This window comes from Zootoca vivipara, chromosome 13, assembly GCF_963506605.1.
Source record: "Zootoca vivipara chromosome 13, rZooViv1.1, whole genome shotgun sequence".
Taxonomy (NCBI): Eukaryota; Metazoa; Chordata; class Lepidosauria; order Squamata; family Lacertidae; genus Zootoca; species Zootoca vivipara.
Window position 1 is genome coordinate 18670342 of NC_083288.1, and position 72089 is coordinate 18742430.

The 72089-nt window shown below is 45.5% G+C and overlaps 1 protein-coding gene across 1 annotated transcript; it reads right to left on the reverse strand.

Moving 5' to 3' along the window:
• Nucleotides 1-2753: 2753 nt before the first annotated feature.
• On the reverse strand, nucleotides 2754-40670 carry DLX4 (distal-less homeobox 4). Its single transcript, XM_035136628.2, has 3 exons — nucleotides 39884-40670; nucleotides 16386-16579; nucleotides 2754-5301 (listed from the first exon to the last, which is right to left on the reverse strand). Exons 1-3 carry the CDS (start codon nucleotides 40272-40274, stop codon nucleotides 5050-5052), a joined length of 837 nt encoding a protein of 278 aa, XP_034992519.1. The 5' UTR covers nucleotides 40275-40670; the 3' UTR covers nucleotides 2754-5049.
• Nucleotides 40671-72089: the final 31419 nt, after the last annotated feature.

The window sequence follows — 72089 nt, forward strand, 5'->3', positions numbered from 1 at the left end:
TGAAACACTCGATGGTTAGGACAGCTCTTTACCCCAGGGGTGTCCTTCCCCGGGGATTGTGGTGGGGCCAAGAAGAGGAGCAGGTTCTGTAGGGACAATCCAGAAGATGACAGGCCACTTGACAGTAGTGTCATACCACTTCAAACAGTCGTGCTTCCCCCCCCAAAAGAATCCTGGGAAATGTAGTTTGTTAAAGGGTGCTGAGAGTTTTGCCACGAGACCTTTGTTTCCCGAAAGAAACTACTGATCCCAGAGTGCTTTGACAATCAATCCCTCTTTCCAGGCAACTGGGAATTGTTGTTCTGTGAGGAGAATAGGGGTTGCTGAACAACTCTCAGCACCCTTTAACAAGAATTCTTTGTGGGGGGGGGTGGAAACCAAAACTGTTTAATGTGGTATCACGGAGTTTTAGATGTTCAATGCAGATGCAGCCCTAGTTGAAGGTGGAGATCTCTACCCCAGAGAATTTTTATTTTGGATGCATTTCTCTCTACGCCAGTGTGGTGTAGTGGTTAAGAGTGGTGGACTCGTAATCTGGGGAGCCGGGTTCGCGTCTCCGCTCCTCCACATGCAGCTGCTGGGTGACCTTGGGCTAGTTATTTGAGTCTCTCAGCCCCACCTACCTCACAGAGTGTTTGTTGTGGGGGAGGAAGGGAAAGGAGAATGTTAACCACTTTGAGACTCCTTCGGGTAGTGATAAAGCGGGATATAAAATCCAAACTACTACTATTCCTCCTCCTCCTCCTCCTCCTCCTCCTCCTCCTCCTCCTCCTCCTCCTCCTCCTCCTCCTCCTCCTCCTCCTCCTCCTCCTCCTCCTCCTCCTCCTCCTCCTCCTCCTCTTCTTCTTCTTCTTCTTCTTCTTCTTCTTCTTCTTCTTCTTCTTCTTCTTCTTCTTCTTCTTCTTCTCTCTCTCTCTCTCTCTCTCTCTCTCTCTCTCTCTCACACACACACACACCCATATTGTGTATGTGGCATGCAGAACCCTGGTGGGGCCTACATTGTGTGGACAACAACATTTCAAATGGTCACCACATCCTATGTGGCAAGCAGACAAGGAAGAGACACCCCAGCAGTGGAGGAGGAGCTTAATTCATTTGCCATGTTTTGCATATGCATGACTTTACCAGTAGAAGTCTGTGGCTTGGCTCATTTTCTTAAATTATTTTGTCTTTTTTTTAATGTGTTTTGAGTTCTCTGCAGTTGAGTCACCAATTGCCCTAGTGGTTCCCATCTGTAAAATGGATAAACGTTTTCTAGATGCTTAATTCCCTTGGCAATATGTGCTGCATGTGTGTGACTTGAGCTGCAGACATTTGTGGCTCAGAGCTCATTTTCCTGCATCTTCTGCTTTGCATGTATATTCCATCGCGTTTTCTGGATGTGGCAGAGTTGTAACCTGCTTCGGATTATTATGATCTTGCATGGCCTGCTATCGTACGGTCATGCTATGCCCGGTGACAGATTTGTAAAACTCATACACTGGCAGTTTTCATTTGTAAGTAAAGAAGTTGGAGTTCTTGACTGAAGGTCACAAACAAATACAGTCATACCTCGGTTTAAGTACGCTTTGGTTTGAGTACTTTCAGTTTAAGTACTCCGCGGACCCGTCTGGAGTACTTTCCATTACTTTCAATGGGAAAGTTCGCTTCAGGTTAAGTACGCTTCAGGTTAAGTACGGACTTCCAGAACCAATTACACTCATACTTCGGGTTAAGTACGCTTCAGGTTGAGTACTCCGCGGACCTGTCTGGAACGGATTAATCCACTTTCCATTACTTTCAATGGGAAAGTGCACTTCAGGTTAAGTACGCTTCAGGTTAAGTACAGTGGTACCTCGGCTTAAGTACACAATTGGTTCCGGAAGTCTGTTCATAAACTGAAGCAAACTTTCCCATTGAAAGTAATGGAAAGTGAATTAATCCGTTCCAGATGGGTCCGCGGCATTCGTAAACCGAAAATTCATAAACCGAGGTTCCACTGTAGTAGTAAGGCAAGAACTCAGGCCGCTGTTATAATGTATCCCTGTTAATGGTTCAAATGATACAATAGTTTCAAATAGTCTCTTCTGCAGTTGGCTGATGGGAATTGCAGTCCGTCAACATACAGAAGGCACCACACCAGGCATCCCCAAACTTCGGCCCTCCAGATGTTTTGGACTACAATTCCCATCTTCCCTGACCACTGGTCCTGTTATCTAGGGATTGTGGGAGTTGTAGGCCAAAACATCTGGAGGGCCGCAGTTTGGGGGTGCCTGCACTACACTGACTTTGCCTGCCCTATGGGGTTCCTCATGATGCAGTTGCCGGGTGCTGCCGAGGCAGAGCATGGCATTGTGTCCCTGGAGGTCCAGTTCCATACAAGAACTGAGTCTGCAGGAATGGTTGTGGTGAAGACTCATAACAGTCATCTCCATTTATTTTCTAGATTCAAACTTCACAACAGGTGTTTGCCAAACCCGGCCCTCCAGTTGTTTTGGGACTACAACTCCCATGATCCCTAGCTAACAGGACCAGTGGTCAGGGATGATGGGAATTGTAGTCCCAAAACAGCTGGAGGGCCAAGTTTGGCCATGCCTGCTTTACAAGAACTATAAAGGAGGAGCTTAACAGCATTCGTTTGTACAAAAAAAAATTATTTATAGTTTTACATTCTGTTTATAAATTGAAAACAATACAATATACCAAAAGCTGTATTTCAATAAATAAAAATGTCATTATGCTTGGCAAAGTGGGGGGGGGGGGAGAGAGAAAGAAGTTAAATTAGTTTTTCCTTTTTCCTTTTAATGGTTTAGTTAAATAGCCTCCAGTTATTTGCTGGAGGTGGGGGGGGGGGAGAGAGAGACTTCATGTTGTAGCTGAAACAAATATGAAAGATCCTTTTTTCTTTTTTAAAAAAAATATGGGAGTGGGAAGAGGATATGGAGATTACATTCCACAAACGTTTCATTGACTGTAAACATAATCCTGGCTTTAGCACAATTTTTAATGAAAAAATATTTTAGTACAGACAGACATGGAAGCAAATTTGGCTTTGAAGAAAGCAGTTGGATATTTTAAAAAATATATATATTTCCCCCCTGCTTTTAGCAAATTGCAGCTACGGTATATGGGGATTGGCTACCTAGAACTATCACCAATTCCTTTTGCAGGTAGAAGGTGAATTGAACCAATTTTGATGGGTAAAAGTTCTTGCCAGTTTTAACCCCATGAGAATATCCAGCCTAACTTGTATCCTTGGCTTGTTTCAAACCATGGCCCGGTTTCAAACATTGCCAACTGCATACCTGACCGGTAGATTTACAAAAATCCCAGCAGAACACAGTTTATGCCCTTGCTTCATGAAAATTAAAGAGGATCTTATACATTACCTTCTCTATTGCCCCATTTACTCGGGCTTTAGAGACACAAACTATACCCAACTCTATAATCAATCCTGAAGATAGAGTAAAAATTTTGTTAGTTGATGCTAACCCACGAATTACCCATGTGGTAGCGGTCTTTGTGATGAAGGCCATGAAAGCCAGGGAAAGATTTATAGATGATAAAGTAAAGACCCCTTCATCGGCTGTTTAACTCGTTGCTTGTTTTCCTTCTCTTCCTGTTTTGTGGGATGAAGGTTTTGTTGGGATAGTATGTAATGAATTTTAACATTTTTAATTATTGTTGTGTTGATATTTGTGTACAGGCATGGTCCTCACAATAAACGGTTTGGTTGTTGTTGGTATACTTGGCCCCCCCTCCCCATTATGAAATTATGCCAATATTTAGGCTCTCTTTCCTACAGGGCTTTTGGAGTGAACTGTTTTGATTTCATAATGTTCACTGAATTGGTTCCTAAATCTCTGAACCTGAAAGCCATTCCTATAACTGACAGGTAAACTAAAATCAAGTTTGTTTTGGAGTAGAGCTTTGAATGATTTCTAGTTCATTCTCTTTTTATTTTTATTTTTTTATATTTTAGACTCCTTGGGCCTTTAAGTTTATAGAACATAATATTTGGGGGGAAATAAATGAAACCATTCTCATTCCACTCTCGGTGTGTGCATGTGCGTTGACATTTTCTTAGTCTTAAGTATATTCTACAGGTACTCCAGCACAGCAGCTTGTAACATTCTGAATAGGTTTATTTTGGTGTGTTGTTGTTGTTGTTGTTGTTGTTGTTGTTGAGGATTTGGACGGACTTGAATTGAACTGTGAACTGAACTAGTTTGTTTTGTAAAGGGAAGAACCCGAACTGAAATCACTTCCTTTTTAGACCTATAGTCCCTTAAATAAAAAGAACTCTCCAAACTCTGCTTTCTTGCCTGTTTCACCAGTTAATCATTCCTTCTCTCAGGTCCTTGCCTGGAGTAGATCTCTGTGCAGCTCAAAACCTTGCTACACTAACTAGGATTGCCGAAGAAGAAGAAGAAGAAGAAGAAGAAGAAGAAGAAGAAGAAGAAGAAGAAGAAGAAGAAGAAGAAGACATAAAGATGGCAATGCCTCTGTGCCTTGAGCCTCTGCAGGACAAGGCGGAAATACAACAGATAAAGCCCTCCCCGTCACTGCACCTGTTTATTTGCTGTCTTCCATCAATACTGCTTAAGGCACAGAAGCCTTGCCGGATGAGAGGGGGGAAGTATGGCAAAACCTCACATCTTACTAACACAAATAGATCTGATGGTCCATGTCACGCTTGAGCCTATCTTTGGAACGAAAAACACACAAGCACCTCTCTTGTAAAATCCCTGACGAAGAGACGCCGATTAAAATGGGATCCTGACCTTCCATTCATGTTTCGGAGCTGGGGGGGGGTTCTTTCCCTAACTTTGCCTCACACAACCTGCCATCGTCGTTGTTAGATTTGGTCCCTGGGGACATGTCCGTTCGAAGTCCATCTCCCGCCAGGTATGTTCTCACCAAGAGAAAAGTGCTGGTGATTCCTTCAAAGAAGCCAACTTTCTCCCTCCAAACTCCACGCCCTCCATTCGCCTGTTCCGAGGACCCTGATCAGCACTGTGGAGGAAAAGACACGTCGAGGATGGGCTGACACTCCCAACGCCCCCTTTGTCACATCACCGGAGGCCTCCCCATGGCGTCTTGGTGCTGCGGTTGGTGGTACCAAGGTCCAAAACTGTTGATGTAGCTGCTGGGAGGCAGGGGAGGGCCTTTGCATGCCATAGGGATGTCCCAGAGTGGGGGGATGTTGGGGGAGCAAGGGGACAAAGACGAGGAACTGTGGAGGTGATCATCTTGGATACTGGAGCCCTGCTTCATAATCTTTTTGAACTTGGAACGCTTGTTCTGGAACCAGATCTTCACCTGCGATAACAGAGAGGGAAAGGTGTAAACAGAGCATGCAGAGATAATAAATAAATAAATAAATAAATAATAATAATAATAATAATAATAATAATAATAATAATAATAATAATTTATTTATTTATACCCCGCCCATCTGGCCGGGTTCCCCCAGCCACTCTGGGCGGCTTCCAAATAAACATTAAAATACAGAAATCCATCAAACATTAAAAGCTTCCCTAAACAGGGCTGCCTTAAGATGCCTTCTAAAGGTCTGGTAATTGTTGTTCTCTTTGACCTCTGGTGGGAGGGCATTCCACAGGGTGGGCGCCACTACCGAGAAGGCCCTCTGCCTGGTTCCCTGTAACTTAGCTTCTCGTAGCGAGGGAACCGCCAGAAGGCCCTCGGCACTGGACCTCAGTGTCCGGGCAGAACGATGGGGGAGGAGACGCTCCTTCAGGTATACTAAAGCCTAAATTTATTTCAGTCAATAACCAGTTGAGGGAAGCGAAACAAGGCTAGGAGAAAGAAAGGGGAAAAGTCATCAAGCAAGTTCTTCCTTCTTGAACGCCCTTGCTAAATATATATACTGTATATTCCTGTATAAGGCTACTTTTTAACCCAGGAAAATCTTCTCAAAAGTCGGGGGGTCGTCTTATACGTCAGGTCGTATTTCTTATACGGCGAGTATATCCCGAACTCTATATTTTAACTGGAAAAGTTGGGGGTCGTCTTATACCCCCCCAGTCGTCTTATACGCCGGAATATACAGTATATATTTTTCTCATCTTAAAGGTCTTCCCCCACTCCGTGCGAATTTGCATTTATGAATAGTGTTAGGTTCAAGAACTGTAGTGCGGTTGAATATTGAATTTCAATATTGAAATTGAACACTTGCCCCGATTGTCTTAAAGTGCTCCAGCAACACTCACATTGAAACTCAAATGTGAAATCATTGGGGAAATTCTAAAGAGTCAAAATTTGGATGCTGAACTTCTGCCAGGTATTGAATTGTCTTTGACATTCCTTTTCCTTTCCAGTCTGTGTTGAAGTTGCCATATATGGACTCAGCCAAATACTCAGACTTGGAGTAACATTCATTCAGGAAGGAAGCCCTTTACTGGCCGTACCTGTGGCCTGACTCTGCTTAAGACATCTGATCCTATGCTCCTATGCAGTGTGGGGATGTGTATGTCCAACCACTTGTGTAGAACGTTCTTGAACGGCACTGTCCTGGTACTATTTCCACCAAGGGCAAAATCGTGGTGGTATTGCTGGTAGGATTTCAACTAGCCTATCGCATCAGGGCAAAGACTTCTACTTGTGGGCTGGGACTTTCTCTCAAACATGCCCTTAGCCCTCCAAAAGAGTGATTCTATTTTAAAACGAAAAGCAGTCTCAAAGGCTGTATCTGAAAACAGATGAACACGGTAAGGAGCTGATTAGCTGTTTTATTTTCTGTCAGCTGACCACTCAGAATACACCCCCCCAGCTGCTTTTTTCTCCCATGGAGGAAAAGATACAGGGTCCCCCAGGGCTGGATTGAGGTTTGACGAGGCCCTAAGCTACTGACGGTAATGGGGCCCTTTATATGTCCAGCTGTCCTTTGTCAACAACAAATTGTGGCTGTTTTTTGTGTTGAATACATGCTATATGGTAATTTATGGACCTAATAGGTCCATACACAACACAAATCAAAACACTGTTGCTAAATGTAGGTTTTATTTTATTTGTTTTTCATCTTATATTTTGGAAATGTACATCCAGGTTTTTTGGGGGCCCCGAAGAGAGTGGGGCCCTAAGCTACTGTATAGCTTGTTTAGCTTATATGTAAATCTGGCACTGGGGTCCCCATATCTTCTTCTCTGTTGGGAGAAAAGCAGTTTTTGGACCTGCTCTTATCTCAGTTTCAGATTCCAAGCTTGCCCGTCTCAGTAAAGGAACCCATTGCAGGGAACCAGGCAGAGGGCCTTCTCGGTGGTGGCGCCCGCCCTGTGGAACGCCCTCCCATCAGATGTCAAAGAGGAAAACAGCTACCAGATTTTTAGGAGACATCTGAAGGCAGCTCTGTTTAGGGAGGCTTTTAATGTTTAATAGATTATTTTATTTCATTTTTCTGTTGGAAGCCGCCCAGAGTGGCTGGGGAAACCCAGCCAGATGGGCGGGGTATAAATAATAAATTATTATTATTATTATTATTATTATTATTATTATTATTATTATGCCATCAGAGGGCACAGGAAGCACACAATTGTGTGTAGCATGTCGCTTAGCCCCAAGTTGGACATGTTGGCGCAGAATTTCTTGCCAACTCTATTCCCACTGTGGCACCAAAACTATTTGTTTTCTCCTGTGCTGCCTTGAGACTGGGGCCATAATAAGGGTCTGCCACCGTCAGAGAAAGGATTAGGGGTGGACTTACGGTTTCACCAACCATCATTCCGGATGGTGATATCTGTGCATGGGTTTTGCTCATGCTGAATAAGATCTCAGGTCTTCCAAGTGGCCTGGTTTTCCAGGGACAGTCCCGGATTTACAGAAGCCATTTTGATCCCAAAATGTCCCACTTTTCGATGGGATGTCCCTATTTTCATCAGAGAAATGCCGGATGTCATGGAGTCATGGAGATAAGTAACTGCACAACTTTTATAAGACATCTGAAAGCAGTCCTGTATAGGGAACTTATTTAAATGTTTAAAATTTTATTAGGTTTTTATATATGTTGGAAGCTGCCCAGAGTGGCTGGGGCAACCCAACCAGATGGGCAGGGTATAAATAATAAGATTTATTATTATTATTATTATTATTATTATTATTATTATTATTATTATGAAATTATGGTGCTGGAGGAGACTCTTGAGAGTCCCATGGACTGCAAGAAGATCAAACCTATCCATTCTGAAGGAAATCAGCCCTGAGTGCTCACTGGAAGGACAGATCCTGAAGCTGAAGCTCCAATACTTTGGCCACCTCATGAGAAGAGAAGACTCCCTGGAAAGGACCCTGATGCTGGGAAAGATTGAGGGCACAAGGAGAAGGGGACGACAGAGGACGAGATGGTTGGACAGTGTTCTCAAAGCCACCAACATGAGTCTGACCAAACTGCGGGAGGCAGTGGAAGACAGGAGTGCCTGGCGTGCTCTGGTCCATGGGGTCACGAAGAGTCGGACACGACTAAACGACTAAACAACAACAATTTTCATTGGAGAGTTGGAGGGTATGCATGGTCAGAGCAGCAGTACAGTAACTTGGCAGGGACTGTGCCAATAAAGTAATTGCGTCTAGAGAAAGATACCCTAGAATTCATTGCAGCCTGGTACCTATTGGATCATGTGGCATGGCCTCTGAGCCCAGAAACTTCCAACCACTTTAAATCAACCTCTGATGAGCAGGTGAATGGATAATCCTGCCTCAAGGCAAGTGGCTGGGGTTGTCTCACCTCTTGGTGTCTTCCAATGCCATAATCCTCTTTCCATCTGCCTTAATTTCCTAGTCTGTAAAATGGGAATAAATAATAGTGCCCTATCTCCTAGGGCTATTGCAAGGATTAAAGATCAGGGCTTGTGAAGCATGCTGCATATTTTGGCAACCTCCAGCAGCTACTTGCCCCAACTTGCCTTTTTAATACACTCTGTTGCTGCCTGACCCCAGCTAACTTTTTCAAGAAGTTCTCCTCCCCCACCTTTTCTTCCTTCTTCTCCCCCCCCCCAAAAAAACAGCTGGTTGCACAATGGCATTTGTGGAAAGATCAGAGAGGGCAAAGTGTAAACATTGGTCTTCAGGGCATTTCAAGGAGGTGGAAAACTACTGGAGGGAGAGAAGCAGTAGAAAAGTATGTGATTTCTCCCTCCAGAGTCTTCCCTTCTTATGTGCTACATTATCCCCATCTCATCATGTTGAAAACTTAGGTGTGTAGTGTAGCAGGGGGAACAGATGGAGTATCATATATTACTGGGTAATACTGTATATTCCGGCGTATAAGACGACTGGGCGTATAAGACGACCCCCAACTTTTCCAGTTAAAATATAGAGTTTGGGATATACTCGCTGTAGAAGAAATACGACCAAGCGTATAAGACGACCCCCGACTTTTGAGAAGATTTCCCTGGGTTAAAAAGTAGTCTTATACGCAGGAATATACAGTAGTTTAAAATAGAGAAGGAGAGAAACAAGGGGGTGGGAATCTAGTGTCAAGCACCTGTAACTTTGGGGGAAGTATTTTTGCATGCAAAAGAAGATTCACTGAAGGCTAATCTTCCTAACAGCCGGTTCCTCGTGAGTAAGTGAAAAGTAGCCAGAAGGATGGGACTGTGATTCCACTATTATTAATATATATTTTTAATTTGTTACCTGCCCTCAATGCCAAGCTCCAAGGGCAGCTTACAACAATTTAAAATGCAGTGCTAATTCCCTGCCAGCAATGTGCCCTTTGGCCCAGCTGGGGACACAAGGAGGTAGAAAATATGTAGACTTACTGCACCCCTTCCATTTGGTGAGCCTTTAAAATAGGTGCCGGGGCTAAAGGCCAGGTTGAAGCTAATGGGTCGTAGCTCCATGGTTGAGCATTTATGTTGCACGCAGGAGGTCTAAAATCCATGTCACACTCACGTCTTATATTTAAAGCACTCTTATAACACTGTGGGTTAAACCACAGAGTCTAGGGCTTGCTGATCAGAAGGTCAGAGGTTCGAATCCCCACGACGGGGTGAGCTCCCGTTGCTCGGTCCCAGCTCCTGCCAGCCTAGCAGTTCGAAAGCACGTCAAAGTGCAAGTAGATAAATAGGTACCGCTCTGGCGGGAAGGTAAAAGGCGTTTCCGTGTGCTGCTCTGGTTCTCCAGAAGTGGCTTAGTCATGCTGGCCACATGACCTGGAAGCTATACGCCGGCTCCCTCGGCCAATAATGCGAGATGAGCGCGCAACCCCAGAGTCGGTCACGACTGGACCTAATGGTCAGGGGTCCCTTTACCTTTATACCACTTTAGCCGTCATGCCTTCCCCCAAAGAATCCTGGGAACTGTAGTTTGCCAAGAGTTCTGGGAACTGTAGCTCTGTGACCAGTGGTGTAAGAAGGAGGGCACGGTGGGTGCGGTTCGCCCCGGGTGTCATCACTGAGAGGGGTGACAAAATGGCAAAAATATGTGTTTCTGAAAAAAATAACTCCCGCACCCAGCGCACGCCCCTTCCTACGCCACCACAGGAACACTCTCCCCTCGTGTGATTTCCAGAAACCAGAAGCGTTGCTGTAGGCAGAGCACAGCTTTTGTGGGCCTTTGACAGCCCTCTCCTCCATGAATCTGCCTAATCGAGAGGCGTAGCTAGGTGAGGTGGGGGGCGCACTGGGCGTCACACTGCGGGGCCTGCAGCGTGCCTGAGCCACACATCTCACCTGTGGCATAAGATATGGTATGGATGCAACCTAGATTTCAGGGATCTCCAGATCAAAGAACCTCAGGTAGCAGGAGTTGTGAAAACCCCATTTTGCTTGAGACTCTGGAGAGCTTCTGCCAACAAGGGTAGACAATGCTGGCATAAGGAAGCTTTGATTACTCCAGCTGCACCACCAGCCTTCATTATTGAACATACACACACAGAGAGAGAGCCTGGGACAGATTGTTTTCTCCTGAGAAAGGGTGGCTCGGAAGAGGGATCCTTGCTCACGGTGTGAAGAACTCATCCCACTTTCATCCCTGGAAAAACAGGTCCTGCAGGTTGTTGTTTTGTCTCCAAAACCTGCCAAACCTGTTTGTCCAGAAGGGAGGTTGGGAGAAAATAAATGTGGGCCCCACAAGAAGCGAAGACTCCCTGAAACCACCTCGAGCTCTCTTTTAAAAGAAATACCTATGTATTTTAAAAAGAAATACCTATGTATATATTGTCCACCATGGACTTCCCCTGAGCAAGTGGATTTAGGCAACAAGGCTCAATTTTTAAAAACAACATTATATCCATACTAAGTTCTCTCTCTCTCTCTTAAAGGGGGTGGGGACTAAATTTGCCCCATTGCTGTGAAAAATATTGGAAACCATGGTTTACAGAAAGTCACATACTTTAAATGCCTGGAAACAATGCCTTATGAGGAACGGCTTAGGGAGCTGGGTATGTTTAGCCTGGAGAAGAGAAGGGGTGATATGATAGCCATGTTCAAATATATAAAAGGATGTCCTATGGAGGAGGGAGAAAGGTTGTTTTCTGCTGCTCCAGAGAAGCGGACACGGAGCAATGGATTCAAACTACAAGAAAGAAGATTCCACCTAAACAATAGGAAGAACTTCCTGACAGTAAGAGCTGTTCAACAGTGGAATTTGCTGCCAAGAAGACCTCCTTCTTTGGAGGTCTTTAAGCAGAGGCTTGACAGACATATGTCAAGAATGCTTTGATGGTGTTTCCTGCTTGGCAGGGGGTTGGACTGGATGGCCCTTGTGGTCTCTTCCAACTCTATGATTCTATGAAATGTATGGTGTGTGTGAAAACTGTAGAATAAATGCCTCACAGCTGCTGAACCCCACAGACTTGTTCAAGGCCTAAAACTAAACCTCTTTGGTTCTGATGAAGTTTCAGAGAAGAGTATAGGCTCACATTTGGTGCACCTGGGAAGACAATTTATTTGCATGATAAGTTTTCACCCCCAACATTTTTGAGAGGGGGAGAAACCCTTTCCAAGGGTTTTACAACCCTTTCTTGTTTTACAAGAATGTAAAACAAATGTAAAACAAAACTCAACTGATCATTTAAAACGTGGGTAAAACAGGTAATGAATAATAATAATAATAATAATAATAATAATAATAATAATAATAATAATAGGAACCACACTTTATGACCAGCACACATAACACACACACACACAAAAAAACACTGAACAGAACAAAATGTGTTTTTGAAGCCTACTCAGATACTAGCCGATACAGACAATATCCTATTTACTTATTTTGGCTGAACTTCGCACTCCACAGCGTCTAAGTGTGCAAGCAGAGGGTGCTTGTGATGTCCAGAGCACAGAGGAACTTTTTGCACATCCAGCGGAGCAGAACTATCTGAGATCCTTGTTTCCACAAGTGCCTTACACTGAGGCAAAAGTCCTGACTTTTGCTATTACTCTTTCATTCCACTGCGGAACCAGAATACCAACTCCTTCCCTGCCCGAAAGCCAAAAATTCCACGGGCTAATCTATTCTAATTTTAATCTGTTTTAGCATGTTAACTATTGTATGTTTTAAAGCACTGTTGTAGTTTTCTCCCCCTTGATTTCATTGCTTTATCTTTTCGTAAACTGCTTTGAGGTTTCTACAAGCGAGGGGTGTATCAATTTTATGACATAATACGAGTTCTCTTAACCTCAGGATCATGGGTTCGAGTCCCCCGTTGGACGAAAAGATTCCTGCATTGAAGGGGTTGGACTAAATGACCCTTATGTTCCCTTCTGGCTCTTATGATTCTGTGAAATGCACATATAACACCTTTATCTACCAAGTAGCCAATTGGGGGAGCTATTAAGTTCAAAATATTTTTTCTATTCACGTTTGGTTTACCTGCTCATTCTGATATCGAACAGAGGAAGAACTCCGTTTTATAACACTTCACGGCCCTACAACACAATTCCCTGCCCTCACCCACCCCACAAGTTCTCAGCGTGCAGATTTGGCAGGTTCTTACTTGACTCTCGTCTTCTCTGCCTAAATAAAAAATAAATCTTTTTTATGCCTCTGGCTCTGGGCTCACCCCTGACATCTGTCTGTCTCGAGCGATCTCCTTAAGCTCCTCAACCACCTGTGCGGAAGGGCTTCTGGGTGAGTGGAGCAAACTTTCAACGGTGCCAATTCCCCTAAAAAAACCCCAAACTGTGGGCAAAACGCAGGGGGTGAGACTCCAGCGCGAGCCACGTGGAAACAGACATCACCGGACCGTGCCTTTGGATTTGGCGCACCGAAAGGGGAGTTCTCCTCCGGTTTCATAAGCTTTCCCAGTTGAATATGCATGGTTGTTGTCATCCTGGCAGGGATCCCGTGCTTCTTAAATACTGGGGGCGCAGCCAGAAATTCAACAGGTGAAGCATTTCCAGCCACAGGGGAAAACCTCATACTTCATTTCCAGTTCCACTCTACCCCATTCCCACAATCCTCCTGTTTGTTCCTGAGCTTTCTCCATTAGTGTCTTGCCTAAGGAAAAGCGCAACACCTTCTGGGCAGAGAACACCTCACTCTGCTCGGCACCTGCCACTGTCACACCTGCGCAATAAAATGTCACCACCGGTGCGGAGTGTTGCTGCTCATAATTCCAGCCTCTCCCTTCCATTCATTCCCTCGCTCCCTCGCTTTCCACCACCTCCCTGAAACCGTCCGTCAGCATTCCACAGCCACTGAGCGTGCTCAGTGCGCGCTCGGCTGCTATTGGGTCCCACACTACGCAATGCACCCTCCCCCAAACGGATTTCTTGTCCTTCCGCAAACCTCTCAAGCCTGCTGTCACCTCTTTCTTGTCTGTAGGCTGCGCAGTTGTGGCCACGAAAGGAATGACATGCGCAGCTTCTTAATTGTATTTGGGCTTCTTAATTGTATTTCACTATTAATATATTTCTTCGTAATTGTGTTTCAGTTCAACAATTCCTTTGATAAAATACATACTTTGTTACTGTATGTGCAAACGGCTTTAGATACTCATTTCCAAAATATAAGATGAAAAACAAATAAAATAAAACCTACATATCGCAACGGTGTTTGTTTTGTGTCGTGTATTAGGTCCATAAATTGCCATATAGCATATATTCAAAACAAAAAACAGCGACAAATTTGTTGTTGACAAAGGACAGCTGGACATAAAAAGGGCCCCATTACCTTCAGTAGCTTGGGGCCTCGTCAAACCTAAATCTGGCCCTGGATGTAGTAGTTAAGAGCAGGAGTTGGGGGGGGGTATCTTCCCTTTCTATGATTGCTAATTCTTGTTTTCTTTCTGCTAATTCTATCCAGTGCTGCATTTCTAGAAAAAGAGGTGCCTGAACTCGCCATGAACGCCTCCCTTGTTCTCTTATAATGGCAATGGCATCCACCTGAGGGGTGCTGGAACTGAGTTCTGGTGAGTTCTGGCTGAAAAAAATGCCCTGGTTCTATTTATATTTATGCTTTACTTTTTGAGATTCCCCATCTTGGATTAATGAAGATACAGGAAGGTGATGGGGGAAGCTCCCAAGCGAGAGCTGGGAGATTTCACTCTTCTGTGATTGGAATAAGGGTTAAGATATAATTGTGATAGAGGGCCTTGCATTCCTCTCCTTTCCTTTCCTCTCCTCTTTATTTTCTTCCTTTTCTTTGGAAAAGGAAGGAAATTTGGAAGAGGGAGACTGGCAAAGAGGTAAGATCGCCTTCACACACAAACACTTTGCTGCATTTTAAGTCGCTAATGTGAACATACTCTAATATCACATGCCGCCACAAAGCTCTCTGGGTGGCCTTGAGGCTATCACTTATCCTTCTTTTTAAAAATTATTATTATTATTATTATTATTATTATTATTATTATTATTTGACAAGGTAATGATAATACATAAATAAGAATAAAAATGTGCACCCCACCACCGAGACCATTCCATTGTAACTACCCAACCTCCCAAAATTTCAACACCTCTTGCGATGGCTTGACCCCTTTCCATTTTAACAGTACAAATTCTACAAACACCCTCCATATCTCCCCCCAAATCATTTCTCCTGCCTATTCCCCGCCTTACCTTAATGGCACATGTTAATTTATCATTAATAGCTATATCTCACACCTCTTTCTACCATTCTTCCATTTTGCATTCTGCATTCTTCCTAGCTATCATAATCCGTGCAGCCTGCGAATCTTCTTCCACCCCATCGTAAATTGATAATAATGCTGCTACCTCCGGACTTTTCGTCAGCTTTAACCCACTGATTTCTGTTATCTCCTTAAACAGAAAAAAAAATAGTACATATTTGCACCCCCCACCACATGTGAACATAATTCCCGGTTTCCTGACATCCCTTCCAACTCACTTATCCTTCTGATCACATCCACACCATTCATTTAAAAGACATGGATTCCCCTCAAACAATCCTGGGAACTTTAGTTTACCCCTCAAAGAGCTACACATTTCCTACTCGTAGAGGCGCCAACCTGTGCCCAACATTGGGGGCCCCATCATGTGTGTGACATCACATGTGTCGTATCATCACAGACTGTGCAGTGTCTCTGGGTGGTGTGCATCTCTCAAGGCGGCGGAGGACAGCGACCAAAGTTAGGAAAGAGGGGGATGGAGGGGCAGGTGGGTGGGCAGGTGAGGAAGAGCTCAGCCTCCCCTGCCCCCTCAAGATGGGGGGGGGGCTCAGACCCGTCCCAACAGACATGGTGGGGGTGAAGGTGCCTCAGCCCTATAGAGTTGGCACCTATTGCCCACCAGTGCCTTTAAAAAAATGACACTTCCCACGATTCTTTGGGAGAAGTCGTGTACTTTACATGTCACCTCTGCCTAACCTATCTCTCTGGGTTGCTTTGAGGATATAGCGAAGGGAGGCCCCGGCCAGATGCAAAAGAGAGCACCCTTAATAGTTATGGATACACAAGTATCCAGGTAGCGCTGTGGTCCAAACCATAGAGCCTCTTGGGCTTGCCGATCAGAAGGTTGGCGGTTTGAATCCCCGCCACAGGGTGAGCTCCCGTTGCTCAGTCCCAGCCCCTGCTAACCTAGCAGTTTGAAAGCACATCAAAGTGCAAGTAGATAAATAGGTACCGCTGCAGCAGGAAGGTAAACGGCGTTTCCATGCACTCTGGTTTCCATCGCGGTCTTGCGTTGTGCCAGAAGCGGTTTAGTCATGCTGGCCACATGGCCTGGAAAACTGTCTGTGGACAAACACTGGCTCCCTTGGCCTGAAAGCAAGATGAGCGCCGCAACCCCATAGTCGCCTTTGACTGGACTTGACCATCCAGGGGTCCTTTATCTTTACCTTTTTTCTGGTTTTTTACACAAGTATTAAAGTCCTCTTTCTCACCAGGCCACCCTACATGTAGGTCACACCCTAAACTCCTAAGAACCAGGGGATGGGGAAAGTTACGTTCCAGATAAATGAACCAAAGGATGTTTGCAACATCTCACCTGGGTTTGGGTCAAGCCCAACTGCGCTGCTAGCTCTGCTCGCTCGGGTAACGCCAGGTACTGGGTTTGCTGGAAGCGCTGGTTGAGGGCCTGGAGCTGGAGACTCGAGTAGATGGTGCGAGGCTTGCGGATCTTCTTGCCTTTGCCATTGATGCGGATTTCGCCGTTCTCAATGATGGTCGATTTCTCAAGGTCTTCGAAAGCAAACAGAAAGGTGAAAGGGAAAAGTAAGTATGTAACTGGACCCAATTCCAGTGATTCTTAACATATAACCAGACAAAGATTTATGCAGGATTTGGATAAATGCATGCAACCACTGGGATGGGGTGGGCTCCTGTTAAATCTGTGCTTACATCTTTATAAAAACGAATTCCAAATATCGTTACATTTGTCCATGGCAAATCTACATTTGTGTACAACTTGTTCATTTGTGGCGAGCTTATCCTTATTCTCCATCCAATCATTAAAGGGAGCTGCATTTCTGTTTTTCCAGTTCATAAATACCATATTGGCCCGTCGAATCCCCGCGACGGGGTGAGCTCCCGTTGCTCAGTCCCTGCTCCTGTCCACCTAGCAGTTTGAAAGCACATCAAAGTGCAAGTAGATAAATAGGTACCGCTCCAGCGGGAAGGTAAACGGCGTTTCCGTGTGCTGCTCTGGTTCGTCAGAAGCGGCTTAGTCAATGCTGGCCACATTACCTGGAAGCTGTCTGCGGACAAACGCCGGCTCCCTCGGCCTATAGAGCGAGATGAGCACGCAACCCCAGAGTCGTTCACGACTGGACCTAACGGTCAGGGGTACCTTTACCTTTTTTAACTACAATAACAATCCCCCACCCCCTTTTCTTAATGTACACAACATCTTTTTTTCTGCTTTGTTTTCTACATGGGTTACTATTTCTTGTTTCTTCTTTTCCGTGTCTTATCTTACTCTGTCCACTTGTAATTTTGTACTTCCTAAATTTTTCGATAAAGAATGTTTTTTTTAAAAAAAAGAAAAGAAAGAAATTGTGTTTGTATCATCTTCTTCAACCCTTGCTTGAAATGGCACCAGGTAAGTGTTGCCCCCCCCTTCCCAGTGAGGATTGTATAATCATAAGATTGCAAGATGTGTATACAGTGACGAAGGGCGTATTTAGAAACGGGTGCTTTGTGGTAGCTACTCCATCTGTTGTTGTTGTTTTGCTCATTAGCATCTGATGCTGAAAACACTACTATTCACACAAACTGAATTTTCAAATCAGTCGTTTTGTACATTTTTAATTTTGTTTGTTTGCTTGCTTGCTTGCTTGAAATGTGGGGAAAAGCAGCTGGAATCGATTTCCAAGAGGGTAGTATAGGAATGAGGTAGATTAAACCTCAGAGCCACTGATGCCCTCAAAGACCTTGATGATGCCGTCAAGCAGGATTTGGGGGCAGAGACCCAGGAACCCCCCCAGTCAGCAGGAGAGCCTCCCACCAGTTTTGAAGTGAACAAAGTAGACCCACTAATTTCTAAAGAGAGTCTCTGCCCCCCACCATTAATAGCATTGTTTGTTTGTTTTTGGTTTTTTGGTTTTTCAAAAGTTTACAAACATACAAATACCAAACACGTAACTCACAAATGATCCAGAACCGTTACGAATTTGCCTCCCCTCCCCTCCTTTTGTGGTTTTTGCTTTAGTTTTAGTTTTTTTATACTGCATTTTCCACATAACTCCCTCTAAGTTATTCTTTTCTTTCTCTTAATAATCTTTTTTTTATTAAACTGCTGGTTTTAGGTTAACCCTGCTGATGCCAGAACTTTTCAAATATTCCACAAATTTTCCCCACTCTTTAATAACTCTTTCCCCCTCTTGGTTTCTTATTACACCTGTTAATTTTGCCATTTCGGTATAGTCCATTAATTTGATCGGCCACTCTTCCTTGGTTGGAATAATGTCTTCTTTCCACCTCTGGGCAAATAGCGTTCTAGTTGCTGTTGTAGCATACATAAACAATTTTATAAGGTCTGTTGGAATCTCTGTATCTACCCCTCAATAATAGCATGGAGTCTGGAGTCTAAAATTACCTAGCTACACCACTGCAGCTAGGTGAAGGAAGCACTCTGCACATGCACAAAAGCACTGTGCTCACATGTCAACCCACAGGTGCAAAAACAAATCTGAAAATGCCCACTGTTCCAATTAGTCACAGTTCAGTTCCTAATTCCTAATTGGAGAGGTGACACGAAAACCTCAGTTTTTATAGTGAGTGGGCAGGTTGTGGTGACTGCAAGTGGCTCTCTGTGTACACTCAGGAACCCTCTAGTACTAACTCCTAGGGGCTGAGATATTATTTGGAAAATTTGTAGGGTAAGTCCTGGCTAAGAGTTGAGCCTCAACCACCAGCCTAGATCCCAGATACCAGCAGAGCATTATGATGTCACATGATTGACGGTTGTGATGTCACATGATTGACAGACAGACGGCCCTCCCCATCTGCCAAATTTAGCCACACCCTAGCCTAGCACTTGGCTCCCACTCCTCCACTAAGGCAGGATTTACACCATGCAAACGTTTACAAACCCTCCAAGTGTCCCTATTTTCCAGGAACGCTTCTGATTTAGAGAAGACATCCTGGTCTCTGATTTGATCCCAGAATCTCCCACTTTTCTGTAGGAAAATTAATTGGAGAAATGTTGGAGGATATGGTAGGATGTCTGTATTTTCCGCTGGAGGGTATGGAGTTATCCAACTCCCAAGGTGTCTGAAGGCAATCCTGTATAGGGAAGGGGTTTTTTTGTGAATGTTTTATTATGTTTTTATATATGTTGGAAGCTGCCCAGAGTGCTGGGGCAACCCAGTATTATACAGCAAGATTATCATTATGGAATGAGATGTCCCTATTTTCATCGGAGAAATGTTGGAGGGTATGTGTTTAGTATGAGCTAAGGGCAGGGCCGGATTGAGATTTGACGAGGCCCTAAGCTACTGAAGGTAATGGGGCCCTTTATATGTCCAGCTGTCCTTTGTCAACAAATTGTCACTGTTTTTTGTGTTGAATATATGGGTAATTTATGGACCTCATAGGTATCTCAAGCCATTTGCACATGCAGAATGTAGGCACCCTATATATAGAAACAAGCAAAATAGGGATATTTTAGGGAGCAGGCGAGCAGGTCCCATGACTTACATCAGGCACCCCCAAACTTCGGCCCTCCAGATGTTTTGGACTACAATTCCCATCATCCCTGACCACTGGTCCTGTTAGCTAGGGATCATGGGAGTTGTAGGCCAAAACATCTGGAGGGCCGCAGTTTGGGGATGCCTGACTTACATCATAGGAGCCTACAGAACACAAAACACTGTTGCTGTATGTAGGTTTTATTTTATTTGTTTTTTTATCTTATATTTTGGAAATGTACATCCAGGGTTTCTTTTCCTTAAAAATTTTTTGGGCCCCCCCAAGAGAGTAGGGCCCTAAGCTATAGTTTGTTTAGCTTATATGTAAGTCCGGCACTGGCTAAGGGGGCAGGAAAATAGCTACAGACATTTTTTAAAGACCCCAAAATGACCATGTGGATCAACTGTGTATCAGGGACCGGGCATTCCTGTACATCCCTTACTGACTACCTCCCTTGGAAAATGTAGCTGTCACCTGTCTTTTGAAGGCTCTGTCAAACACGCAAGTCATCACTTGATAGTGCATCAAGCAATGGGCAAGGATATCTGAACAGGGCTGAGATACCGGTAACACAACCATACAAAGTCCATCAGGCATACAGAGCATGGCTGCCTTCTCACTATACATTTAAAGCCCTGCTATGTCATCACTTCTAGGGCCACAGGTGGGTTAAACCACAGAGCCCTAGGGCTTGCTGATCAGAAGGTCGGCAGTTCGAATCCCTGCAACAGGGTGGGCTCCCGTTGCTCGGTCCCAGCTCCTGCCAACCTAGCAGTTCTAAAGCGCGTCAAAGTGCAAGTAGATAAATAGGGACCGCTCCAAGTGGGAAGGTAAACGGTGTTTCCGTGCGCTGCTCTGGTTCACCAGAAGTGGCTTAGTCATGCTGGCCACATGACCTGGAAGCTGTCTGCGGACAAATGCCGGCTCCCTCGGCCTATAGAGCGAGATGAGCACCGCAACCCCAGAGTTGGTCACGACTGGACCAAATGGTCAGGGGTCCCTTTACCTTTTTTATGTCATCACTTCTGGCAGCTATGGAGAATTTAAAAACTGTATAATTTTCACAGTGCCACAGTGCTTCTTCCCAGTGATCTTTGGGATTCAGGGGAAAGCAGGCCAGTCATCTGTATGCTACTGGATTCCCATTGCAGTGAACAACAATATTGCAGAGGAAATAAGCAAGGGCTTGCGTGTTATCACAGAACCTCCAAGTTAGGGTTGGCATATTTCAAAAAGTGAAAATCCGGAAACAAAAGTTTTTTTAATAAAAAGGTTTTTGAGCTATTTTGAGCCAAAAACTACTTTTCCAACATTGGTTGCCATACGTCCGGATTTCCCTGGACATTCCAGCGATTCCCATCCAGACACTGTTATCGCTGGCCAAATCCCCACTACATCCGGGAAATTCCAGGCGTAAGGCAACGCTACTACTCCAAGTGTCCCTATTTTCCGGGGACAGTCCCAGGTTTACAGAAGCCGTCCTGGTTTCTGATTGGATCCCGGAATGTCCTGCTTTTCCTTAGGGCTTCCCTATTTTCATCGGAGAAATATGGTATCAACGTTGAGTGAGTTTTCTGCACCACAGAACTACATCTCCCAAGACACCCTTGAGAGACCCTCAACCATTAACCCGCTCTGCAGTGTTGATGTGGGGATATATGGACTTTCGATCTGCTTCTTAAAAAGGTGCCCAAATCTGCATAAGGGACTCGGAGCATTTAAACAGTGTGCAAGGATTTAAGCCCTGCCAAAACGAAAGTCTAATGAGCAGCTGGGAGAAGAGAGGAGGTGGCAGAAGGGCGCCTCCATTCACATATTATGGCAAAAGAAATATCCTTGCGGTGCGGCATGAAGGTGTTTCTGAACTGAGCATGAGATTAAACCTCTTAAGTAGATGGGAAGAGAAATGGTGGTAGAAAGGGTTGAAGGAATGAACTCACAGAGCAATCTAACCCCAACCTGAAATCAAGGACGGATTTCGGTTTGATGAGGTCCTAAGCTACTGAAGATAGGGACGCAGGTGGCACTGTGGTCTAAACCACAGAGCCTAGGGCTTGCCGATCAGAAGGTCGGTGGTTCGAATCCGCACGACGGAGTGAGCTCCCGTTGTTCAGCCCCAGCTCCTGCCAACCTAGCAGTTCAAAAGCATGTCAAGTGCAAGTAGATAAATAGGTACTGCTCTGGCGGGAAGGTAAATGGCGTTTCCATGCGCTGCTCTGGTTCGCCCGAAGCGGCTTAGTCATGCTGGCCACATGACCAGGAAGCTGTCCGCCGGCTCCTTCGGACAGTAAAGCGAGATGAGCACGCAACCCCAGAGTCGTCCACGGCTGGACCTAACTACTGAAGGTAATGGGGCCCTTTATTTGTCCTGCTGTCTTTTGTCAACAACAAATTGTCACTGTTTTTTGTGTTGAATATATGCTATGTGGTAATTCATGGACCTAATAGGTATCTAAAGCCATTTGCACATAACGAAGTATGTATTTTATCATAAAATACGTATTTTATGTAGGCACCCTATATATAGAAAGGAGCAAACCAGTGATATTTTAGGAAGCAGGCTAGCAGGCAGGGCCCATGACTTATCATCATAGGAGCCTACACAACACAAAACGCTGTATGTAGGTTTTACTTTATTTGTTTTTTATCTTATATTTTGGAAATGTACATCCAGGGTTTTTTCCTTTAATTTTTTTTTGGGGGGGAGGGGTCCCAAAAGACTGGGGCCCTAAGCTATAGCTTGTTTAGCTTATACGTAAAATCCAGCAGTGCCTGAAATACTAGAGGTGGGTTGGATGTGGTAGAAGTATCTCTCTGCCCAGCCCAGCCTGGCTCTGATGATGGGAGTTTTCCACTGACTGTGGGGGAGCCCTGCCAGCAAGAAGCACCCCAGTCTGCCTGCCCAATGGTGGTTGGGCAGAAGCTACCACTAGTGGCCATTGATAGCCATAAGAACCTCCAGAATGGAGCATTTTGGGGGCTGCAACCCTAGAGTAGGAACAGGATCCAGCCCACACTAGCACTTTCAGCTCTATGGCTGAAACCGAGCAGAGTCCCCACAAAAGGCAATTTTCCAGGGAAGCTTTGGCAGCCTGTAGGCACTTCTCCCTTGCCTGGCAATTTTGGTGTGGTAAAAGGGTTCCGCTCAGAGCGAGGGCAGGAAACGATGCCATGAATTGGCTTTGTGATGTCAGCACATGGCCACATCTGGTTGGCCACATGATAGCACTGGCCAGATCTGATTGGCTACATGATGGTGTTGTGACATCCTCACGGTGGCTAAGTCTCAATCACATGACCAGGAAAAAGGAGCCCCAGTTTAGGCAACAACAAGAAGGAATGATATGTTGAAACAGCTGCCAAGCAGCCAGCGAACAGCAGCAGAGGCGATGAGCGTGGGGGAGTTTGGAGGACATTTGCATGCATATACAAAGCTCCATGGTCAAAATGTGTCCATTTGATGCAACCCTGTGAAATTCAAGTCTGTGCTGCAATAGATATATATCTCAGGATTTCGGTTTGATGAGGCCCTAAGCTACTGAAGGTAATGGGGCCCTTTATATGTCCAGCTGTCCTTTGTCAACAACAAGTAGTCACTGTTTTTTTGTGTTGAATATATGCTATATGGTAATTTATGGACCTCATAGGTATCTCAAGCCATTTGTACATGCAGAATGTAGGCACCCTATATATAGAAATGAGCAAACCAGTGATATTATAGGGAGCAGGCTAGCAGGTGGGGCCCATGACTTACATCATAGGAGCCTACACAACACAAAACACCATTGCTGTATGTAGGTTTTATTTTATTTGTTTCTTATCTTATATTTTGGAAATGTACATCCTGTTTTGTTTTTTCCTTTAAATTTTTTGGGGCCCTAAGCTATAGCTTGTTAAGCTTCTATGTAAATCTGGCACCGTGTGTGTGTGTGTGTGTGTGTGTGTGTGTGTGTGTGTGTGTGTACCATCTCTGAAGGAAATAAAATCATTATAACACTAAAGGGTTCAGTGCCATGTTACATTAAATTCAACGTGTTCAATGTCATCTGCGTTAACAATAATGAAAATATTAAGTGCATAAAGCAATTTTTATTGGGTTTATTTTAATGCATAGAGGGTGCATTAAAGGACTAGGGAAGGAAGGGTAATTTAACCATTCCCTCCCTAGTCACAGCCCCATGAAAATCACCCACCCTGCACAGCAATTACACTTAGACAGAAAGCCTCCATTTATGCCAAACTTTCAACTTCAGAAATTCACATTTTCCATATCTCTCTCCTTTTTTATAGCAGTCTCATGGAGAACAGGCAATTTGAAAAAAAATCATTTACCAAGTACAAAACCTAAGGATTGTAATACGTGGTCGATCAGCATCATTTTTCCTCCTCCGTACTTTGGAGGTGCAAAGCCCATTCTGTTTTAACAAATTTGGTCTTCTTTTTTTCCTAAATGGGAACAGAAAATCTAGCACACATTCTCAGTTCTTTCCAATCCAACATACTCTGCATAAAAATTCCAGACTGGATTGTATTATGCAAAAAAATTCCTCATTATATTCCTTGTTTTTAAAAACCTGCTCCTTCCCCCCCCCCCAAGGAGGAGAGAGTAATTGAGGAGAAGAAAGCAGGGTCCAAAAAATGCAAACAATTTCAGGAAAGAGTCGCTGTCCAATCAGAGGCCTTGTTTTCCCTCATCCTGACTTGAAACTGTGTCAGGGGAAAGAGGCGAGGAGGAGAGGTCCCTGGGCAGTGTGCGGCTTTTAATTCTCACCGGGGTGAATTTTAATTAAGAAGCTCAATTGATGTGCAAAGCAAAAGACAAGCTGTTAGGCTTAACGAAGAACACTCCCTAGGCGCCTCAATAAACCACATCCATGTGCTACTGTCGAACCCACAATAGAGAAGACAAACACTTGCAGAAGACAGAAGTTTTGGCAAGTCAGAGAAAGATTGAGGGCAGGGGAATCACAAAAAACGGCCGCTCCCTTTAACTATCAAGATATGCATATACACAGATAATTATTATTTCTTTACCTATATGCCGCTTAGATGCCAAAGTGGTTTTACACATATACGGACAAACAGTACTTTTTTTCTTTAAAAAAAACAAAAAGTTTAGGGGGTACAGTACTCTCATTTTCCTACTCATGTTGAAATACTGCCCCTCAATGAGGCCAAACTTAGATTCACAGAATGTTTAGGGGTATGCGCACAAACACACACATCACCATACATTTAAAGCACATTGCCCTGTCCCAAAGAATTCTGAGACTTGTAGTTCAGGCCCCACCAAGCTACAGTTCCCAGCACCCTTAACAAATTCTACAGTTCCCCAAATTCTTTGGTGGCCGTGCTTTAAATGTGTGGTGTGTGCAGATGGTTTTTGAAACAACAATAAAGCCACATGTTTTTATTGCGTTTTTCAACTAGCAAACAAAACAAAATCACGAAGTAACACTCTGTAAGAAAGTAGCTGCTTCTTTTGGCAAAAAAAAAAAAAGGTTGACTCTCCGCTTTTAAAATTTTTGCAACTGCATTGCACAGGGTGGGTTAAGATGCCCTGTTGCCTAAGAACTGCTATCATGGCACAAAGATGTTTGTGTTGCACCAGAGGCTCAATACTGCCTCAATCACAAGCCTAGGGTGCATTGTCAGAAACAAGGGGGGTAGTCTAGGAGAGAAGTGGGATGGGACAAAATTCTGGAGAATTCGTGTTTACCATCGTTCACTGAAGAGCATCTTCCTGCAATATTGCAAGGGATCTTGGGACCCATCGCTATTGTCTCTCCAACTGCCTACTTCAGTGTGGATCCCATAGGATCCCATTTGGGGCACATAATTCCCCAGTTTTGTTTGTTTGTTTAATTTAAAATCATAATAGTGTCTCCCCACCTCCACACACACACACAAACTCCCCCCATCTCTTTTCAATTTTATTTTGTCTATTTAGGCAGGAGAGCTTCTCCCCGCCCCTCCACCCCAGCCACCTTTAAAGCTTTAAAAATCAAATGTTGGAAGTTTAACTTCTCATCACAACGTTCCCCACTTCATTCTCTCAAAACATCTTTGTGTGACACCACGTTAAAAGTTAAGCCCTGCTGTCTTCCCTCCCACGTTAAGATTGCAAAGCACTACAGTGACATAGACCTCTGCTCAGAAACAAGTCTCATTGAGTTCCGTGGGGCTTCCTTCCTGGTCAGGACAGCCTAAGTCTGTGATCCTAAATCCAAAACACGGACAGGAGTTAAGTCCTACTGAAATATGCATACTCATGCCTAAGTAAATGTACATAAAATTGGGCCGGAAAACTGCAGTGGCTGCTGGTTAGACCATATGATTTGGCACCTGTTATGGTTAAAAGCAGGGACGTGGGTGACGCTGTGGGTTAAACCACAGAGCCTAGGGCTTGCCGATCAGAAGGTCAGCGGTTCGAATCCCTGCAACGGGATGAGCTCCCATTGCTCGGTCCCAGCTCCTGCCAACCTAGCAGTTTGAAAGCACGTCAAAGTGCAAGTAGATAAATAGGGACCACTACAGCGGGAAGGTAAACGGCGTTTCCATGTGCTGCTCTGGTTCGCCAGAAGCGGCTTTGTCATGCTGGCCACATGACCTGGAAGCTGTATGCTGGCTCCCTCGGCCAAAAACGCGAGATGAGCACCACAACCCCAGAGTCGGTCATGACTGGACCTAATGGTCAGGGGTCCCTTTACCTTTACAGTACCTTTTTTTAATGGTTAAAAGCCACCAAGACACATAAATGTTGGTGGTAAAAGCATATAAATAATACTGTTGGCTTCTTATGTTATGCAAAACATAGGCAAATGTTTGCCAAGAAATGTTTCCTAATTCCTATCTTGGTAAGAGATCCACGTCAGTTGATCTTAAGAAGACATGATCCCTTTCATTAGCATGAATGATACCGAGATAGAGACAGCAGAAAGGATATTAAAATCCACCAGGCAGGGAATTTAGTTTCCTAAAATAAAACTCAAATCCACACCCAAATTCATATTTTTTTTCTGGTTCCTATCTTGCTTTCACCACCATCATCCCAATAGCGTATCCAAATAAATGTGCTTAGGGTTACAATCTTACATACATCTACTTGGAAGTAAGTCCCCTCAAGTTCAATGGAGCTTACTCTCAGGTAAGTGGGTGCAGGATGCCTAGCAACTATTCCCTGCCACCTCCCCTGTTTGCTCTGCTAATATTGCCTGTCCCTCTAGGGCCCCTGGTAGGATGACTAGGTCTGTAATTACTATTAACACTAAGCAATATTATGTATATGCATTATGATTTTATTTGCAGCATGATTACCATCTGAATTTCTGTATGACAAACTATACAGATGAGGATCATACCAACACTACTTAATAATACCCAGTAATAACGTTTAAGAAACCTTCCACTGGATCACATTTCACAGCATATCCTTGCCAATTAACAGAACCACTCCGCTAGAGGAACATAGCTAGAGCTCATCCTTTCTCATAATCTTGGTTTCCTAGAACATAAATTCATAACAAGAGCTTGGACATTTTAATCCTTTGGGATTTCTATCTTTATGAGCTCATCTTGGTCACCTTAGACTCCACATTCTTCCGGGGTGTCTTACTTTCCTTTATTTTTTACAATGCAAGATCTCTATGTCAGAGCAACACGGTATGGCAGAAATGCAAATAGTTCGGACGCTTCGGACCATCACCGCAGCTCTCAGAGAAGCTTCACCTGTTGAATTGGCCAAATAAATAAGTCCCTGTGGTTGTGTTATATTTTCATATCTTGGCAGACCAACAGGCGGACTGGACAGGATATTTGATCCAAGACAGGTGTGAGAATCTTGTAAAATGAGGAAGGAGAAGCTACCCCCCCCTCCCCTGGAAACAGTGTGGGATCTGATCCTATGCATCCTTACCTGACTTTATGAAAGGGGCGGTCTCTGTCGCTTTTGCAGTAATCAAACTTGGATTGAATTCACCTGATCCACATTCCTCTCTAAAAGGATTTACAGAAACCTGAAGCAGCAACTGCCAGTTGAGTCAGACGCCTTCTAAAAAGACAGGTTTCCATTTCTACTGGGCCATAAAATCGAATCCCATTTTTATTTTTCGAAATCCCCCAAATTCTGATTTTATATGCTTTCATACTACTGTTTTTTTTATGTTGTATTGGTGCTTATTGCTTTTTTAAAAAACAACAACAACAACAACAGTGTTCATTTTTTAATGCTGTGCAGCACTTAGATCTTCTTTTTAAAATTTTGGTATTAAAACTTATATATAATTCAAGCACTGCACTGACTTGGGAAAAACAACAACAATGGCAACTGGGGGGGGGGACCTCAGGCAACTTACAGAAAGTAAGAAGAAGCAGACCTGCCTTTCAAGTCTAAGGTTGCAAATTTATGCACACTTACTCAGCAGCAACTTCCACCGAACTCAATGGGGCTTGTTCCTGAGTAGTCATGTACAGACTTGCATTATAAAACTGCAAAATCCTATGCATGCTCGCCTGGGCTAATTTCTGACTAAAGGCAGATCCACACTGCACAACTGCCATTACTTGGGAGTAAGGCCCATTGACTTCCAAAGAAATAAGCTTAAAGTGGAAACGCCGCAATCCTAGCAGAATTCCAAGGTAGGAATGATTTAGAAAGGGTCTGAAAATTAAACTGCCAATAATATCACCATGCCCTTGTACAAATCTAAGGTGAGACCCCACCATTTGGTAGGCCATGGACGGTTCTGGCTGCCTCATCTCAGGAAGGGTATCGCAGAGCTGGGAAGAGTTCAGAAAAACCTCCAGGGGATAGAGAAAACTCCACTGTGAGGAGCAGCAACAAAAGTGCTAGCACAAGTGCAAAGCTAAGCATTAGATGACCAAGGGGTTCCTTTCAATTCTGCAGCTGGAATTGGGCAGGGTATAAACAATAAAATTCTTGTTGTTATTAATACAATTCTATGATTCTAGGGTTTTTTGCTTTCTTTTTTAGTTTTTTTTTGGGGGGAACCCTAGAGTAAAGGGGCACATGATGGCAGTGTGTAACATTTTGTGCATGGAATGGGGGAAACGGATAATAATAAGTTTTTCCTCCTCTTGTAAGATTAGAACCTAAGGCAGTGATGGCGAACCTATGACACGCGTGTCAGTCATGAGCCCTCACTGCTGGCACAGGCCCCATCGGCCCATTCACGTTATTGTTGTCCCCCCCCCCATTTGTTCTCCCACTCCTCCTCAAACTACAGCTTGTCTCCGATGCTTTTTTGTTGTTGTTGCTGCTGCTGGTAGCCAGAGATTGGTTTTTAACCCTTTCTGTGCTGTTTTTTCTGACGCTTTGGCAGACTATGTCAGTGCTGCGCTTTGGCAGACTATGTCAGTCCAGCGAAGGTATTATTCGTCATTTATTTTTGTTCTCTTTCCCCCCCCCCAAAAAAAGTGCAGCAGCTTTGGGGCACCCCCCCCCCAAAAAAGCAAAGCAACTTTTGCACCCCCCAAGAAAACTTTGGTCAGCAGCTCCCCCAAAATGCTCAACAACTCTGGGCACTTTGTGATAAATAAGGGGTTTTTGGTTTGGTTAACTAATTAGTTTTTGGGTTATTAAATACAGTTATATATTACAATTATACATTTTTGTTATTTAAACCATAAATATCATGAAATTATGTTTTTTTCTTGAAGTGACACACCACCCGAGTTATGCTCGGTTTTTTGGCGAATTTTGACACACCAAGCTCAAAAGGTAGCCCATCACTGACCTAAGGCCACCCAGCCAGCAAAGGGGAATAAATATAACAGCACATGGTTAAAGCGTGAAATCCGCTCCTGTAAGATGGTGTAGCAATGTTCACCAGCTTAGATGGCTTTAAAAAGGAGAGGATTAGACAAATTAATGGAAGTTAAGTCTTTCCATGGCTACTAGACATTATGGCTATGTTCTATGTCTGCTATCAGAGGCAGTATGCTGGGGACTAGCATACAGGTTGTCCTGTTTGTGTGGGCATCCCATAAGCACATGGTTGGCCAGCTCTGAGACCAGAAAGCTAGATTAGAAGGGGGTTTCATAGAATCATAGAGTTGGAAGGGACCCAAGGGTCATCTAGTCCAACCCCCTGCAATGCAGTAATCTCAACTAAAGCATCCACAACAGACGGCCATCCAAGCTCTGCTTGAAAACCTCCAAGTAAGGTTTTCCTCCAGAGCAAGCTCCTCTAGACTTCTTGAACTGGATAGAATCACGATGAAATGCTTACAACCCTATCCACACTTAAAGGTAAAGGGACCCCTGACCCTTAGGTCCAGTCGCAGATGACTCTGGGGTTGTGGCGCTCATCTCGCTTTATTGCCCGAGGGAGCCGGTGTGCAGCTTCCAGGTCATGTGGCCAGCATGACAAAGCCGCTTCTGGCAAACCAGAGCAGCACACGGAAACGCCGTTTACCTTCCCGCCAGAGCGGTACCTATTTATCTACTTGCACTTTGAGGTGCTTTCGAACTGCTAGGATGGCAGGAGCAGGGACCGAGCAACGGGAGCTCACTCAGTCGAGGGGATTCTAACTGCCAACCTGCTCTGTAGTTTAGACCACAGCCCCACGCGGTCCCTTACGCAGGAGTAAGCCCCATCGTAGGCGGTCAGATTTAATCCTGAGTAAAGGATGCAGTGATTTCTCGGGATTGTCAAGCCTGGGAGACCTTCGTTCCCGGTAAACAAGCGGCGGTTCTGGCTGTCAATCGCAACAGTCGCAACAGATCTCAAAGTAAACAACCCGCAGTCACTTCGGGAGCGGGAGCTTTGCAGGTGAAGAAAGTTATTTGTTCCAGGGCCAATAATAGTATGGAGAGTGCAGGGTGTTTGGTTACCTGGGCCCGCCCACGTGGTTCTCCCCACCCCTCTTCTTCCCCTAAGGAAATTTATAAGAATTTTTTTTTAGGACTGTGCTTTGTTGATCTCAGTTAAAACACACGCACACAGTTTCACCAAGAAGATTCTCTGTTCAGTTTTTTTTCTTTTCTGTTGATACCAACACAACCAGTTAATGTTATCAAATAAACGCGATCTGCCTTGCTTGGTTAAACCAAAATACCTGGATTCAAATGGATTAATAATAATAGTAATACTGTAATAACCTCAACACAATTTGCGGAGGTGGGGACTCCGAATTTCACTAATTTAACTGCAGGCTGCAGTTTAACTGGCGAATATTGGGTTCAGCCTTTATTAAATATAATTTGCTTCTCTCTTTCTTTTTTTGCCAGCTTATTCTGCAACCCACTACGTGCTTACGTGGGAGCAAATCCCCTTGAACTCAATGGGGCTTGCTTCTGAGTAGACTGCTCCTGTCCGCTCCATTTCTACCGGAAACTGCCTCCAAAAGGAAATGACAAACCGATCTACTCTGAAATCACAGGGCTTGTCTACTGAGAAAGAAGCCCCATTTGTTTTCTATGTGATTTACTCGCGAGTAAGAGCGCGCAGGGAGCGCAAACTGCGCTCTCACGCCCGTTGAACTTAATGGGAGTTATTTGCGCGTAAACACGCGTAGGAGCGCGCTTCTAATCTGCTGGAAATCGAGCAGTGCAAACCAGCGGAGGAGTTCTCCTGAGCAAACGCCGCCAAAGTGAAAAGTAAGCTCTCTTTCCCCTCCTAAAAAATAATAATACACAATTCTTGTGGTTTTATAAACCGGTTGGAGATGCCGCTTGTCTTTGATAGACGAGGAGAGACCTAAATAATGACCGCCTACACGCAATCCACGAAGTACGAGATGTCAGCTAGTCAGAAAGATAAAAGTACCGAGCCCTTAAGGAATAATTTAAGTTGAAAAGAAAAATCAAGGCGCCTGACCCTGTGTCTACGTTTTTTAAAAAAGTTTAATAAATATAAACACGAAGAAAAAGAAAATGGAACACCGCCCATCCATTCAATCTAAGAAAAGCCTTAATATTTCTGCATCAATTAGAGCACGCGAAAATCTGGATTCAGACCAAGGCTGCAATCCTATATTTAAGAACGCCTTTACCTGGGAGTAAGTCCCATGGAGTCAAATGGGGCTTGCTTCAGAGTATACAATGGCTGGGGTTTGAGGAGTTGCCATCGAAATCAGTTGGAATTTAGCCGTGACTTGAGCGATTTAAATTATCGAGACTATTTCAAGGGGACCAGTTCGGTCTGGATCCAACCGATTATTTTAGTTTAGTTTATCAATTGCCAGATTTTGCTTGGATGGCTGTGTTCTGTTATGCTGAAGGATCTGCTGGGTGGGGGACGTGGATTGGCTCCGTGTGTAAAGGAGGATCGAGGCCCTCAGAAAGTTAAACGGGGGAGGGGGGAATCTGAATGTGTGCGTGAATATAATATACTTTTTAATATCTAAATTTATTATTATTATTAATTATTATTATTATTATTGTTGTTGTTATTATTATTATTATATTATGCTATATAATGGAAAATTTACCTAAAATCCTGACGTTTCCCATTCCCACAACGTTTGTGATCAGAAGTGTCTCTGATCGCGAATGGTAAAAGCCAGTTATGGACTCCTTTGAGTAGAGGAATCAAAAGCGACCGACCTTGCACGCACACAACTGATATTTTAAGAGACCGTCAAGGTGACGTTTCGGGGCACAAATCCGCCGGTGGTTCTCCTGCAAATCAACCTCGCGCTCTTGCGCAGGGGAACTTCCCGCTGGAGCCTACAACGCAGGTGCCTCCCCACCCTGGCGAAGTTGACCGTTTCCCCGCTGTCTCTAACACTGGGGTTGCTAAAAATGGGGGGGGGTGTCAAACCCGACTAGCCGCTTCTTAAAATCTTGGTTCTTCGTCTAAAGCAAGAAATCTCGTCTGCCAGTATTGAAACACAGATGCCGAAGTCTTGATTTTAAAGGCTTTAGAGACCGCCTTTCACTGCACAAAAACCAAGGCGGTTTACAAAATAAAACCAATACTGTAATAAAACCAGATATCTGAAGTTTAGCAGAACCAGGGCAGTGACTTATTGCCTGAGAGAACATGTAAGGTGTTGGGGCTTTGTTTTGTTTTTGCTAGGTGGGAATAACACACCTGCAACCACAGGTGCCCGTCGTGTTAATATATTATTGTATATTATTATTAATATACAACAACTCTAAGCAGAGATGACTGAGTTGAACCATTGGCTCCTCTAGCTCAGTATTAAATACAATGGCTGGCAGGGTGATTTCAGCATAGAGATTCTCTCAGTCCTGCGTAGAGATGAATTATTATTATTATTATTATTATTATTATTATTATTAGATTGCCATACACTTGGATTCTGTCAAGCCGTCTTGAAATTGAAGGGGGCTTCCGATGCGTTTTGAAGAGAGATCTCAGGGCCTTGTTCATTCATTTTCTAATTTAAAAAAGGGGGGGCGAGGAGAACGTCTGGAAACGAAAGCGCCATTCAAGAAACTAAAACATCCAGAGCGGTCGCTCGGATGATTCATAGAAATAACGATCCGTCGAAAGCGCAAACCTGCAGCAACGATTTGACTGAATGAAATTATCTTCATTTCACCATGTCAGGTTTTAAATCGAGATTTTAATTAGCCAGGTTAGAGGACGCTCAGGAATAGGAGCGCGAATTAAATGGAACCCTTGAAATTAACCACATAAGAACACTTTTCTCCTTAAGGAAGAGCTTGCTTTGCCAGCCGGGAGAAACCACAAGACGAGCCCAAGAAACCGAACAGAAACGAAGCAGCGAAATTAACCTGATATTTAACACCGCCTAAACTGCAGGTCTTGGGGGGGGGGAATGCGCAGCGGGTGGAAACGGCGTGGGTTTCGGGTTCACTCCAAGACGCGCGCTCACAAAGCCAGATCGCTGGTTTTAAAAACGACAAGTGAGCGATTTCTCCTTTCTTAAAAGCGCTCTTTAGCTCGGATCGCCGCTGGTCCACTAAAATGATCTACAGGGCGATCCCGCGCGCGCTTCCTCGGAAGAAAACCCCTGTGTGCGCGCGCAACGAGAGTTTTGTTTTTAAGCCTTCTGCTCCTCACGGCTCCTTTCCGAAGGAAAAATAAAACGGAGAGGTTATTAAATGGTTTAAATAAATTACTTGGGACGCACAGGCCGAAATTATTCTATGCGGTGCCCCTAATCTCCGCGAACATTTCTAGGGATGATGGGATGAAGCCAAGCGAACTCCTGGCCTCGCCTTTTACTTATTCCAGGGACCGGTGTGTTTATTTTCTGCCAAGCTCTTCCGCAGTAGGCGTAGCATCATGCTTTTATAATAATTAATAATAATAATTTTTAAAAAACGATTCACTTCGGGTTGTCTTGCCTTTCCATGCCCCAAAACTCATTGCACTGAGGGATTCTATTTTAATGCTGATTTAAAACGCCCTCACCTGCTGAAGCTTAACTATAAAAACATCAAAAGCGCCGCTATGTTGCCTATTTTCTTCTTCAAAGCCAGAAAACCAGGACTCGCCAGGGTTCCGCGCTAACGTCGTGTGTGGGTTTCTGGTGTTGTATTTTACATTTCCGACATACCGCAATTTATGGCACTACTTTCAATTAATTTTATTATTATATAATTGAAAGTATTAATACCACATTTATTATTGTATTGGTTTTTGAAAGGGATATTGCAGCCGCCTCTTTCCCCATACCACAAGCCTGTAATAAAAAAAAAATCAGCCTTCCTTGGAAAAACAATAATTGGCGTCAACGTTCATTGGTTTTACGAGCTCTTGGTGAGTGGCGTTTTAACGCATTTGTTTGTAGGCCGCCTTGGGAAGCTTTGGGCTGAAAGGCGAATCATTAAAATAAGGATGACAACAGAATTATCTTCTAGGATTGCTTTTTGAAGCGAGGCTTCCCCGCCTTCCCCGGATCATACCACATGCTACTCGGAAGCAAATCCCGCTGCATTCAATCCAACTAAATACACACAGGATTGCAGCTTTAAAACAAGGCGATTCTGTGTATAGGTCACTTGGATTCCCCCAAGCGTTGCGCTACTGGTCTGCAGCCCTATTCCTGCGCAATCCGCTGAACTCAATGGATTTACTTCCGAGTAGACGCGCATAGGGTTGCAAAGTTCCTCTTCTACAAGAGCGCACCCGTTTAAATGGAAGCGATTTGTGGAAAATTGCGCGCTCCGACGCACAAGCTTCCATACCATTTTTTAAAAAATTGTTTTTATTAAAGATTTCCTTGGGATACAAAAGTATGTACATTGTCTCTGATTTCAGATCATAAAGTCCTTTCTACAGATCAGTTGTATTCGATGTGAGATATTAATAATTCTCAGTATCCCAACAGAATTGATTTGACAACCTTACCGCTGCTGTGCAACGCGCTTTACCTATGCGTAACCCTGTTAAAGTCCATGGGGTTTACTCCTGAGAAGAACAGGAAAGTTCGACCTGCTGTTCAATCAGATTTGCAGGGCAAGGCGGATTGTATAAATGCGCGCGCATTGTAATCCGTCTTGCTCTGCAAACGTGATTACACTCGGTGTAGAAACAATTCTAATAAACCGATCACGTTGTTTCGCTAGACTGACGCGGCCACCCTAATCCCATTTACCTAGGAGTAATCGCCACTCACGACAAAGGAACCTCTCCTCCTCCAACTCCAGAACTAATTTCCCTCTTGCCTAACGAAGAGCTCTGTATCATTCGAAAGCCGCCACAACCCCCTACTTCCAACCAACAGCAATTGGGGCCATCAGAAGCCAGGACCGTTTGACACCTCTTAGCTGACCGCGTTTCGTCAATAAATCTGTTCCTGGGATTTCCGCAGGGCTTTCTCGCCGGGAAGCACGTTTAGGATCGCGCGCAATCAGGACGCAACCAGGCGGCCTAAGTCTTACTGATCTCAATGGGCGAGGGGAGTGGGGAGGCGCGCGACCTACCCAACATAGGGCTTTGGGGCCAAGTCCCACTGGACTCAAGAGGCGCTTACTTCCGAGTAAACGGGCCCAGCAACGAGCTGGGAAGCGCCGACGGATAATGCGATCCTTTCTGTCTTGAGGCAGAGTTCTGGGTAACAGGGGGGCTGCAACAAAAAGAAAACAGGGGCCAGGTGTTTTGAGTGTTTGAGCGAGGGGTAGGATGGAATCTATAGAAACGGTCTTTCTCCGCTAGCCGCGCCGGCTAGGAAGATCCCTCTTAATTTTAGGATCTTGGAATACATGATTAAGCGCTTTGGCAGCGGGTTGCCACCGTGGCAAGTAGTAATCATCACCACCTCGACTTCGAGCGCCGCGGCGCGTTCCAACGCTCATTAATTAAGCCGTTGGTGCGTGCGATCTACGACGGCCTAATAAATCGAAATTGCTCTTCAGCCAAGCAAAGAGGGCAGCGCTTGCAAATGTATTTCCGTGGTGCTGCAGTTCTGCCTCAAATTACCATAAAGACATCTTCTATCTCCCTTGCTGATCTTGACAGGTGCCAATTAAAAAGAGTGTGTGTGGGGGGGGTGAGGGCTGGGGATTCAAAGATATAAACAAGACAGGCTGCGAGGAAACGAATTATTGGCTATAATTCAGGGCTTCTTTTGAAGAAGCTGTGCGGGTGGGTGGGTGGGTGCTGAGAGCTGCCTGGATTCCTCGTTTCAAGAGGGCAGCCTTAGGTTCTTCGGGGATGATGGAGAAGCACTCTGTGCATGCTCAGACGCACTGTTATTGCTTGGGCGGTCAAGGCGGCCAACTCGTCCCCATCTCCAGCTATTAAGATGGGAACCATTGCTTTGTCTGTAAATTTAACAGTATACATATTCCTTGAATATAAACAATGCATATTCCTTGCTTGGGCAGTGGATAACGCAGCCCTTGTTTTCTACCACTCAGGCCCTAGAGCTGTATTGAAAATGGTGATATATTACAACATTCTGCTAAGGGCAACTGGAGATGGGATTTTTCGATTGCACCCATTCTTACAAGTGCACACACACACACACACACATCAGGAAATGAGTTAAGTCTAACTTGGATTTCCCCCAAGTTTAGCATTATGGACCCAGTTTCACAAAAAAGTTGAACAGAAACTCATATGGGGGGGGGGGTTATGGGTTAATTTCAGCCCAGACTATCTATCTGAAAATGGCTCAGCATATCCTGTTTCTAAAGCATCCTTTTCCAAAGTAAAAATAAATCAGTCCTGTAGCTGATTCAAGAATATTCTCATGCATAAGACATCATTTTATCACTACACTCTGAAGCACCACCCCACCCCAATTCATCAACATAGGAAGTGGGGAAAGAGGACTGGGTTTGGAATGTCCTCTGTCTAAAACACATTTTTTTAAATAAAATAAAATAAAATTATAAAAGTTAGCATTTCCATTTCAGATTAAGAACAAAAAAATCTAAACAGACAATGTTTTCAGTTACAGCATTCATATGGTTTCCATTTATGAACCACCGGATGACTTTTAAATGTTTTTTTTTTAGAAAAAGGAAAAGAAAAGAAAGAGATCAATTGCTTCTTTTAAATCCAATAATAATTTTTCAAAACACAGCAGGCCCTAAAACAAACAAAACATCTACAAATCATCCTTTGCCGTTCAGTGTCTCAGGAATGAATCCATCTAACATTCTTTTTTATTAGGTTTGGGAGCTCAATTTAAAGGCAAGTTGGTTGGGCATGCAACAAAGGAGCCCCTTTGCAATGCAAAACATGTCAGAGAAATCTTAATATATTTGCATGCACTCTTTGGAAGAAACCAAGTCAAGCAGTTTCCTATTAAAGATTTCTGCAGAGTTTGCCTCGTCGTCGTCTGAGAAAGCATATGGGTTTTGTCAAAATTATTTAAAATGCTACCCAAAATGGATAGGGACTCATTCCAATGATATCCCTTGATAGTATGTCAGAAGGAGGGGGGGAGAAAGAAAATTGCCCATCAAATGTGGCAAGGAGGAGCTGTGAGTGGAAGAGATATACCCCCCCCCCCAAATCAAAATACAAAAGAAAAGTTTTCCTAAAGTACTGGCGATGGAACATATCTCTCCCTGCATGGTGGGACCCTAGACTGGAGTGGGTAAAGGTGTCCCTAGGAGGAGATGCAGAAATGTGAGTCAGCATGGCACAGTGGCTGGATTTTTTCAAAGCCTAGCCAAAAAGCTGGACCAATCACCACCTCTCAGCTTAACTTCTTGGGCTGTTGTGAGGAAGAAGAATCATGTACCCCATTTCTGACATTGTGTGTGTGTGTGTGTGTGTGTGTGTGTGTGTGTGTGTGTGTGTGTGTAGCATCCTGTCTTGGAGCTGAGGAAGTGTCTTTGCTCAAAAGGCACTCTGCCCATGTGCAAAGGGTGGACCAAACTGAAAACAGCCAGGGCTCAGCCCCAGAACATCAATCTAAGGGCTGCCATGATGAGGCTTGCTGGGCGGCTGAACCTCCCTCATCCTCCTGTGGCAAGTTATTTACACAGCACCATCCAAGTACATGGCAGTTTTACAGAGCAATACAATCAAGAGGCAACAAGGCCCTGCCTGCAGGCGCTTTCGATCTGAACAGAGCAGGAAGCAGGAGAGGACTGAACAGAAGAGGGTTAACAAAGGGTGATTGTGAACAAATGCAGTTAGGAGAGCTCCAGCTGCATTTTGGTCCGAGGGCGAGGACTAAAGGGGTTGCCAAAAGCCCGCACACCACACGTCTGAACCTCTCCTATCCTCTCTTGCCTATGTACCTTTTCTGCGTCACTTGTGACCCTTCTGACCATTTCCCAGACAGGGAGACTGAGGCAGAAAGACCAGGGCTTACCCACACCAACCTATGGGTTAAAGGAGAGGTGGGAACAGCACCTTGGGCCTGGAAGGACGCTGGGGGTGGGGGGATCAATCTCTCCAAAATTTCCCTCCCCACCTCCAACAGTCCTGAGGCATGGATGTTCCTGCCCAAATACTCTTAAGTGTATAAGAATAATAGAATTGTAGAGTTGGAAGGGACTCAAGGCCGGGGGTCATCTCGTCAAACCTCCTGCGATTAGGCAGCTTCAAATGCATTTGAAGACAACCGTAATGATTTAAATACCCCCAAAACAACAACCAAGGAACCAAATACTATCCTATTTATGAAGGGTGTCAGGAGCAGAGGAACTTATTTCCAGTGACTCCAAGACCCCAGTTATGCTCAGATAACTGCAAAGTTTGTTGCCCCAAGAGGAACGCTTGTTGTCCATACAGATTTAGTCACGTCAACCTTCTCCTGGGTGATGTTTTTGGTGCCTGTCACGTGCGTTCCCCCAGGGGCAAATGCTCTAGGAGCCCCTCCCATGAGCCTCTCTGCAGCTGGTGGCCAGGAAGAGAGGTTTATTCCAAGGAAAGTGTCTGTATGCAGTCTTGGTGGATGGGAAAGAGACCTGCAAACTGCAAAGGGTGTGCAAGGAGCTGCACACCACAGTCCTTGCACAGTCCCTGCACCCAGCGGGCTTCTGTTTTGCATTTTAGTCTGCCCCTAAGAACACAACTGAATTTATGAAGCTCCTAACTGCTTCTCTGCCACTGTAGGCAAGTGGGTTGCACCTAACCATGCCCATTGAAATTAGTGGATCTCAGTTACAACAGATCTACTCTGAGTACGATCGATGCTAGTTTGAGATCCCCACACTTGCTAATGTTGACTGATTACAGGGCAGAGAGACCAGGTGTTAAGCCATTGGCACATTGGTCTCGGTGCAGGGATGAATCCTAAATCCGATTTAAAGTTCACCTCAGGTTCTCAGTAGGTAGCCCACCCCATCCTCGCTGATGATACCGGGGCACGGGGGTGCCAACTTGAATAAAAATGGGGGGCAGGTAAATCCGCCCCACATAATCGATCACAAGACAGTGCACGCACAGTATTTGAATGGCAATGCCCATTAAGGGGGGGGCGGCGGACCTTCAAATACTTTATTGGGGGGGACCGAAAGGACCTCGACCCCTAGCAGTTGGTTCCTATGCCGGGCAACATTTTATTTATATGCGTGTATTTATTAAATGCGTGTTAAATGGGGGTTTGATGGAAAGGGGGAACGAATTGACCAACACTGCCAAATTTGGCATTAGAAGCCACCGGAGACATACCGTCTTTTTCCCAAGCTCTGCCTCCCCAGTCAAAAGCGCAGCTCCAACTCATCGCTCTCCCTCGCCTAGAAGTCTCGTCAAGGGATCCACATTCGTGGCCCCTTTACTACGTGTCCTTTTCAGCCTTTTTATGCTTGCCCACGGAAAACGGGGGCCTTGTAACCCCTAGCCGTGACCGCCGCTTATGCCAAGCCTCCTTACACTAGGCAAGCAAGCCCCCTCCAGAAGTTTTCTCTTCACTGCGCCGCAACCCAGCCCTTCCCACCCTTTAAAGACGCCTCCCCCCCCTCCAAGGTAGCCGGCCTCGCCTTACCCGTCTCCTCCAGCCTCGTCCCGTGTCCCAGGGCGCTGGAGGTCTGCTGGTAAGGCGAGTACGAGGCGCCGTGGTGGTGGTGGTGGTGGTGGTAGAAAGCGTGGTGGGGGCTGCTGCCTGCTGCCCCGGGGTAGGGGGCGTAAGCCAGGGGTCTGCCGTACGAGGCTGCGCCAGGGGGGAAGGCGCCGCCCCCACCACCGTCGTGCGGCGGCGGCGGCTGCAGCGCTTGTAGAGAGTAAGGGGGCGCCAAGCCGGATTGCTGTTGCTGCTGTTGCTGGTGATGGAGAGGCGGAGAGGGAGGTGGGGGGCCGAGCCCGAAGTCCAGGAAGGACGCCTTGGACGGGTCCGGAGGGCCCAGCAAGCTCTCGGCCAGAGAGTTCATCGTCATCATCCAAAGCTCGGCGGGGCTCGCGGCAGCCGGACGGAGCGGGCAGCTCCCAGGCTCAGCCGCATCCAGAGGGGGCCCCAAGAGCTGGGCTGGAGTGGGGTGGGAGGAGACTACCGGGTTCCCACAGAGGATCGGTGGCTTCTGGGGGTGGCAGCGGCGGCGTGGGGCCCGGACAACCTCATGCCTGGGGCAGCGACTCCTTCCTCCTTGCCCAGATCGTCCACCACCACTGCTATTATTATTATTATGACTATTATTGCTACTGATATTGACAACGCCGCCGCCGAGGCTCCCCGATCGCCCCCGTCGAAGCAGCGAGCTCCACTCCTCGCCTCTTCCAAAAACAATAAAGTCCCCCGCAGCAGCGCCCTTTCGCCCAGCGAGCTTCCCGCGAAAGAGACGGCGAGGGCAAAGAGCTGCCTAAGGGGGCGGGGGCAGCTCCCTTTCCGCCCTCGCGCCTCCATTCCGCCGCCTTTCATCTCCCCGCCGAGCCCCGCCCACCGCCTCTCCCGGTTGGCTCGGGAGGCTCAGTGACGTCACGGAGCCCCCTAGGGACACCCCTCATTAAGCGCCGGCTTGAAAGGCAGCTGTTGTTGGGATGATGCCCCGCCTACCTCCTGCCTTCTCCCTCCTCCCCCCCGCATCCGCGACACACACACGCACACAAGCACAGGGAGCCTAAGTTAGGGATGCAGCAGCAGCAGCAGCGACAGGTTCGGGCTTGTCCTATTTTCCTCACCCATCTTGGGAAGAGAGGAAAGGGAAGTCCAGGGCTGAAATGTTTGTCAACCCTGGGAGTGGGCGTGGCTGGCTGGCAGGGAAGGAGAGAGGGAGGGAGGCAGCCAGCAGGGGAGTATCTGAAATTTCAGAGAAAAACGACACAGTAAATAATTAGGTCCGGCGGGGGAGGATGAGGGCCGGGGCTGAGATGGCGAAAAACGTCGTGTGGACAGGTTTGGACAAGTCCCCTTCGCCCTTCCAAGTCCCTCTGGGGAAACCAAGAGCCATCCAGATAGAAAAGTTTGTCAACACACTTAGGGGGGGATTCCCTTAAGATTTAATAGTTAAAAGAGCTGTAGAAAGCATAATATAATTGAAAGATGTGGCGCCCTATTGATGGGTATGGTTTCTCTATCCTTTTAATATATTATGTTGAGTCAAGTATGGAACTGCTTGAAAGGTTTTCTTTAAAAAAAATCCCACTGTTTTCTGTTTGTGACAAGGAGTAAGCCAGGCTTCCTCAAACTTGGGCCCTCCAGATGTTTTTGGCCTACAACTCCCATGATTCCTAGCTAGCAGGACCAGTGGTCAGGGATGATGGGAATTGTAGCCTCAAAACATCTGGAGGGCCGAGTTTGAGAAAGCCTGGACTAAGTGGTATCTGGTTTTCAACAGCGTGCTATGTCACCTTCACTTTTTAAATATTGCACAGCCCTAAGTTCATGATTCAGGATATATGTTGCCAGGTCAAACATTATGAAACTGATATCACAACACGGACTTCGAACCGGTTTTGGATGATATATCTATATATCTCCCAGCCCTATTTGTGACTTATGGTTGACGAAGTGTGCATGCACACGAAAGCTCATACCAAAATAAAAACTTAGTTGGTCTTTAAGGTGCTACTGAAGGAATTTTTTTATTATGGTTGAACAATAAGGCAATAAATAGGGTGTTGGGGGTGTTGGGGCCTGGGAGTGAATGTGCCACTCCAACCCCCCCCCCCAAAAAAACCTTTCTTTTTGGCCCATGGCATTTTTCCTTGGCTACACCCTTCACTGGCTCTCCTTTGCACAGGAGTGCTTTATTATTTTTTTATATATTTTTTTGGACTGTGTCCTTAAACTCTGTTATTGCCTGTGTGAGTGAACATAGAACAGGCATCCCCAAACTTCGGCCCTCCAGATGTTTTGGACTACAATTCCCATCTTCCCCAACCACTGGTCCTGTTAGCTAGGGATCATGGGAATTGGAGGCCAAAACACCCGCAGCTTGGGGATGCCTGACATAGAAACTAGCCTCCTGTACAAAGAAGGTAAGATGTATAGCTGTTGCCCCGCCCACTTTTGGCCCTGCCCACTGCTCGCATTTGGCTTTGGGAAGCTTGCCCCAAAGAAAATGTGGCCCCCTTGCAATAGGCAATTAATCCAAGTAGGCATGATTAGCCTTAATACCTCTTAATTAATATCTCTGTAGAGACACAACACTAATGGTTCCATAGTTGGACTGAAATCCTTTGCACATTTATTTGAAAGTAAGTAACAACACACACACAGTGGGATATGCTTCGGAGTAAGGATGGAAGGCTATGTCACTGTAGGGCTTGTCATTTTAGGGGGCGAAACTTAATTTTTGCTAATTTCTTTAGTCTTAAAAATATGTTTTTGGCTGTGATGAATTCCAATCTGCTGTTATTTTTGTGACTGGACAACATTTAGCCTGGTATGTCTACATTTGGTGAAGAAGCACTGCTTTCGGAAAACCAAAGAGATTTAATTTTGCCTTCTGAAAATGTCAGATAATGCTAAATTTATAATGTAATCTAATCAAACTGCAAGTACAGTACTTGTCAATCAGTTTTAATGGTTTCTATGCAGTTTTACACACATTTCATTTACCAAGCAAAACTAAATTATATTAATTTAACAAAAAAAATCTTTTGATTTCCCAAGTCATGTTACAACTTTTTCGGAATTTGAAAGCTGAAAAATTCAACACAAGCCTGTCAGTTTCAATTATCTCCATTTCTCATATTTCCAATCTTAATATGCACATTTGTTTTCAAGTATTTTGTAGGATATGCACACCGTGTCCTAATATACAGATGTTTATAAACATTATTTAGCAGGAGAACTGCAATGCAAAATTCATATAAGCATGAATTTTGAAGGATAACTGTATTTTGATTCTAGTATTGATTTGGAAAGTGCGAATCTGATGCATTCATCTTTAAATGTGACTGAACGGCATTCCCAACCCCCAGCCTCATACTTCCGAGGAAATAGTCATAGGCTTGTTCAATTACCCAGTCCACCGCTTAAAATACTGAAGAATATATGATGAAATGAGGAAGATAGTCAAATCATAATTTGTACCAAGAGTAATTAGGGGACAAGGGTACCTTAAAGCATGTATAGAATGACCCTTCCAAAACTGAGAAGATTCTGGGGGGGGGGGGAAATACTCTTTTATCCCATTCTATTTTTAATTTCCAATGACGACACTAATTCTAAAACCCTCAGCTGGCTGAACATTATTCGGTTTATGTCTTGTGTATTATCCATGTTTCATTATAATATCAATAATAATAATAATAATAATAATAATAATAATAATAATAATAATTATAAAAAGTGCTCTGGTTCTGTTTGTCTCTGGGTGACCTAGGCAGATTAAAATTTTATACCAGTTTTGGTTTCCTCTAAACTAAATCATTTTAGGCTGGTAGTTGGGGGGGGGAACACCCTCTGCAGTTGGGGGGGCACCCTCTGCAGAACTACAGTTCCTCTGAGAGGGACTATTAAACCAGTTGAACTCATAGAATCATAGAAGCATAGAAGCGTAGAATTGTAGAGTTGGAAAGGGACCCTGAGGATCATCTAGTCCAACCTCCTGTAATACAGGAATGAATATGTAGCTGCCCCATATGGGGACTGAACCTGCAAACTTTGTGTTATCAGCACCACACTGAGCTATCAGCAACTCTGCGTTGGGGATATAAAACACAGGTCCCAGTTTCTTCAGTAGCACCTTAAAGACCAAGTAAGTTTATATTTTGGTATGAGCTTTCGTGTGCATGCACACTTCTGTGTATCTGAAGAAGTGTGCATGCACACGAAAGCTCATACCAAAATATAAACTTAGTTGGTCTTTAAGGTGCTACTGAAGGAATGTTTTTATTTTGCTTCGACTCAGACCAACACGGCTACCTACCTGTAACTAGGTCCCAGTTTGTTTCACCAATCCTGCTCCTTGGTCTCAAATAGCGGCTTGCCATATAGAAGCCTAAAGGGCAATCCTAACCATGTTTTTCTCAGAACTAAGTCCCTTTGAACAAGTTAGGTGAGCTTTTTGGTGATGGGTGGTTCTGGGGATGAAATTTGCAGTTGCAGCAAAAATAATAACATGCAAAGTTACTGATGTAATAAATCATTAGAACGACTATGGGTTTTTTTCATGCTCCTGATTCAACTGCAATTGTGATGTTACTGCAAATGATATGTACTCTTTGATCGTTTTATATAACAACTGCTGCTAATTTTGTATGTCATAAAAGATGGGGTTGTCTCTGCGGCACACTTTGTTTTATTTGCCCTGGCTACAAGGTACCTAAGTTTTGGCCCTGTTAAAAATATTCCATATCAGAATTAGGACTGCAACTTCTTCTTCTTTTTTTTAAAGGATTCCATGTATGGGTGTGGCTAAGGCTGCCTTCCCTAAATCAAGTAAATGACCTACTTAATTTTTATGATGGTAAGTTGTTTAATATATATTTTTTAAAAAATTGTGTTTCAATGCTAAAACCCCAGCACCTTAGGGTAAAGGACAGGTAATAAATTAATAATAACAAATTAATTTTATTTGCTGTAAAGAATGGATATATGCCTGTTATTAACTTTAATCATGTTTTTGACACCCCCTTGAATTAGGTTCCCATGGCAAAGCCCGCCCGCCCCCACTCCCATTTGGTCCAGCCCGTTGCTTTAAAAAGCAACAAACAGCTCAGGCCGTGTGGCAGGTTTAATATTACAGAGTATGGAAGGAACCTGGCTCTTGCCCCTGGAGGAGAAGTGGGTGGAATGGAATTCCGTGCTCTTTGGGAATCCAAAGTACTTCCCCACTTCAATAGCTGAACACCGGAAGAAGGAATTTGTTGCTCCAGAGCAGGCATCCCCAAACTGCGGCCCTCCAGATGTTTTGGCCTACAACTCCCATGATCCCTAGCTAACAGGACCAGTGGTCAGGGAAGATGGGAATTGTAGTCCAAAACATCTGGAGGGCCGAAGTTTGGGGATGCCTGCTCCAGAGGAAAGGAGTAGAATCAATGGGTGGGAATGGCAAGGAAGCAAATAGATCAGGTGGGAAGAACCTTTGGTCCTTTCTGAACTACATCTCCCATCAGCCCAAGTAAGCATGGCCAAGGATCAGGGATGATGGAAGTTGTAGTTCAGCAACACCTGGGGGGGGGCAAATATTCCTCTGTAGAGTAAAGGGTTGCAACAGGCTTCCTCAAACTCGGCCCTCCAGATGTTTTTGGCCTACAACTCCCATGATCTCTAGCTAGCAGGACCACTGGTCAGGGATGATGGGAATTGTAGTCTCAAAACATCTGGAGGGCCGAGTTTGAGAAAGCCCGGGTTAGAAGGAATAGATGGAAATAGCAAGGAAGCTGATGGAGAAACGTCCCAACAATGAGAACTGTTTGCTGGTGGAACAAACTGCCTCTGGGGGTGGTATCCTGTCCTTCACTGGAGGTGTCTAACTAGAGGTTAACTGCCACTTGTTAGGGATGTTGTAGTTGTGCATCTCACACTGCAGATTCTCCATTGAGCAGGGGGTAGGCTGGATGACCTCCCAGGATGATGCTGATAATGCTGGTGCTGATTTATTAGATTTACATACCACCCTTCATCATAAGATCTCAGGGTGGTTCACAGATCCTTCAAACACTTCACGTGGTCCCCAAAATTCAGACCTTCCAAGTGTCCCTATTTTCAAGGGACGTCCCTGATTTAGTGAAGTTGTCCCAGTTTCTGATTTGATCCCGGAATCTCCCACTTTTCCTTAGGATTTCCCTATTTTCATTGGAGAAATCTTGGAGGGTATGGAGTTCTCCGACCCCTGAGCTGTCTGAAGGCAATCCTGTATAAGGAAGTTGTTTGTTTTTTATTAAAGTTTTATTATGTTTTTATATACAGTGGTACCTTGGTTCTCAAACAATCAGTTCCGGAAGTCTGTTTGACTTCCGAAATGTTCAGGAAAAACCAAGCCGTGGCTTCTGATTGGTGCAGGCACCCTGGAAGCAATAGCCGACAGCTGCATCAAATGTTCAGCTTCCGAAAAAAATGTTCGAAAACCAGAACACTTACTTCCGGGTTTTCGGTGTTTGGGAACCAAGGCATTTGAGAACCAAGGAACCACTGTATGTTGGAAGCTGCCTAGAGTGGCTGGGGCAACCCAGTAAGATGTATGGGGTATAAATAGTAAAGTTATCGTTATGGAATGGGGTGTCCCTATTTTCAGCAGAGAAATGTTGGAGGGTAGGACAATTTGTTTCAACAAGGAGCATCATCCTGCTATAAGAGGCAGCCAAAGCAGGAGATACATTTTCCAGCCACTCTGCAGAGCCGTGCTGTCAATCACACAGACTCCAATGAAGTTTTCATCATTCCCATCCAAAAGAGGCGGCTGTCTGCATTTTCAGAAACTGATTGCTTGAGACGTAGAGTGCTGAATTCAGCATTGTGCAAGACAGACAGCATGAAGATCTTGCGAAGACAACGGCACAAAGCATACCTGTTATCACTCACATCGTTGACTCGGGGCCAAAATCAACCGTGGGACAAGAAAAGACAGTAATTGTCTTGGTTGTTTAAGTGAACTCCAAAAGATCACTTACTGCTGTTTGTTTAATCCTAATGAGCATCAGCCTCCTATGATTGCGCTTAAGTCTCTGCGGCGGCAATGCTTCTTTCTGGTTCATCCATATGTTGAAGACTCTCTAATTCTTGGAAGCCTAAATCATATAATGAAGAGGTGTCTTTGTTCAAGACTGCTTAGAACTCTTTACCCTGAATCTCAATTGTGTAGGGATTGGTTGCGGCCCTAATCAGAGATGTACACTCTGACTGTCTCTCTTTCACCGTTGCTTCACATATCATAGAGTCATAGAGTTGGGAAGGACCAGAAGGGTCATCTGAAGTCCACCCCCCCCCCCAACAATTCAGGAATCTTGTGCCCAACGCGGGGCTTGAACCCACAACTCTTGAGATTGAGAGTCTCATGTTCTACGGACTGCCCTATCTCGATGGTTCCCTAACTTTTAAAGGAAGTTCTTGGGTTCAGGATTGTTTCAAAGGAAACTTTGATTCCACCCATCAGGACCTCTGGTGATAGGTGAACATCCCTTGGCTCAATTTGGAATTGGTTCAGAGTGATCTATAAGCTTTTTAGCTATATTGGCTCCCAGTATGTTTCCGAGCACAATTCAAAGTGTTAGTGCTGACCTTTAAAGCCCTAAATGGCCTCAGTCCAGTATACCTAAAGGAGCGTCTCCACCCCCATTGTTCTTTTTTTTTTAAAAAAAATATTTATTAAAGTTTTTTTCGACAACAAAAACATACAAAAATACAAAACACAAAAAGAAAATACAAAAACACAAAATAGAAAAAATACAAAGATACAAAAAATACAAAAAACAAAAATTCTTACTTGCAAACCTTATTTCAAATCTATTGAGTTCCTCTCCCACCTTCTGCTGCGTTTCTTGATATTTCATATTTAGTAAATTCTAATTCTTACATAAAATCTTAAATTCCTTAGATATTATCATATAACTACATCTATTTTCCTTATCTTTTATAGAATCAATCTATATCTTACTTCCTAATTAAATATCCTTATCTTCTAACAATACATATTTTCAAACCTTATTGTTATCTACAACCTCCTTGTATCTCCCTCACTGTCATTAAATCAATCTATTACATGCTTATTTTTCAAATAGGTTTTAAATTTCTTCCAATCTTCTTCCACTGCTTCTTCACTCCGATCCCGAAGTCTCCCCGTCAACTCAGACAGTTCCATATATTCTATCAGCTTCTTCTGCCATTCATCCACAGTTGGTAATTCTTTATTCTTCCAATTCTTTGCCAATAGTATTCTTGCTGCTGTTGTGGCATACAAAAAGAAAACAACATCTTTCTTGGGGATGTCATCCCCTGTTATCCCAAGTAAGAAGGCCTCTGGTTTCTTAACAAAAGTGTTTTTCAACACTTTTTTCAATTCATTATAAATCTTTTCCCAGAAGTCTCTCACCCCCATTGTTCTGCCCGGACACCGAGGTCTAGTGCTGAGGGCCTTCTGGCGGTTCCCTCGTTGCGAGAAGCCAAGTTGCAGGGAACCAGGCAGAGGGCCTTCTTGGTAGTGGCACCCACCCTGTGGAATGCCCTCCCACCAGAAGTCAAAGAGAACAACAATTACCAGACCTTTAGAAGGCATCTCAAGGCAGCCCTGTTTAGGAAGGCTTTTAATCTTTAATCAATTATTTTATTGGAAGCCGCCCAGAGTGGCTGGGGAAACCCAGCCAGATGGGCGGGGTATAAATAAATTATTATTATTATTATTATTATTATTATTATTATTATTATTATTATTATTTTATTATTATTTTCAGATACAGTGGACCCTCTAGTTACATACTGCTCTGGATATGTAACTTTCGGGTTACAAACACGGCAAACCTGGAAGTGTATGCTTCTGGGTTTTGCCACACGCGCATGCGCATAAGCGCTCTGCATACTGCGTGTGTGTGCAGAAGCGGCGCCTCTGCCTACGGACTTTTCAGGTTGCGGATGGATCCCTGGAATGAATTTAATTCGCATCCGGAGAGTCCACTGTAATTATTTGGGAAGCCTTGCCTGTTTGCCAACACTTTGCTTCTGACTTACGATGTTAACATCCCATGTGGATGCTGCTGCGCATTATCATATTATTGTTCCCTGGAAATGGCAGAATTGGGAAGGGGTGTTGTCCAATCTCCTGCTAAAAGCAACAGGTTTAGAGCTATGGCATCCACAAGAAGTGCCACCCATCTTCTGCTTGAGAGCATCCAGGGACGGTGAACCAAACAACTCCCAGATAAGGATGGGGGGAAAGTCTGAGATCTGATTCAGTTTGCATTTACAGTGGTGCCTCGCTAGACGAAATTAATTCGTTCCACGGGTCTTTTCTTATAGCGAAAAATTCGTCTAGCGAATCCCATAGGAACGCATTGAATTTTTTTCCCCATAGGAACGCATTAATTGAATTTCAATGCATTCCTATGGGAAACCGCGATTCGCTAGACGAATTTTTCGTAAAACACTTTCGTCTAGCGAGGTAACCTCCGCTCGAAAAATCCTTTTGTTAAGCGGATATTTCGTTAAGCAGGGCATTTGTTAAGCGAGGCACCACTGTACAGGCAAACGTCCCAATTCCACACTTTCTGGAACAATACACGAACCGAAATTTGCCCTTCTCTGAATATTTGCTGTATTTGTTCTCCATCCGAGTCATATGTAAAAATACACATGGACTGTGGTTAAGTGTGCATTATATTAAGGAAAGCAGCTTCGCAGGGAAAAAAAATGCGTATATTAGGCACAATTGCATAGAAAAATGTGTATATCAGGAGGAATTTGTACTAAAACAAATCTACACGAGGACCTAAAAATAATAATCACAAACTGATTTGGAAATGTGGAGGGCTGAATTTAAGATTGGGGGAAATGAGATACTGCAATGAGATACTCCTTACGTTCAACAAAAATCTACCCTCCTGTTAAATGCCAGCCTACTAGGTGTAGTTCAGCCCTTGAGGGCAGCAAGAGAAGAAATATCTGCCCTCTTCTGTGTGACAGCACCTCTGGTATTTGAAGACTGTGATAGCAAAGCTAGATTGCAAAGTCTCAGGACAGCTGGATAGCTCAATTGGTTAGAGCATGCCAAGGTTTCAGGTTCGATTCCCTGCATAGTCCTGCATTACAGGGGGTTGGACTAGATGATCCTCAGGCTCCCTCTCAACCCTATGATTCTATAAAATAAATAAGCTGGTGCTGAGCTGTACAGGGGCTGAATATGTTAATACCAACACTTCAAGCGTGACCTTTTAGCAGGTGGGCATCCCGTGAAATCTTGGAAAGGGGGGGATTTAAGGATCCTTAAGGACATACATAGTGGCGCTGTGGTCTAAACCACTGAGCCTTGGGCTTGCCGATCAAAACGTTGGCGGTTTGAATCCCCGCGACGGGGTGAGCTCCCGTTGCTCAGTCCCAGCTCCTGCCAACCTAGCAGTTCGAAAGCACACCCAAAAGTGCAAGGAGATAAATAGGTACTGTTCCAGCAGGAAGGTAAACGGCGTTTCCATGCGCTGCTCTGGTATCGGTGTTCCATTGTGCCAGAAGCGAATTAGTCATGCTGGCCACATGACCCGGAAAAACTGTCTGCGGACAAATGCCAGCTCCCTTGGCCTGTAAAGCGGGATGAGTGCCGCAACCCCAGAGTCGTTCGCGATTGGACTTAACTGTCTGGTGCCCCTTTACCTTTACTTTTAAGGTTAAGGACAAAGGACAGCTGCTCTTAACTTTAGTTACAAGAGCTACCGTACTACTGGGAGTTGAACCTACCTATAGCATAGCTGAAGCAGATTGTGGCACAGACATGCACAGTGGTAGGTCTGATCTTTGCGATAGGTTATCAGCCCTGCCTTTGAGAAGAAGCCTGACAGCTCGAGGTGTGTGTAGCAATGCAAATGAGACCTGCTTTCCACGAAAAGGAAAGAACAGCCAAGCTTCAGCCCCAGTCTGCCGTTGGGCAGAGCAATTAAATCTTGTCGGGTGTTGAGTTTCTTCAGGGGCCACTTTCAACAAGGGAAGGCAGGGCGAAGGCTCCGAGGTTTGACGCGATAATTGCCTAGCCTGGCAATGGAAATCCAAGCTCTGGTCTCTTTTGCCAGGAGAAGAACCAGCCACCACCTGTTCTTATTACAACCTGTCGACGGGGAGACCTTTTCGGTAGCCAAGCCATTAATCTGTGGGGCTTTGGTGTGCATTTGAAAATTAGGAGTCTTCCTGCATGGGAAGCAGAAGGAGAGGAAGTCTGAAAACGTATACGTTCGCCTTGGTTGATACTGCAACTAATCCAGAATACTGCAGCTAGACTGGTGACTGGGAGCAGCCGCCAATGTCATATAACAGCGGTCCTGAAAGACCTACATTGGCTCAAAGTGTTGGTGCTGACCTTTAAAACCCTAAACAACCACGGCCCTGTATACCTGCAGGAGCGTCTCCACCCCCATTGTTCAGCCCGGACACTGAGGTCCAGCTCCGAGGGCCTTCTGGTGGTTCCCTCCCTGCAAGAAGCAAAGTTACAGGGAACCAGGCAGAGGGCCTTCTCGGTGGTGGCACCCGCCCCGTGGAACCCCCTCCCATCAGATGTCAAGGAAGATGAAAAACTACATAACCTTTAGAGGACACCTGAAGGCAGCCCTGTATTGGGAAGTTTTTTTAAAAAAAAATGTTTGATGTTTTACAGTATTATGTTTCTGTATAGGCTGGAAGCCACCCAGAGTGGCTGGGGCAACCCAGTCAGATGGGCAGGGAACAAACAATATGATGATGATGATGATGATGATGATGATGATGATGATGATGATGATGATGTACGCTGCCTACAGAAGCTGTGAAGGATGTGAGCATTGCATGGGACCAGGGCCGTCTTAAGCATATCTGGCACCGTGGTGTAAAGATCCCTCCAGCACCACCCCCTGGCAACTCCAAAACAAGGGAGGGGGCAGTGGAAAATGTCTTATGCCTCCCCCACCGCCCCGATCCCCGGCATGGTGGCGGCGATCAAGCAGGAAAACGTGCTGGTGGACATGCTCTCTGGCATCGGGGCGCCTGAGAAGGCAGCCCAGGAAAGTTGTGCGCCGCCTTTTGCCAGGAAGCAGGAGGAGGACAACGACTGGGAGCAGGGCCGTCTTTAGCAGATGCAGAGGCTTAGGAGGAAAGCTGCATGCAGCTTCCATCCTAAGCCTCTGTGGAGATCGCTCTCCTCCTGCGGAGGCTTGGGAAGAAAGCTGCACACCCGCCAGCCATATAGTTGGTGGGGCACAGCTGGCGGGCGTGCAGGGAAAGGGGAGGCTGCCGGCAAAGCAGCGCAGCTCCCCCACTCGCTGGGACGCCCCTGAGAGGCCAGCGCCCTGGCGCAACGAACCACTAAGACCAATGGGAAAGACGGCTCTGCATGGGGCAGTGTCCATGTGGGCTTCCTGCTCTTTGCTCACGAAACTCAGCAGTTCTTTCCATAGAAGTCAACTGTAACGTGAGCATCAATTGTTGCTCTACAATCATGCATAGACTGCATGGGAACTAGAAGTCCAGGTGATGAGCATGGTTCTCCGCTCCAGATTTTATCCTAACAACAACCCTGTGAGGCTGAGAGACAGTGACACGCCCAAGGCAACCCAGTAAACTTCATGGCTGAATGGATATTCGAACCCTGCACTTGCAAGTCCTAGCCCAACATGCTAACAGTTAAACCACATGGGTTCTTGAGTTTGCACCCCTCCTGCAAATCCAGCCAGCCAGCCAGCTATGTCTCCTTTGAGATGTTCCACTCCATTACGGTCCTCACCATTTTCACACCCACACACCCCATACCAGACACAACATATTGGGACTATTGAGCATACCTGGCTCCAGGGGGCTGGGATTTTTTTGAGGAGGGGGGGGGGGGGCTCCTACATTTTCCCTCTGAACTTTTTCTTTTGAACCCCTGCAAATCTTGTGGTTCTACTTAGCATACTAGTATCATCTACATCTTATTTCTAACTTGGTGACCCTGTTTGGCTGCAATCCAATCGGCCCTCACCAGCTGAGCTTGCTATTAGAGGGAGTGTTTTTCACGCAAACACATACCATCATTCTTTACAACTATGCAAGGAAAAATGTGGGCTAGTAGTCCTCACCTTTCAAACACATATGGCAAAGTAACAGTAGCAGGAACTTTGAGCAGGTGTCGAAATCTTTGTTGTCGCCACATTTAACTCCTGTATATCTTGAGACAAGGGACGTTTTAAGAGTTCCTTTAAATTTAGGTCTCAGTCCCAGGGCCTGTCCTCAGCGATAAAGTTTTTTAAATTTCATTTATTCATTCTAAGAATCGCAACCTCTTTTCCTCTACCAAATGGAGCTGCCTGGAGCAAGTAACAAAAGCAATCCATCATAAATTATAAAAAACCACATCAAAACAGAGAACAAGAGCAGCAGTATAACCAGAAAAGAATTAATGACTTAGCATGGAGCCAAACTGCAATAAGAAGAGTTTATAATACAGACAGAAGGGGTGGGTGTGTAGAGAAAAAGATTCCTAGTATTCCATCATTGCTTGAAAACCTTGCTTTTCCAGCAAAGGAAGAGGCAGAATATTCTCTGTGGCAGGAAGCTTCACGTATTGGGGGCCACCACCGAGAAGACCCTCTCGCATCTTTTTTTTATTATAAAAATGTATTTATTAAAGATTTTTTCCAAACAACAAGAACATACGAAAGTACAAAACACACAAAAAATACAAAATACAAAAAATACAAAATACAAAAAAATACAAAATACAAAAAATACAAAAACAAAAATTCTTACTTATAACCCTTATTTCTAATCTAATTGACTTCCTCTTTCCACCTCCTGCTGCGGTTCTTTGTATTTCGTACTTAGTAAATTCTAAATCTTATATAAACTCTGATTATTACTTCAATATTACCTTGTTACTATATCTTTTATATCTTATCCTTATAAACTCTTACTTCTTAATTAATTTAATTGCCTGCATTGAGTACATGGCCAAAATGAACTTATGCTTGAACTTTGAAAAAAGCAAAATCCTGGTGTTTGGTAACTCACGCACGAGTTATAGCTGGGTTTTTGGAGGTAAACCCATCCAGCAGGTCTTTAAATTCAATTATCTAGGAATCACCTATCACCATAGGCTCCTCTGGTCTCCACATCGAGGCGTGGTGGTGAACGCCAGTAAGATATCCACGCAGGCAATTACGCGATTTTTTACAACAAGGGGCAACTCACATATCCCTTCTGCGCTCAAGATCTTCAATGCCAAGACCATTTCACAACTGCTCTACGGCATTCCAATCTGGATCCCGGGGTTCACCCAGACAGTAGAGCAAGTGCAATCAACCTTTCTCTACAAGATTTTCTCTGTTCCAAGATGCGTCCCATATGCAGTTTTATGTCTAGAGGGAGCTCAACACAAGGTGGAATCTGTCGCCTGGGCAAGATTCCTTATATTCTGGCTAAAAATCTGCCTCAACTCTGACAGAGATCCCTTCCTCCAGGTAATGCTTTCGGACACCTTCCTCCCCCCAGGGCTGCAACACTTCAATAGGAAGGTACTGCAACTGGGGCTTTCAATAGAACTCCTCCGCTCAATGTCCTTACAATCTGCCAAAGCCACAGTCATTACTAGGTTGTGGGACATTGAGAGACAGGATCTTATAGCGGCAGCAGGCACAACATGTTCCCCCCTTCTTTTCCACCTCCCGTGGGCTCATGAAACAAAACCTAACTATCTTGACTTCCTACTGAACCCACAGGAAAGAAGGGCATTTTCGTTGGCCAGGTTCAATGCAAATCCATCGAACCTCCTGTGGGGAAGATTCTCGGGCAGGGCGAAGGATGAGAGGATCTGTCCGTGTCATGACCCTCAGGTGGAAAGCCTTCCACATATGGTTTTTCATTGTAACCTTTACGTCGACCTTCGTCAACGGTTCCTGGACCGGCTCTGCATTCCCAGAGGGAGACCAGAGCGGGAAATCTTGCGGTTCCTCTTGCTGGGGAAGGACCCGGTCCTCACCGAGATGGTGGCTCAATATCTTAATTTACTATTTTCTCGGCGTTGTACTCTGCAGTCGTCTGAGTCGCCGGAAGCCCCATTGTCGTGAAAGCGGATGGCGGATTATTCCCTTCCGTCTCTTGGCACAGCGTTTGCCACAGTGACAGTTTTAATCTGTTATTATTTTGTATGCGAGTTTGTTTGATGCCAATAAAGGTTTTACTTACTTACTCTTAATTAATTTATCCTTATCTTCTATCAATACTTGTTTTACACCCTTGTATTGTCTACAACCTCTTTGTATCTCCCTCACTTCCATTGACCCTCTTGCATCTCGCCCCCAGTGACATCTGTGCCTAGTATAGCCTAGTGGCACGGAGAAAAGGACCTCATAAGACGACTTCAGCTTTGTGCAGGACCTGAATACAAGATGATTGCCTTCCTCTGTCCACCCTGTCGTCCAAGGATGGGGAACCTTAGGCCGACACCATGTTATTGACCTGCAATGGTCATTAGTTCAAGCTATTGTGGCTGATAGTCAGGGATGATGGGAGAGGTATTTCAGAAACCACTGGAGGAGGGCTGTAATGAGAATCCTAGAATCCCAGAATTGTAGAGTTGGAAGGGAACCCTAAGGCTCATCTAGTCCAACCTCCTGCAATGCAGGAATCTCAGCTAAAGCATCCGTGACAGATGGCTATCCAACCATCTAGGGAGGACCAGCTGGGGGAATCCCCAAGAGAAGAGACCCTAGGCCAGTGGTTCTCATACTTTTTCTCTGGGACACACATTCAGAATAAAAACTTGCTCATGCCACACCGATCTTTTAATCGATAGTGAAAACAAAAAGAAACAACACCTAGCAGGGCTTGATTTATAGCACAGAACACAACTACTTTATAATATGTTCGTGGGACATCCAGAAAGTATAAAACAATGCAGCTACATAAGAGCGTGAATCACTCCCAAAATATAATTATAAATGAGCCTCGTACATGTGTACCTTATGTATGCTTACAAACTCAATTAGAGGTGTGAGTTTGCTTTCGGCGGGTAATCTCATTTATACGAGGTCTAATTGGAGACAAACTCACACCTCCTCATCTACATGAAAAAGACTTTCTCCTCCATATTTGTCAAAGTTGAAAATCCCTGTTCACAACAATACCTTGCGGAGAACGTGCTCTTGAAGAGAGGCGTGAGTACTGTTTCTGGTTATATATTTTATATATATATTGGATATACAATTTATTGATATTGATATCATACTATACCGAAATGTTTAAATGTTTCTTTGATTGTCCTCATAGGAGCCAGCTCCTTGGGGCCGAGGTCCCTTCGCCTGTCCCCCTCCCCCAATAAAACATATGAGCCCTAAACGGCCTGTATACCTGAAGGAGCGTCTCCACCCCCATCGTTCAGCCCAGACACTGAGGTCCAGCTCCGAGGGCCTTCTGGCGGTTCCTTCCCTGCGAGAAGTGAGGTTGCAGAGAACCAGGCAGAGGGCCTTCTCGGTAGTGGCGCCCGTCCTGTGGAACACCCTCCCATCAGATGTCAAGGAGATTAGTAACTATAGAACCTTTAGAAGACACCTGAAGGCAGCCCTAGATAAGGAAGCTTTTAAATGTGTAATGCTATATATATATATATATATATTAATATTGATTGGGAGCCACCCAGAGTGGCTGGGGAAACCTAGCCAGATGGGCAGGGTATAAATTATTATTATTATTATTATTATTATTATTATTATTATTATTATTATTATTTATAGGAGGACAGGTTCCCCCAAAGTTGATGGGCACTGCCATTAAAATGGGTGTGTGTGTGTGTGCCATGTTTTGTGATCAGTCTTGTGGGGCCGGGGCTTACCTGCCCCCTCCATATTTTATTCGAGTGGGCACCCTTGCTTGTCCTTGAATCTTCCTGGCACACTTGCCACCCTCTCCTGCCACATCCTTTGAGCACCACAGCCCTAGGCAAAGTGCCCTCTGGGGAGGATGGGAGACCTCCTCATGTCAGTAGACCCAGGCAAGCTTAGATGGTGATGATGGAGACAGCAGCAGCGATCTGAGAAGCATCCGATGCCTCGATCTGGATGCAGGCATGAACAGTGGACAATGGTGGGCTGTCCACAGCTGGCCAAGAATCTCAGGTCCTCCGAGTGCTGACACCAACCCTGTTTGAGTTATTGTTGTTATTTATCAAATTTGCAAATTTGATTTCCAAAGAGGTTGGCGGCAGTTTCTGAGCAATGGGAAACAGGCACTCTTCACATGCTCTGAAATGCTCCGCTCGTCTTACCTTTTCATGTACTCCAGGGGCTAAGGTCATTGTAACGCTGGAGAAGGGCAAGAGTCTGCCTAGCTCCGGCTGAGGACTGAGCCGCCCAAACCTCAGCCCACCCCATTCCAGCCCCTGCAGTTCTGTTTGCTTACGAGGAGGAGACCCTGTCATCGCGAGCGGGACATTTTGCAGAAGAAGTCTGGAAGGATGTGACGCCTCCAGAATGAGGCCATCTCCCGACTGTGTTTCCAGTCAACGTCATTTGGAAGCCATGCTGTCACGCGCACAAATGTAGAAGCAGGCATTCCTCTCTCCACCTAATCCCCAGTCGTTTCCACCCTGTTACAAACAGTATTTGGTCGCAAAGAGTGACCAAATTCTGCCAGAGTTGTTTCGCCCTCTCATATCAGTTCTCCTTGCTGGTCCCACTTTTTCTAAAGCTCTGTTTTCTCCCCCATTTCTTGGGCGTCCGCCCTCGGCCCTTGACAAGCTACCCAATAAAGATTTCCAAGATGCTGGGGTGAAGATTAACATCCTTGGCTGCGATTTCTCCCCTTGCGTTCATACGGCTTCCCAAAAGAAACATTACGGCTCAGTGCAAACATTGTATTTCACTCAGCAAGGCGCACACCTCTGATCCTGCTTCACTGGCCCTTTTTGATCGTGCTAGACCAGGAGGCAGAGAACATACCCTCTTGGTTTTATGGGGTGGTGGCCATAGGGCTGAGCTCATCTATGAAATATGGGCATGTAGCATTGCAGAAGAAACCTTAGACAAGAACTGAGCTGCAGAACTTGCGCTGAATATCAGGGTCCCAGGTGATAGTATGTATTGTTATTACCGTATTGGCCCGAAAATAAGCCGCACCTTTAAAATTCATGCGGGGGGGGGGGGAGAGAGGAAAGAAATACCTGAATATAAGCCGCTCCCTTAAAATTCCGCAGGCACTCACACTCGTTCCATTTTACCATATGTCCGTTTCAGCAGCGAGATCGTAAAAGCCGATAATTGTAAGGTCGCGAATTTAAGCCGCACTTTAACTTTTCACCGTCGGAATTTGGGGGGAAAGTGTGGCTTATATTTGGGCAATAAGATATTATTATTTATATAGGGGCACACAAAATAGTATAAAAAAAAAGACAGAAAAGCTTCTGAGCATGTAAAGTGCGCATTTCTCTTAATACTGAGTGATGACCAGTGGTGTAGTGTGGGGGGTGGGGGTGGCCACAGGGGCAGTTGCTCTGGGTGCAAAATGGTTAGGGGTGAAAAATGTCCAAACCCAGTGCTGCAGGTGAGTAGAAAACTGTAAAAGAAGTAGAAGAAGAAAGGAAATGACATCATAGAGTTGGAAGGGATTCCAAGTGTTGTCCAGTCCAACCCCCTGCAACACAGCAATCTCAACATGTGGTTTCCCATCCAATCTGAAATCATACCAGACCCTGCTTAGCTTTGCAACTGTGCTAGCAGCTTTGCTGCTGCACCACTAAGGGTGAAGGAAAGGAAGGGAAGACGAAGGGTATAGTCATACCTCGGTTTATGACCGCAATTCGTTCCGGGGAGCCGGTCACTCCCCGAGTACGTTGTAAACGGAGCGGCTCTTCTGCACATAAGCAAAGCGCCGATAGAGCGCTTCTGCACATGCATGCGCTGCGCAGATCGCTTCTGCGCATCCATGCCCCGCGGAACCCAGATGTAAACACTTCCGGGTCCACGGCGGTCGCAAACCAATCGGTCGCAAACCGCGGCATTCGTAAACCGAGGTATGACTATACTCTGTTGCTGTTTGGGGGTGGGTTTGAGGCACATGCCAGCAAATTCAGGTTGTGCAATGATAAGTGGTCTTGTGAAACAAACCATTCCCCCCAAAAGATCAGGGCTTCTTGTGCTATGGAAAGTGATTGATAAATGCATTGCAAAGCATGGGGAAACACTTGTGGAGATGCCACATTATCTAATCTCTCTACAATCCGATCAGAACAAATGCCCATTAAAGAGCCAACATTGTCTAATCTCCCTGCAAGCAAATCAGGACGAATGCTCAATAAACAGGTCATCTGGATGTAAAGAGGAGCCAGCCAGCCAGGCAGGCAGGCAGGCAGGCAGGCAGGCAGGCAAATAAATATTTTTGTTCCAAAAAACCCCTTCTTAACCACCTTCTTGTCTAGCGCTCCGAGCCATGTACAAAGATTACAATGCTTAATGTTCCAGCAGCTGCAGGACGTTAGATCATATTTTCCCTACATTTTTTTCAGTTTGGACTTTCCTCCTGCCAGGGAGGAGAGGGAACGAATCCAGGATGCAAAGGAGAAGGAAGAGCAGGTTCAAGGCAATAAACTCGCACAAACCTTCGGAGATAATGGAAGTCCAGACAGCTGTAATTATGCATTAGCAATGGAGCTGGGAAAACAGAAAGGATGGAGGAAAGACAGCAAGGAAGAAGGAACGAAGAAGAAGAAAAGAGAGAACGAAAAGCCACAATAACAACGGCAAAGGCCTGGAGCCAAGCACAGAAGCTCCGGTTTAATGGAAGCCCAAGGAGAAGTTAATAACAAGACAAGAGAAGTCTTTACAGACAGCCTGGCGTCTGGCCTCCCACACACGGCTGAAGCCTTGCTCAGCGAGCGGCAGCAGCGCAACCATGAATAATAAATCCGCCAAAGAGGAAAACCTAGGGGGCAAGAGGAGGAGGAGGAGGAGGGTGTGTTTGCAAACAGGGAACTTTCTGCCGCCCATGCTGATTTAACCTTCCCCACTTTGCAGAGGTATCAAAGCAGGAGGCTGCCCAAGTGGCTATGAGTGGGGGATCTCAGTAGTGGGGTAGGAGAGCTGAAAATAATGCCAATATATTTCACATCTAGCAATAATAATAATAATAATAATAATAATAATAATAATAATAATAATAATTTGTTATTATTATCTATACCCTGCCCATCTGGCTGTGTTTCCCTAGCCACTCTGGGCGGCTCCCAGCAGAACATTAAAAACACGATGAAAGATCAAACATTAAAAATTTCCCTAAACAGGGCTGCTTTCAGGTTCTTCTAAAAGTCAGATAGTTGGTTTTTTCCCTTGGCATCTAAATGGGGTGCGGGGGGGGGGGGTGTTCCACAGGGCGGGAGCCACTACCGAGAAGGCCCTCTGCCTGGTTCTCTGTAACCTCGCCTGGTTCTCTGTAACCTCACAGTGAGGGAACTGCCAGAAGGGCCTCGGCGCTGGACCTTGGTTTCCGGGCTGAATGATGGGGGTGGAGACGCTCCTTCAGGTATACTGGGCCAAGAGCATTTAGGGCTTTAAAGGTCAGCACCAACACTTTAAATTGTGCTCGGAAACCCTTGGGTTTCAGACAGTACATGGGCAGATGAGGCTAAAAAGCCCAGGACACAAATTTGCAAGGCCCTCTTAGTGACTAGGGTGGCTCATTTACTAGAAGTAATGTATTTAGCATTAACTCCAATACTTTGGCCACCTCATGAGAAGAGAAGACTCCCTGGAAAAGACCCTGATGTTGGGAAAGATTGAGGGCACAAGGAGAAGGGGACAACAGAGGACGAGATGGTTGGACAGTGTTCTTGAAGCCACCAACATGAGTCTGACCAAACTGCGGGAGGCAGTGGAAGACAGGAGTGCCTGGCGTGCTCTGGTCCATGGGGTCATGAAGAGTCGGACATGACTAAATGACTGAACAACAAGAACAACATCTGGGAATGTATGCTCGATTCTGACCCAACTAAGCCTCCTGGTGTTTATTGTGCTCTAGGAGGCCTAGTTCGGTCAGAATCAAGTATCCAGAGTGGGTCACGTGACTCACCCGGAAGCGCATCCCGGAAGACATGCATCCCAGTTTTGCACCAGGACATGTTGGAGGGTATGGCTTAGCATGTAGAAGGTCCCATGTTCAATCTCTGGCCTTTCCAGGTACGGCTAGGAAAGTGTCTGGTAAGCGCCTACCTGGCAGTCGGTGTAAACTGGGAGTGTGGACCCTGTGGCCTTCCAGATGTTGTTGAACTCCAGCTCCCATTGTCTTTTATTACATTTGTGCACTGCCTACTCCAGGGTGCCCTCCAGACATTTTGGACTACAGCCGTTGCCCCTGAGCACCGGCCTTGCTGGCTGAGGCTGATGGGATTTGTAGTCCAAAACATTGGAAGAGCACCACCGTTGGCCACCCCAGGCCTACAGTGGAGCCTCTGGGAGACCTACACAGCACGTAATTAAAAGTACATAAATACATTTGACATAAGAGCGTCAGTAACCCACCCCTCCAATACCCACCCTCTCCACTCGAGAGCCAGTGTGGTGTAGTGGTTAAGAGCGGTAGACTTGTAATCTGGTGAACCGGGTTCGCGTCTCCGCTCCTCCACATGCAGCTGCTGGGTGACCTTGGGCTAGTCACCTCACACCCTTTGCTTGGAAATTAAACAAAGGGTCTGCTGGTTTCTCTTTAAGGTTTCCAGACTCAAAAGAGAGCAGGGCAATTAAAGGAACAGAAGTCCTGTCCTCTATTGAGTCTGGCAACCCTACTCACAGAGTGTTTGTTGTGGGGAAGGAAGGGAAAGGAGAATGTTAGCCGCTTTGAGACTCCTTCGGGTAGTGATAAAGCGGGATATCAAATCCAAACTCTTCTTCTTCTCCAATACATAAAACTCCACATTAGCAGGCCATGCTGGTCTGGACTGGAGGGTCCCCAGTTCTGCACCCCTGGTGTAGCCAATATTGAGCTAGCTGGTTTCATGGCCTCATTTGGTACGACAGCTTCCTATATTCCTGGAGTTACAATTTAAACGTGACATGATTCCTCTTCTGGCTTTGTATTTCTTTCTTTCTTTTCTCGTCCCTCTCTTCAGTGTTGTTTCCAGAGTGCCTGGCAGTAATTGGGAAGCACAATTTTCCGCCAGATGCCCCCCCTCCTCTGCAGACCCCTTGTTATTCTCCCCTCGGCCTGACGTGTTAAGCTGATTTGGGTGGGTGGGTGGAGATGTAATTGCAGCCTGCATCTGGAACCCTTTTGAGAAGGTGTGGATGTGTCAACAAGAAATGTGCCATATTTAATCAATTATTCCACTAATTAACTCCAGCCTTTGTGTCTGTTACATGATAGAAGAGTGGCTCACATGGCCTCTTTTAACTACTATTTGGCCACGGTGACCGTTAATTGGAGGGGGTCAAGGAAGAAAGGAGAGGGACCAATGTTAGCATGGACTGTGTTGTGTTGGAGGAACTTTGCACCCAACTACTTCAGAGGTGAGGAGCCCTCCAGATGTTGTCAGATGGAGAAACTGTTCCTGGACTACAGCCACCATCAGCCCTGGCCAGGTCAGGAATGATGGGAGTTGTAGTCCAGGAACAGGTTCTCCATCCCTATGCTACAGCTTCCAGATCCACCATCAGTCAGCACCAGCAGAGAAGCACTGGCAGATTCAGGTTCCTATTTGAATTTAATCGCAGGTGTAATATAGCTTAACATCTGCACAGTGCTTTCAAGCATTCAAAGTGCTTCACACACATTGACTAATTACAACAATCCACTTAGAGAAGTCGGTCTTGCTCTCATCCCCATTTTGCAGGTGGCAGGATGGAGAGAGAGAGAGAGAGAGAGAGAGAGAGAGAGAGAGAGAGAGAGAGAGAGAGAGAGAGAGAGAGAGAGAGACTGGCCTAAGGCCACTGTGAGAATTGGTGTAGGGGAGAGATTCGAACTCGGGACTTGATTTGCAGCTCAGCTGCTATTCTGCACCGGCTTCCACTGATCTTCCTCTTGGCTCTTCCCCCACCCCCAGCATATGTTGAAATGCTTTGTGTTTCTTACTCACTCGCTGAATTCAATTTTGCAGCTTCCCCCCAAGAAACCTGAGTCAACATTGGCCGGACACTGGAGTTTCCATGACGAGATAGAAATTATTCTATTTTCACCAAATTAAGGAGTAGAACAAATTGTCGCCAAAATGTGCCCCCAGAGTCCAGGCTCCCTGTTGCATTTGCTACAGTAGTCTAATATGGCTGCCTCCCCTGTGGAATTTGCTACTGCTTAAACAGCCACCATGAAGTACCATGGAGAGTGTTGTCGCAGGTGGAGCAGGGAGGTATATGGGGGTAACATCAGCCAACTTGTAGGCTTGAGGCCTGCTTTTGGATACCAAACATTATTGCTGTCTCAGCCCAAGCACAATTTTCTGGTTATAATTTGCGGGTCTAAACAGGAGGCACCTGAAACAGCAGCACAATTCTCTGGCAGGCTTTGAAACAGCCTTTTCCAAGATGGGAAGGAGCTTAGAGGCAAGATCCCCAGTTGTGCCCCAGCGAAAGATGCAATGTGCCATCTTGGAGGCAGTGAGATGGAGAATCATCTCTAACGGGGGTACCAGAAAACATGAACCTGTCCCAAATCTGTCCCAATTCCCCTTCTCTCCATTTATTGTTTTTTCCACTCTGGAGTTCAGTTCTCCCCATTTCCACATCAATTTGTGATTTTTTAAAAAAGTCTTTGTGAAAATTTCCCGGCATTTTAGTGTGGATTTCTCCTAAAATACACAGTTTTGCTCAACATACCCATTTTTGCAAAGCGATTTCCCCATATGTAATGCATACAAAGATACGTGTCTTGATCCACACTTTTCTGCCCTAGTATATGCATTTTGGTACACATCACTTGGCTGGAAAACTGCATTACAAAATGCAGAGAAGTAAGAATTTTGAAGGATGGCCATGCATCATCATTATTATAATTAGTAGTAGTAGTAGTACTATTACTACTAGTAGTAGTAGTATACCGCCCTCCCAGAGGGGAAGGAAGGGAGGATGCTAGCAACCACTGTCACCCCGGGTGTATTCTAAGTAAGAAGGCAGGGAGACAGGGTGGCTGGGGGCAGACTGAAGTTGGTGGGGCAGTGCCCCAATTGCTCAATTGTCCCATTGGAGACAAGGGGGAAGGGGAGCTGAATACAGTAGGATCTGGTGCAGCCTTAGCCCCCACCTCCTCCTCAGCTGCCTGTCCTGAGTCCGCAGTGCTTTCTGCCTCTCCCTCCTCTCTCTCACTCAAGCCTGTTGCTTGTTCAGCACCCAACCATTCTGCTCCCACCCCCATTCTCTGAACTGTCTTCAGTGTCCCACTATGACTACTCTTGCTCTGAGCCTTCCTATTCTGAGGCTTCCAAAGGGGGTTCTCCAGCTAAAGCCTCCCACCACTCCTCATCGTCCATGACAACATGAGACTCTTGATCTCATGGTCGTGGGTTCAACCCCCACGTTGGGCAAAATATTCCCACATTGTAGATGACTCTCACGGTCCCTTCCAAGTCTACAATTATATGACTTTGCTATCTATGACTTTGCACCTGCTGCCCCCTGCCCTTCTCGTCGCACAATTCTTGCCTCGTATAAAGCTGGGGAGGAGAACTTCTGGCCTGTGGGCTGAAGAAGGCAAGCAATTCTTCCTCACAGAATACATTTTGGTCTGGCATAGCTCAGTCAGAAGAGTCCGAGACTGTTCATCTCAGGGTCATGGATTCGAGCCCCACAGTGAGCCAAAGATTTCTGCATTGCAGGGAGTTGGATTAAATGACCCTCGTGGTCCCACCCAGCTCTACAATTATGGGATTCTACTTTCACTAATATCTTCATTCTTGGACACATTTCCCACTAATATGTGGGTATTTGTAAACAGTGGTTGGTTAGAGAACCGTATCGCAAAATTCGGATACGTGCGAATTTTGGAGGTCTGTTGCATTTTGGTTTTTGTACTGTTTTTGGCACTGAGCCTAGGGCTTGCTGATCAGAAGGTCGGTGGTTCGAATCCCTGTGACGGGGTGAGCTCCCGTTGCTTGGTCCCAGCTCCTGCCAACCTAGCAGTTCGAAAGCACATCAAAATGCAAGTAGATAAATAAGAACCGCTATAGCGGGAAGGTAAACGGCGTTTCCATGTGCTGCTCTGGTTTGTCAGAAGCGGCTTTGCCATGCTGGCCACATGACCTGGAAGCTATACGCCGGCTCCCTCGGCCAATAATGCGAGATGAGTGCGCAACCCCAGAGTCGGTCACGACTGGACCTAATGGTCAGGGGTCCCTTTACCTTTACCTTTTACTGTTTTTGGAAGGTGAAAGTTTGATAAATTTGGCTTTAAAGGTGAAGTGAACCCAATTTCTCCCTCTGTCCCTTCATGCTCCTTATTGGGCCAAGGATTACTAACTCTTGAAAACAAACCCCACATTATGAGTGTGCTATTATCTGCTCCTTGCACGTTCTTTTGCACGATGCTATGATGAAGTGGACCCCTAGCCCATAGGACCTCTGAATGCCATTGTGGAGCCTGGACACATTGAGCCTAATTCAAGAGTGCCTCTGTGCATGTACTGGGTGTTTCCCCCCCTTCTTTTGCCCTGAGCGCAGCCTCACCCATTTGGGATTTTGGAAGACTTCCAGACTAAGAAGACCTGATTCCCTAGCCAGACTTGCTCAGGGCCCCCATTGCTGGCACCTTTTGGATATGTCAAAGCAGACTGTTTGAGGGGAAGAATCTGTCAGTGTTTTCAAAGAGTTGACAGGAAAAGGTGAACCCACATCTGACAATGTTCTCAGTCCCCACTTGTGACGGCTTTTCTTTGCTAATGACAGAAAATTGCTTTGTTGCCCAGGTTCTGGGGGAGGGCAAGTGATTGACAAGGGAAATAGCAGAGAGTCGTTCCCCACCCCACCCCACCCCCCACTTTGCTAAGAGGCAAAGTGGAGTCCCTGGCAAGAGAAAGAGGGCGGGGGGAGGTAGCAGAAGCAGACAAATCACGTTTTGCCCCCCATTCTGCTGAAAATAGAAACAGCACGTAGATGGTTCCAACTCCCTCCCTCCTTGTGCTCCGTCAGAGACAGATAGCGCTCTTAGATCTGGGCTATGTAAAAGTATGTTTCAAGTATCTGCAGGGTTGGAAGATGGTCCCTGGGGCAGAATGCGACACCTCAAGAATCCTCAAGAATCCCAGGTTGCCTTGACCCACCGTGAATGCTAAGCAATTTTCTAGAATGTGTACTGCCTGGTTATCGTTTAAACCTTTAAACTTCAAGGCATATTTGCGGATGCGGCCTGCCTCCCGGTACTACAGCCCTGAATGGGGGGGGGCCCTGCCGGCGTCGGAACTCAGCACCCTGCTCCCCAAGCTGGTGCCGGCACTCGGCTCCAAATATAAGCCACATTTTAACTTTTCACATTCGGAATCTGGAAAAAAAGCGTGGCTTATATTCAGGCCAATACAGCAGTACGTATTGCTATAATATATATCCTACATTCCATTCCATTATCATTTTCATCGCTTTGCTTATATTTCCAGTATTGCCTCTGATTTCACTTGACTGTAATATTCCCTCAGATAGTAAAGGTAAAGGGGCCCCTGACCATTAGGTCCAGTCGTGGACGACCCTGGGGTTGCGGCGCTCATCTCGCATTATTGGCCGAGGGAGCCGGCGTACAGCTTCCAGGTCATATGGCCAGCATGACTAAGCCACTTCTGGCGAACCAGAGCAGCGCACGGAAACACCGTTTACCTTCCTGTCGGAGTGGAACCTATTTATTATCTACTTGCACTTTGACGTGCTTTCAAACTGCTAGGTGGGCAGGAGCTAGGACTGAGCAACGGGAGCTCACCCCATTGTGGGGATTCGAACCGCCGGCCTTCTGATCGGCAAGCCCTAGGCTCTGTGGTTTAACCCACAGCGCCACCCGCATCCCACCCTCTCAGATAGTAAATGACAGTTCCAAGGATTTGGGCATGATGCATTCCCTTTCACCACTTGAGGTGAAACAGGCCTGCTGCCGCCATGCCTGCCGCCACTGTTTGCCGCCTCCGCTGCTGGTAGAGAAGGAACACTGCCAATTTTGGTGCCAATTTTGGCCGAGATCTTGGAGAAATCACGTGAGATCTCGCACATTCCGCAGGATCCCACGTGGTGTCAGACATGATTTCAGCTGAGATGGGTGCTGCTTCCACGCTGGCCGGGCTGCTGCCTTGCAGTTTCCTGCTGCCTGAAGCAGCCGCATCAGTCTGTCTAATGGCTGAGCCAGCTCTGCAAGGATTCTTGGGGGTGGGCGCTTCAACTGGTCAAAGAGTGGAGCTTCCATGCTCTTTCCCATGCACTGCATCCGCAATGTTTATCGGGCTGAAGGACTTTCTCTCGAACATGTGGCTCAGGGTAGTAATTTACTCATCACCAAAAAAGAGGAAATGCATAATTAAAAAAACAAAGAGTACAAAAGAGGACATAGATTTCCTTATTATATGTATAGATGCACATTTAGAAATAATTTAGTGTCTCTGTTTTCCAGGGATAGTCCCGGATTTGCAGAAGCTGCCCCGGTTTCTGATTTGATCTGATTTGATTCCAGAATGTCCCATTTTTCCTAAGACGTCCCTATTTTCATTTCAGAAATGTTGGAGGGTATGGAGTTATGTGACTCCCCTGAGCCAAGGAGATAAGTAACTATATAACCTTTAGAAGACATCTGAAGGCAGCCCTTGTTTAATGTTTTTATATATGTTGGAAGCCACTCAGAGTGGCCGAGGCAACCGTCAGATGGGTAGGGTATTGATGTTGTTCTTGTTGTCATTGAAGAGGACATCTGTATTTTAATTGGAGAAATGTTGGAGGGTATTGTCAGGGACTGTTCTAGCAGTGAACATTCCCTGACTATCACAGAAGAGAGGCACCATGGCTCAGGCAGCATCCTAGAGCCCTTACTGCAACCTGAGAGAGGATATCGGGGGGGGGGGGTGATCCGGGGAAGTGGTCCAGCAGGGAGATGCCTCGCCCTTTTAAGTTCATGCCTGACTTGAGACATTCCAAAGCGCGCAAGCGCAAAGGGAGGAGGGCAGGAATCCCACGCTTATTATGCTGGGGGAGGAGCAGGCAGCAGGCATTGGGAGAATCTTCGTCAGACTGATCAGACATGTATTCTTGATACTGAATCCAACTGTAAATATCAGGCAAAATAAAAGTCTTAAAGACAGAATGGCTGTGGTACTAGTTTCTCAGACGTAGCCAAAAAAAAGGACCGTGACAGCTATGATAATTGCTATGTTAATTATAAACAAAATCCATCTCATCTTAGTGGGGAAGACTGTGAGCAGGTGATCGGTGAGCCTGCTAAGTCTACTACAGTCAAAGCTCAGCTCCCGAACACCTCCATTTGCGGCCTGTCCAGCATTTATTCCACAAAATGTTTACAAAGTTCCGCTATTGCAAATGTTTCTCATTGTTAATTTTATGCATTTTTTTAAAAAAATCACCACCTTATTTAACAATAGCATCTCATGTCCTTTAGAGGAGAAATTGAGAATTGCAGAGTTTTAAATAATCCTTGGCTTCACTCAATTTTGTTTATAACACTCTTCCATTTTCTTCTAGTCATGAGGGTGGGGGTGGAGAGGGGCCTCACAAGTGGAGTAGCCTAGGGCCTCTTTTCATATAAATCTGGCCCTGCCTCCAGGCTAATCTGGGCCTTAGCTGCCAAGTATCCCATTTTCGTGGGAAACCCCCGGATTTTAATCCGTTTCCCACTGTTCTCCCGAATGGAGAAAAATCCCGGAAATCCCCTGGATTTCCTACCTGCCAGGGAGCCTCCATTTTGGGTGCTGCTCTGCCCATGTGTGGGCACCGGAAATAGGGCAGAGTGGCACCAGAAGTCGCTTTTATGCATGCCCAGCGGCCATCTTGGTGGTGGCCGCATGGTGGCGGCCATCACCAAGATGGCCACCGCCATGCGGCCACCACCAAGATGGCCGGTGGGCAGCGTAGAAGTGACTTCCGGGGCTGCTCTGCCCACACATGGGCAGAGCGGCCCCGGTAGTTGCTTCTACGCAATTCCCGGTGCTGCGCCGCTGCTGATCCCACATTTTTCAGCGGGAGACTTGGCAGGTATGATCTGGGCTCTTCTCACTTTCCCTTCAGCTCTGATGATAACTGGCTGCTTTTCATGCTGTAGAACCTATCCCGAGTTTTAGGGTTGGGATCAGCGGCATCCTATAAAAGCCCAGCCCTGGAGCAAACCAGCCTGCCACCATTCCCTGATCTGGAGGAGATGCTCCCGAATGAAACAGGGAATGCAAAACAAAGGAAAACAAACTGCCCGCTATTCCCGCCTCCACAATGAGTAATTGCCAATTGTGGTCTGTACAGCTATGAACTGTACAGACGGCGGGTCTCCCCCAATGAGCCGAAGCCCCGCCTTCTGAGTTGCCTGCGATGCCCAAGAAAGAATGCATTCAGTTGCCCTGTATATCGCTTTCTGTCTGGGACCGGGTCCTCTAAATTGGATTCCCCCACCCAGGCCTTCATCCTATCTCCGCCTGGCTGCCTGCAGAGTGTTCTCTAAGTTGTAATTAGGCAGCACTGTGCTCTGTGTGGTATATTTACATATCTAGGGAACCCTAAGCTTTTTAAAAAGAAAAGGGGGGAGAAAAAAAAGAATAAAACGAATAAGTGATGGTAGATGTATAATTAAAGGGCTATTAAGAGGCGCCTCACAGTCTCTTTGCTAGCAAGACAGACGTGCTGCGGGCGGATTTCAGTTCTGCTTGCTTTACCACCCGCCCTTCTGTACAGCCACAAGGTGGTCCTGGGAGGGAAGGCCGTGACCGGGTGCAGATCCAAGACCAGGGGCAGCCTTGGTGGAAGGCCTAGGTGTTGCTTGGCATGGACAACTGGTGGACCTCTGGAAGTCCGAAAGCCACATATCTTCCTATCACCTCGAGTTAGTCTAGATCAGGCACGTCCAACAGGTAGATTGTGATCTACCAGTAGATCACTGGATGTCTGTGGTAGATCACTGGCTCCCCTCAAAGAAGCTCAACAACTTTGACTCCCCTAAAAAAGCTCAACAACTTTGACCTGAACCCCTAAAAATGGGCTTTCCTCAATAACCTGAACCCCCCAAAATGGGGTAGATCACTGCCTCTTTTTAACTCTGTGAGTAGATAGCAGTCTCTCAGGAGTTGGCCACCCCTGGTCTAGATGTTGCATTCTCCAGGGCATCCCTGACACAAGCCTTCATTCATTCATTCATTCATTCATTCATTCCACCCATCCATTCATTCATCATTAGAACACACAATGGTCTACCCATGTCCTGAGTTGTCCAGCACCCATTGATGACTGTTGTTGGGGAAATCGCTACAGCTGTGGCGGGGAGCCCATGGTAATGCCAGGAGGAGTGTTACAGGTTTCCCAGCCCTACGCTACCTGGCGGCCTCGATTCATGTCAATCCCTATGGCAAATGTCATATCTAATATCTAGGCTAGCTCTTTCTCTGTCCTGAATGCCTACAATGGTGATTCAACACAGATAAAAGAATGGGCTGGGATCACACACACACCCACACACACACACACACACACACACCTGCTGGCCCTTCCCTTCCCCTATTGCACTCGCCAGGACTTGAGCAGACAATAGCTTTCTCCAACCTGGTGCCCTCTGGAAGTTGTTAGGCTCCAACTCCCTCCTGCCTAACCACTGGCCACGATGGACTGGATTGATGGGAGTTGGAGTCCAATGACATCAAGAGGGTGCACATCTGGGAAGGCTTGAACAGAGTCCACCAGCATCAGGGCCGCGGGATCTATTTTTAAAGATCTTTTTCTTCTGATCTGCTTTTCATTAAAGATGATTTAAAACCATTGCTCTTTCTCCGTTTAAAATTGTGTTAAAATGTTTAATTTGTACTATCTGGACGACACGGGGTGGACGAAGCATTTTGATGCTGCTGTGTTAGTTTAAAACGTGTTTCCATAGACTTTTTGCATGAAAAAGAAAATGAAAGAATGACATATGGATTTGGGGGGTTGAAGATCATGTTGGTTTGTGGAAAGTTGTTTTGATGGGTGTTATATTGAAGTGGATGAAGTGACTAGTGTTTATACATAGCGGACCAATGAAGAATTTGAAATTCTTTAATTTCTGAATTTTATCTCTTTAAACTTCTTTTCTATCTCTTTTTTCCTAACATTCTCTCATTTGTTCTCGTTTCTCCTCCTCCTTTCCTTTTCCTTTTCCTCTATGTTTTTATTTTATTTTGATTAGTGTTGGATAAAAAGATATTTGGCATTAAGTTTTGTATCTCTCTTTATAAACTCTAATAAAATGTATTCAAAAGGCAAGTTAAAAATGCGTTTCTGGGAGGGGGTTATTGGTTGCTTTTGCTTTGCTTTGCTATATATTTTGTGCTCTCATTTTGTATTTTTATGTTGTGAACTGCCCTGTGATCTTTGGATGAAGGTTGGTGTACAAATTTAATAATAATAATAATAATAATAATAATAATAATAATAATAATATGGTTATTATATTCCACCCCCACCCCCCTTTATATGATGATGGTTGTGAGTTGTCTTTAGAGGGCTTTTGCTTTGAAAGGCACCGTCAACAGACTGAAACAAACCAATGAGCCTAGAGCTGTCAAGCTCTGAAATTCAACCAGTACCAGGTACATTTTCCAGACTTTCAGTGCCATCAGGCAATTCATCACTGCCCATCTTCTTTTTTCTAACTTCCATGCCTCCCATTAAGGGCCATGTGTGTTTTGCAGTTGCCCCAGCCCAAGATCAGTGATGAAGCACACAGGTGTGTCATTGCTGGATGGAGCCACTAACGTGCAAGAGTTTTGCACCACACACACACACACACACACACACACACACACACACAAGCCCAAAGCAACAACAGTGGACAAGCAGCAGCAGCAGCAGCTTGTGTTCGATCAGATCCTGACACCTCTGACAGATGGTCAGTGAATTGACTTTGTCAGCACCATTCTACTCTTTGGGTGATGGAGGGACTGAATTCTTTCTCTCTCGTCTCTCTCTGACACACCCACACCCCTATCCAAGGAAACAGTAGACCAAGTCTTACACTCACTTACAGTGCAATTTTATACATGCTAGTTCCATTG

Bases quoted from the DNA above. Each gene is read 5' to 3' on its own strand.
- DLX4 (XM_035136628.2), bottom strand. From the start codon at position 40,274: ATGATGACGATGAACTCTCTGGCCGAGAGCTTGCTGGGCCCTCCGGAC. The intron at 16,580-39,883 runs GTAAGGCGAGGC...TTGCTTTCGAAG, and splicing joins GACGAGGCTGGAGGAGACGG to ACCTTGAGAAATCGACCATC. The intron at 5,302-16,385 runs GTGAGATGTTGC...CTGTTATCGCAG, and splicing joins TGGGCTTGACCCAAACCCAG to GTGAAGATCTGGTTCCAGAA.